Here is a 72089-nt window from a genome sequence, read left to right as displayed (position 1 = left end):
TCAGCAAGGGTGGAGGGTAAAATGTAACAAGGATATGAAAGTGAGATAGTAAGTGAGCGAATGGCAGGGTTCTCCCCAGAGAGCGTAAGAGTGGTGCTGTGCCACCTCGTGGACTGGCTGTGCCACTATGTAAAACTTGATTTGTAATACTATTTGTGATCATTTAAAGACAGACATCACACCCATAGAGTATATTTGTGCTTGAGAATTCAGGAAATGGCAGTTTAAATGTCACAAACGTCTCTGAGTCCAAAAGGCACTGCCCCCTGTGTACTCAGTAGCACCACCTTGTTAAAAAAATCCCAGGGTAAACTCTGAATGAGTTAGAGATTGAGGGAGGGAGTGAGTGTAAGAGGTAGACACAGAGACTGGAGAAAGTGCGTGTATGTGTGTGTGCGTGCGTGAGTGTATGCACCAGCAGCCTGGAGGGCCAGACTAAGCTCAAATGGGGCACATGGTCCCTGAAGAGTCCTGATCATACTTGAAGAAGATGGACTGAAAGCGAGATCAATGACAGATGGTTGAGTAGCTGTAGCTAAGTAATATTCTTAGTTATAAACGGGCTATTTTGGGTCCTGGATGCTGATTGGCTGAAACAGCATTTCAGCTGTGTGTATAAGTGATGCGCAGGTCAGCTGTTTGTTCACCCATCCCGCATCCACCCATAATTGCTAATAACCCATCCGTAACCGCCCGACTATATATGATTGTGGCCGACCTTAACTTGCTAATACAGAAAAAGCACTGTACAGTTCCCTTTTTTTCTGTTGAACAATTATTGAACAATGACGGTTTTCTTTAACATTTATTCATGTATTTATTTAATATTTAGACCTTTTGAACAGTGGCCTAATGTTTTTGTGAACTAGAACAATCATCACACTTGCTATCATCGTCGTAGCGCAGTGGTGTAGTGGCGCGATTGGGATTGATTGGGAGTCCGTGATTGGGAGTCCCAGAGGGTGGCGCACAACTGTCCCAGCGTTGTCCGGGTTTGGCAGGAGTAGGCTGTCATTGTAAATAAGAATTTGATCTTAACTGACTTGCCTAGTTAAATAAAGGTTATGTACATTTTTTAAATAAATACCACATCACCAAACCTTTCCCAAACATTACTTTTCTGCCCCTCCCTTCTCTTTATTTTCAGCTCTACATTTTGCAGATTTTCACTTATTGAATTAAACTGTGAAATTGTGGCCTTTTTGCCTCAGTGGATCGACGGTAACTTTTTCTGCCCAAGATCCCAAAAGCATTTGGCGTGAGTACAGTTAGGACCTAAAGCTAAAGCGTACGCACTAATTCCAAATAAAAAATAATGAAAGACAAACCTCAATGTGGCCTGTAGATATTAATTGCACAAGAATTATACATTTATCAATCTTTTTTCATACATTTATTTCTCTTTTTCAACCCGCCCGCCACCCACCTGCCTTTCATCCACACAATGTTTCATTTCTAAATCTGCCTGCGGGATATGAGTCAATCTGCGCTTCACTAGTGTGTATATCAGACAATAGTGTTTACAACAGAAACAAAAATACTTGTTTCCTGTTCTATTTATGTTGGTAAACAGCTAATAATAAGGCACCTCAGGGCTTTGTGGTATATGGCCAATATACCACAGCTAAGGGCTGTATCCAGGCACTCTGCTTTACGTTGTGCCTAAGAACACCCCTTAGCTGTGATATATTGGCCAGTGCATTCAGAAAGTATTCAGACCCCTTGACTTTTTCCACATTTTGTTACATTACAGTCTTATTCTAAAATGGGTTCAATTGTATTTTTTCCCTCATCAATCTACACACAATACCCCATAATGACAAAACAAAAACAGGTTTAGATATTTTGCAAATGTATTAAACATTTTAAACAGAAATATCACATTTACATACGTATTCAGACCCTTTACTCAGTACTTTGTTGAAACACCCTTGGCAGTGATTACAGCCTTGAGTCTTCTTGGGTATGATGCTACAAGCTTGGCACACCTGTATTTGGGTAGTTTCTCTTATTCTTCTCTGCAGATCCTCTCAAGCTCTGTCAGGCTGAATTCCCCATTGCTGAGCATTGCTGCACAGCTATTTTCAGGTCTCTCCAGAGATGTTCAAGTGGACTCTGGCTGGGCCACTCAAGGACATACCGAGACTTGCCCCAAAGCCACTCCTGCATTGTCTTGGCTGTGTGCTTAGGGTTGTTGTCCTGTTGGAAGGTGAACCTTCTCCCCAGTCTGAGGTCCTGAGTGCTCTGGAGCAGGTTTTCATCAAGGATCTCTCTGTACTTTGCTCCGTTTATCTTTCCCTCGATCCTGACTAGTCTTACAGTCCCTGCTGCTGGAAAAACATCCCCACAGCATGATGCTGCCACCACCATGCTTCACCGTAGAGATGGTGCCAGGTTTCCTCCAGACGTGAAGCTTGGCATTCAGGCTGAAGAGTTCAATCTTGGTTTCATCAGACCATAGAATCTTGTTTCTCATGGTCACAGTCCTTTAGGTGCCTTTTGGTAAACTCCAAGCGGGCTGTCATGTACCTTTTACTGAGGAGTGACATCTGTCTGGCCACTGCAGAGATGGCTGTCCGTCTGTAAGATTCTCCCATCTCCACAGAGGAACTCTGGAGTTCTGTCAGAGTGACCATCAGGTTCTTGGTCACCTTCCTGACCAAGGCCCTTCTCCCCCAATTGCTCAGTTTGGCTGGGCGGCGGAGTCTTGGTAGTTCTAAACTTCTTCCATTTAAGAAATATGGAGGCCACTGTTCTAGGGGACCTTCAATGATGCAGAAATGTTTTGGTACCCTTCCCCAGATCTGTGCCTCGACACAATCCTGTCTCGTAGCTCCTTCGACATCATGGCTTAGTTTTTGCTCTAACATGCACTGTCAACTGTGGGACCTTATATAGACAGGAGAGTCTATAAACATCTCAAGGATGATCAATGGAAAAAGGATGCACCTGATCTCAATTCCGAGTCACATAGCAAAGTGTCTGAACACTTATGTAAATAAGGTATTTCAATTTTTTACTTTTTGTTTAAAAAAAACATGTGTAAAAACTTGTTTTCGCTTTGTCATTATGGGGTATTGTGTGTAGATGGATTAAATAAACTAAAAACTCATACATTTTAGAACAAGGCTGTAACGTAACTGTCACGACTTCCACCAAAGTCGTTTCCTCTCCTTGTTCGGGCGGTGTTCGGCAGTCGGTGTCACCGGTCTTCTAGCCATCTTCGATCCACTTTTCATTTTCCATTTGTTTTGTCTTGTTTTCTTACACACCTGGTTTCCATTTCCATCATTAATTGTTGTGTATTTAACCCTCTGTTCCCCCCATGTCCTTGTGTGGAATTGTTTGTTTGTAAGTGCTTGTACGCTATGTTACTGGTGTGCATCAGGTTTTGTACCCATGTAGGTTATTTTTGTATTGCAGTTGGTTTTGTAATGAACTGCTCCGGCTATTACTTATCTCTGCTCTCCTGGGTCTGACTTCACTGCCACCAGTTCCGCAACCCTTACAGTAACAAAATGTGGGAAAAGTCAAGAGGTCTGAATACTTTCAGAATGCGCTGTACCACACCCCCTCTGGCCTTATAGGGCTCTGAGGGGCCACACCCCCATTCCTGCGGTTATAGTTCTGGAACTGACACACCCATACATTTTTTTTGCATAAAAATGCGTGGTTCCAAACCGTAATTAGGTACAACAACAATCTCTGGGGAGAACCATTCTTTCAAAATAATAGAAATCACTTAAAACAAAATGATTTATGAGAAAAAAAAGTAAAGGGTACAAGACTATGTACATACCAGAGTCAGGGGGAAAACAAACTACTCATCCCATACAGCATTGCGGTCAGTTAACAACAAATTGTTATTTACAATGACTGCCTACACCGGCCAAACCCCAATCACGGCTGGTTGTGATACACCGGACTCCCAATCACGGCTGGTTGTGATACACCGGACTCCCAATCACGGCTGGTTGTGATACACCGGACTCCCAATCACGGCTGGTTGTGATACTGCCTGGATTCAAACCAGGGAGTGTGTAGTGACACCTCTAACTCTGCTCCCCTTGGGATCACAATACAAGCGGATACAAGCCACGTGACCACTGGACTCAACCTTGGACATTATTTGAAATACGGCTGTTGTTGGTTAGGCAAGGGCAAAGAGGAAGAGGCGAAGCAAGAGGTTTTACTCCACCCTAAATCAAAAATAACCCTACGAAGTGAGACATTGTTATACATTTTTTGCTCCTTTGCACCCCAGTATCTCTACTTGCACATTCATCTCCTATCTATCACTCCAGTGTTTAATTGCTAAATTGTAATTATTTCACCACTATGGCCTATTTATTGCCTTACCTACCTAATCTTCCTACATTTGCACACACTGTATATAGATTTTTCTATTGTGTTGTTGACTGTACGTTTGTTTATCCCATGTGTAACTCTGTTGTTTGTGTCACATTGATTTGCTTTATCTTGGCCAAGTTGCAGTTGTAAATGAGAACTTGTTCTCAACTGGCCTACCTGGTTAAATAAAGGTGAAATAAAAAATACAATTAAAATAAATAAATAAAAGATTTAAAAAAATAACTTTTAGCAAATAGGGAGAGCCAACTAAAGGTGTTAACCCTCCACATCTCTCCAGCCAACTGTACCAGCACAGATGAAACACCTTACTAACAAGATGACAAGCCAGCACAGGTGTAAAACATACTGACTAATGAGATGACATCTCAGCAAAAAGAGGGGAGCGGGAAACATCCTTACTCTGTTCAGCAATCAGCTACTTCCCAGACATCGAAGTGTCAACTGTAAGGGTCCCTCTCTTCCTTCAGTGGTCCGACAAACATGCTCATCTTTGGGGTTTTCAAAGGAGAGGTCAACTGAAATCAGAATCACCCATAAACGTCTCAGACAGATCGACCATGGTGGGATCGCTGACGTCCTCCTCAACACTAGAATTGCTCCCGGCAACTTTCTTAGACATAGCACGTGTAACGGCACACGCTGGGAACACTCTAAATCACAGTGCATTCGTGAACTATTCAGGTTCCCCTACTCTGTGTTCCTTAAAAATGACAGGATTTAGCACAACCTTCCCTCCAACTAAATCATTTCCCAAAATGAATGAGACCCCTTCACCAGTAGCCTAGGCCTCACTCCAAATGACAACGGAACCAGAAATAAGATCAGATTTGAGTTCCACATTTTACAAAACAACTTCCATGCAACCCTTCTCCACCCCTTGTATTAACGCACTGTAACAAGTTGCTGAAATGTCAGACAAGGGCAAAATGCCCTCCGAAATGAAGGTTTGGGCTGCCACAGTGTCTTGCAGTATCTTCACCGGCTGCTTAACAGATTTGCCACTCGGCAGAGACATGAACGCATCTGAAACAAAGTTCATACACATCTGATCCAAAATCTTGTTTAGGAAATGCATACCAGTCCAAACCAGAGACTTAATGGGCTGGAGTGCTCCCACAAAAAGAAACTGCTTTTTCCTCTCTCTAATTTTCCTGTTTCAACTTAGGACACAGAGACAATATGTTATTTCTCACTGGCAGTAACAACAAAAAGGTGGATACGAAAAACCAGTTCTGCTGATCATTGTCTTTGGGCACTGTAGAAAAAGACATACCTCGCCGTAGGAGATGGCTTCCCTTGCGTAGGGATAACTACTAGGTGCTTTGTTTGTGAAGGTAGTTTTATGTGTTAACAAACTCATCTGCAAGGACTGCAGCTTTCTCAAGAGTGAGATCCTTGTCCTCAAATGTAGGTAGCAACCCTTAAATGACGGCAATTCTTGAAATGATCAAGAGGTACGAACGTCTTTAAATCCTCAAGGTCCTTGACCTCTTGAGAACCACACCACCGATCAAAAATACATGTTATTTCCTTTGCGAACTCAACATGGCTTTTGTGATTCTGTTTTTCGTAATTTATGGAACTGTTACCTGTATGCCTTTGGGACCAACGTGTAAAATAGAAGCTTTAACAGTGTCAAAATCTAAGTTCTGGCCAAGAGAAAGCAGCGTATACTTTCTGGGCATTTCCCACAAGAACATTTTGGAGGAACAGTGTCCTGACTGCCATTTTAGGAATGAGGCAATCCGATCAAACCGAGTAAAATTCACATCGACCTCCTTTTTTTTTTGAACGGCATTACAAGCCGGCTGTTCCGACCAAGATCAAACTCTGTTGAGGGTGCAGGATGGCCTTGATTCGGAGTACTTACAGATCTGTCTCCCTTTGTTGCGCTTCCAGCTCAATCTGTTTTATTCACTCTTCCTGTTCTTGTTCTAGTCTGGCTGCACAGTCTCTTATCCTTTTCTTGTGCTCGAGCTCTAATTTCTGTCGTTCCCATTTTGCCTTTAGTTCTACCTCTCGCAGTTCTATGTCTATGGGGTGTACTCTACCACCCGAAGGACCCTTTCATCATCCTCCCTCTCTGTGAGGATTTCCTCCTCCACCAAAGCAGTATAGACTAACTCTTTGAGGATTTGTCGGATTTTCCACAAATGCTTCCAACTTTTATGAAACTTTCAATGATTTCACCAATCTTATAGCCACTCAGGGTGGATGTCAGTGACATAAATCCTACCCCAAACGGTTCTTTTGAACACTCAAATATCTGGACACACCCGAGCTTCAGAGTAGGTGATTAGAGCAACTACCATACCCATGGTAAACAAGATCCCGGACGAGCCCCCATTTTGTTACTTTCCCCAGCAATAAAACAACAAAAAAAGTAACTCAAACAGAAAGGGAACTAAACAAAGAGTCACGGACTATGACCAGAACGACAGGTGGGATTCTAGTTGACGAGCCATAACAACCTAAAAGACCTAAAAGACACCCACACATTAGTGCCCAATACATCTGCCTAAGAAGAGGCAAACAAAATAAAACCCCACACCAAACTTAGACCGAAAACAACAACAAAAAAAGTGGATTAAAACGAAAACGGGGAAGATCAGACAAAGGATAGTTAAAAAACAAAAACAAATAGGGAGAGCCAACTAAAGGTGTGAAACGTCATCACCATCTCTCAAACCAACTGGAGCACTGGGTCAGCCCCTCTTAAATATCACCTGTGGGTAGGAGTGAACGAGGCAGAGGATTGTAATGGTATATTAGCTATGAGGTTTTGCCTAAAACCTTGCTACTCTGCTCCCACCTACTGGCTTTTACTGGTACTGTAGTGTAATAATATTCCCCACAATAGGACTAACATACAATACCGGTACCCTTCATTACAACAGATTTGACTAAATTAACATAACAATTAATAATGATGTCCGCGGAAAATCGATTTAGCATTAAAAAAAAATCCCTATAAAAATCTGTAGTTTAAGTTAGAGATACGTTTTGCTGCATTGGATGTGTCTCAATCCACCATATTAGCCTATGTCGCACCTTCGCTTCTGTGGTGAAAGGTGACAGAGCTAGAGCGGTGTTTGTCAGACCTTCTCACAAAATCGGCCATAGCGTCCGAACGGTTTGCTCTACGACTCCCACAAGCGTCTTGGCACTCGTCTGAATTTGGTACAGCCAATCTGCCAACTTCTGTCTATGACCCCACTGTGGAAAGGTGAGACTCTCACGAACACATACATGGCTTTTGTGCCCGAGGACGCCCACGAGCAACAGAAGACTCGTCTGAAGATCCTCCAGTACCAGTTGAAAACATTTATGGAAGTATATACGGAGACTGTTTAGTGCCAAAATAAGGGGTTAAATAACAAATGTTTCCTGATCTTTCTTATGTCACTCAGCTGGGGTGGCATGTAGCCTAGTGGTTAGAGCATTGGGCCAGTAATCTAAAGGTTGCTGGATCAAATCCCAGAGCTGACAAGGTAAAAATATGCCCCTGCACCGCTCTGATTCAGAGGGGTTGTGTTAAATGTGGAAGAGACATTTCAGTTGAAGGCATAAAACAGAACAAACTTTGATTAATTGTTTTGTGTGTTGTTCCATGTAGTGAATCTGTTATTCAATGCATTTGTATGGGCTAATAGCAGTGAGGCCAAATAGTTTTTTAAATCAAATACTTGTTTATATAATTCTTAAAACAATTCCATATATCTGATCAGAACCCCCTCCCCCGGCTTAGACTCTTATGGATTAATTAATGATCTAACCTGAGTTAATGAGCTTCATGAACTCCTTTGCATTCAGCTTGTCGTCCTGCCAGGGAGAGAGAACAGGAGGTTAATTCTCTTCTACGGTTGAGTTATATTTTGAGACGAGAGAATTCCCACAGGCCCCGCCATCTCATCAAGAGGTCTTCTGTACTCTCTTACGATCCTCTGGCAAGACTGGTGGCATTGACGTTACATGTGAAGCACACACACACACACACACACACACACACACACACACACACACACACACACACACACACACACACACACACACACACACACACTTCTTGACCTGAACCACACACACACAAACAATGGTAACACTTAATTTTAAGGGGTCCTTATTACAGTGTAATTACACTACAACAAGTATTGTAATAATTTATAGTTACCCTGTATTAACATGTAACTGATTGGTGTTGATTGCAGTCTGTAATCACAAAGGTGTAACAACAAATGCTTGTTAACATGCTTGTTACAAATGTTCAAGTTTCTGATGGCACCCGAATGCTACATTTCTCAGCCTGCACAAATCACATTATAAAGTGTTAGTCAATTGAAAACCAACCATGTAATTTACACAACTCTGCTATAAAGGGCCCTGGAGTCTGATGCACAGGCCCAGCTCCAGCTTTCGTTTGAAATGCATGGAAGCTTATCAATGCTATGGCATGAGGGGTTTACATCCATTATTATTTTTTATTGTTAAATAATTGAACGGTGCATTTGACCTGGAAAGCAACAGTAGCTAAGGAGGACGGGGCTTGACAATGAGGGGGGGGTTCTACTAAGCTATATGGAATTGTTTTAAGAACGTCAATTTAGCTATTTAATTTAGAATTTTAAGACCCTGTGAAGTATCAAAATAAATATATATAAACAAAAATGTATGCATTTAAATATTTTTTTACTGCTATTAGCCCATACAAACGCATTGAATAACAGATTCACTACATGGAACAACAGAAAAAATCCAAAATAAGTTTGTTCTGAAATGTATGTCCGAAAGTATTCAGAACCCTTGACTTTTTCCACATTTTGCTACGTTACAGCCTTATCCTAAAATTGATTACCACACTAACTACCAAGAGAGTTCTCATCTATATTATTTGCAGCCGTCAATTTACCACCACAAACCGATGCTGGCTCGAAGACCGCACTCAACCAACTGTATAAGGCCATAAGCAAACAAGAAAATGCTCATCCAGAAGCGGCGCACTTTGTGGCCGAGGACTTTAATGCAGGCAAACAAATCCCTTTCACATCATTTCTACCAGCATGTGACATGTGCAACCAGAGGAAAATAAACTTTAGACCACCTTTACTCCACACACAGAGATGCATACAAAGCTCTTCCCCGCCCTCCATTTGGCAAATCTGACCATAATTTTATCCTCCTGATTCTTGCTTACTAGCAAAAACTATAACAGGAAGTACCAGTGACTCACTCAATACGGAAGTGGTCAGATGATGCGGATGCTACGCTACGCTACAGGAATGTTTTGCTCGCACAGACTGGAATATGTTCCGTGATTCATCCAACGGCATTGAGGAGTATACCACCTCAGTCATCAGCTTCATCAATAAGTGGATCGACGATGTCGTCTCCACAGTGACCGTACGTACATATCCCAACCAGAAGCCATGGATTACAGGCAACATCCGCATTGAGCTAAAGGCTAGAGCTGCTGTTTTTAAGGAGCCGGACACTAACCCGGACACCTATAAGAAATCCCGCTATGCCCTCAGATGAACCACAAAACAAGCAAAGCGTCAATACAGGATTAAGATTGAATTCTACTCCTACTCCTCTGACGCTCGTCGGATGTGGCAGGGCTTGAAAACTATTACGGACTACAAAGGAAAACCCAGTCGCGAGCTGCACAGTGACACAAGCCTACCAGACAAGATACATGCCTTTTCATGCTGGCTTTGAGGCAAGCAACACTTTATCATAGGTACACTTCAACTGTGAGAGACGGAATCTAAAACAAAAATCCAGAAAATCACATTGTATGATTTTTAAGTAATTCATTTGCATTTTATTGCATGACATAAGTATTTGATCACCTACCAACCAGTAAGAATTCCGGCTCTCACAGACCTGTTAGTTTTTCTTTAAGAAGCCCTCCTGTTCTCCACTCATTACCTGTATTAACTGCACCTGTTTGAACTCGTTACCTGTATAAAAGACCTGTCCACACACTCAATCAAACAGACTCCAACCTCTCCACAATGGCCAAGACCAGAGAGCCTTGTAAGGACATCAGGGATACAATTGTAGACCTGCACAAGGCTGGGATGGGCTACAGGACAATAGGCAAGCAGCTTGGTGAGAAGGCAACAACTGTTGGCGCAATTATTAGAAAATGGAAGAAGTTCAAGATGACGGTCAATCACCCTCGGTCTGGGGCTCCATGCAAGATCTCACCTCGTGGGGCATCAATGATCATGAGGAAGGTGAGGGATCAGCCCAGAACTACACGGCAGGACCGGGAAAATGACCTGAAGAGAGCTGGGACCACAGTCTCAAAGAAAACCATTAGTAACACACTACGCCGTCATGGATTAAAATCCTGCAGCGCACGCAAGGTCCTCCTGCTCAAGCCAGCGCATGTCCAGGCCCGTCTGACGTTTGCCAGTGACCATCTGGATGATCCAGAGGAGGAATGGGAGAAGGTCATGTGGTCTGATGAGACAAAAATAGAGCCTTTTGGTCTAAACTCCACTCGCCGTGTTTGGAGGAAGAAGAAGGACGAGTACAACCCCAAGAACACCATCCCAACCGTCAAGCATGGAGGTGGAAACATCATTCTTTGGGGATGATTTTCTGCAAAGGGGACAACTGCACCGTATTGAGGGAAGGATGGATGGGGCCATGTATCCCGAGATCTTGGCCAACAACCTCCTTCCCTCAGTAAGAGCATTGAAGATGGGTCGTGGCTGGGTCTTCCAGCATGACAACGACCCGAAACACACGGCCATGGCAACTAAGGAGTGGCTCTGTAAGAAGCATCTCAAGGTCCTGGAGTGGCCTAGCCAGTCTCCAGACCTGAACCCAATAGAAAAACTTTGGAGGGAGCTGAAAGTCCGTATTGCACAGAAACAGCCCCGAAACCTGAAGGATCGGGCGAGTGTCTGTATGGATGAGTGGGCCAAAATCCCTGCTGCAGTGTGTGCAAACATGGTCAAGAACTACAGGAAATGTATGATCTCTGTAATTGCAAACAAAGGTTTCTGTACCAAATATTAAGTTCTGTTTTTCTGATGTATCAAATACTTATGTCATGCAATAAAATGCAAATGAATTACTTAAAAATCATACAATGTGATTTTCTGGATTTTTGTTTTAGATTCTGTCTCTCTCACAGTTGAAGTGTACCTATGATAAAAATTACAGACCTCTACATGCTTTGTAAGTAGAAAAACCTGCAAAATTGGCAGTGTATCAAATACTTGTTCTCCCCACTGTATGTGACAATGCTGTTCATTGACTACAGCTCAGCTTTCAACACCATAGTGCCCATGAAGCTCATCACTAAGCTAAGAACCCTGGGTCTAAACACCCCCCACTGCAACTGGATGCTGGACTTCTGCCCCCAGGTGGTAAGGGTAGACAACAACACGTCTGCCACGCTGATCCTCAACACTGGGGCCCCTCAGGGGTGTGTACAGTACATCCAGTACTCCTTGTTCACCCACGACTGCGTGACTCCAACATGACTCCAACACCATCATTAAGTTTGCTGACGACACAAGTGATAGGCCTGATCACTGACAACGATGAAACAGTCTATAGGTAGAAGGTCAGAGACCTGGCAGTGTGGTGCCAGGACAAGAATCTCTCCCTCAATGTGAGCAAGACAAAAGAGCTGATCGTGGACTACAGGAAAAGGCAGGCCGAACATGCCCCCATTAACATCGACGGGCTGTAGTGGAGCGGGCCGAGAATTTCAAGTTCTTTTTTAAATGTTTTTAAATGTTTATTTATTTATTGAATATTTGAAACATAAAATATACTTGCAGTGAAGCTGAAGAAGCATCCAGGGTCAATGCCCTGATCTACCACCAGGCCAAAAATCATGAACCCGAACCCTCCAAGATCCCCCCACAGTTCCCCAATAGCTGTCCCTCAACCATTCAAGACCCCTCCCAAGGTCACCGCCCCAGGAAGAAAAAATAAATAAAAAATACTATTAATTCCATTCCCCACCCCCAAGAACCCCCTAATGCACCAACAACCAAGAGAATAAACTAAAGAGAAAAAAGGAAAGGTTGGATGAAAACAGAAAACAACAATGCAAAAAAATTTTTACAAAATAAACTAAAGGACATCAAGGACAACTAAAATCATAACAGCAATGCCAACTGTATATGTTTGTGTGCATGTCTGGCACTGTTCTTGTATGTGTTTATTTGAATGAGAGAATGTGTACAAACACCTGCACGGCATCAGCCTCAGGCAACCGGCATTAGTTGTAAACACACTGCCACTTAGTGTCATTCAAATGTATTTTTTATTATGTTTTATTTTGACTTTTTTTTCTTTTATCTTTGACCATCATTCTCTCTCTCACACAGCAACTCCAATCCCACTTGTCTCCAATTCCACATACCAACCCTCAGCACATCCCATCTATCTCTGTTGGCCACCCACTTCGGGTTTCTGCGCAACACATATCTTTCAACTATGCTGTGATGTTTAACATACAATTTCAATCTATCTAATCGAATCGAATCCACCGATTGCGAGTTGAAGATAAATACTTTTACTAAGAGTAAAGGATCTCCTTAACAGTACTATTTCTAGGGTCAATTTTAGATCAATGTTATTTATTTTCAGCCATTTCTGAACCTGAGACCAGAAACAAGCTACCTGAGGGCAATACCAAAATAAATGGTCTATTGATTCTGTATCCTCACAACAAAATCTGCAGAGCTTCAATGATTTTATGCCCCAAATATTCAACATTTTGTTGGTGGAAAGAATTCTACATAATAATTTTAGCTGAAAAGCACGAAGTCTTGAATCATGCATTGTTTTATATATCAACTCATATCAACCCATGGAATTGGTACATCAAAAATCTCTTCCCAACTATTTGCAATCTGTATGGCACAGATGTCAACATCCTGGTCCTCAAATGAAACTGGTATACTTTCCTATTTATGCTATTTTTATTCCTCCGCCAGTTTTGATCCTTTTTTTGGGGCAGACACACCAGTTCCCTACATCCTCCCGCTGCCACCTACCTCCTCCCGCTGCCACCTGCCTCCTCCATTTTTAGGGTAATGCTGTAATCAATTGGTTGTACTCTTGGATTGAGCAGACCTTCCCGTACAATTCTGATGACTCCATGAAGGACATAACTCTACCATTCCAATTTACAATATCATTTAAGAACAAAATACCCTTTTCAAACATCTTTCCCATAAATACAGGTATTTTATCAACCAGCACATTTGAGTTCAGCCAGAATATTTGTTCTATCTTTTCAGGGGGATGAAATTGAAATTGTAGCCAGCTCTGCAATGCTTGTTTGAAAAAGAGAGATACTGTACTTTAAAAATAGTATCATTTTCAATGAATCGAAGATGAGACATGGCAATCTGCATAAAGGCAAAAAGGCAATTTTTTTTAAATGGATGAGCTTTTCTTAGTAATCTACTTGAGAACCATTTAGGGCTCAAATAAAACTTTTGAATGAGTGAAGCTTTCAAAGAGAGGTTTAGTGCTTTTATATTTAATAATCTCAAATCACCCAATTCATATTCATTATTATTATTATTATTATTATTATTATCATATTCATTATTATTATTATGTACACATGCTCTCATTCAAATAAACACATACAAGAACAGTGCCAGACATGCACACAAACATATACAGTTGGCATTGCTGTTACGATTTTAGTTGTCCTTGATGTCCTTTATTATTATTAAAGCTAAATATTTTTTGCTCAGATTTGAAAAATGAATCATCAGGAGTAGGCAGCACCATAAGTAAGTGAGTAAACTGAGATATGACTAATGAGGGCAATTTTTCCATAAATAGACAGGTATTTACCTCCCCATGGTTGCATGATCTTGTCTATTATTATAAGTTTTCTACTGAATTTCATTGTGGAGAGCTTATTTATATGTTTTATGATATGAATACCGAGTATGTCTACTTCACCATCAGCCCATTTTATAGGAAAACTGCAGGGTAATGTAAAAGTTGTATTTTTTAAAGATCCAATACATTGTACATATTGTACACTTATCATAATTAGGATTTAGTCCAGAGACTACAGAAAAGTTATCTAGATCTTCAATGAGACATTGCAGGGATCTAGCTTGCGGACTTAATATAAAACTTGAGTCATCGGCATACAAGGACACCATTGTTTTTAAGCCTTGGATTTATAATCCTCTAATGTTGTTATTGGATTTGATTTTAATAGCTAGCATTTCAATGGCCGTAACGAATAGATATGGTGACAGCGGACACCCTTGTTTAACTCCTCTTGACAATTCAAAACTTTCTGAGAAGTAGCCGTTATTTACTATTTTACACCCGGGGTTGCTATACATTATTTTTACCCATTTTATAAGAGAATTACCGAAATTGAAAAAATCCAGGCATTTATAAATAAAATCCAGTCTTACTTTATCAAATGCATTTTCAAAATCCGCTATAAATACCATTCCTGGCTTCTTACATGTTTCATGGTGTTCTATTATTTCTAGCAGTTGTCGTATATTATCTCCAATGTATCGTCCACGTAAAAAACCTGTCTGATCAGGATGAACAATACCTGGTAAAACCCTTTTATTTCTGAGTGCTATGCATTTTGCTAGTATTTTTGCATCACAACATTGAAGTGTAAGGGGCCTCCAGTTTTTTTAGATAGACTGGGTCTTTATATTTGCCATCTGGGTCTTGTTTAAATAATAGAGAAATCAGACCTTCAGGGTACCTGAGAGACTACCATTTCTATAGGAAAATAATTGAGATTATTTTAGTATATAAAAAATAAATACTTGATATACCTCTACCGGTATGCCATCAAGCTCTGGGGTTTTTCCAGGCTGAAAGGATTTAATAGCCTCAAAAAGTTCTTCCTCTGTAATTTGGCCTTCGCACTGATCTTTCCGTACATTTGTTAATTTTCAATTTTTTATATTATTTGGAAAGAATTCCTTACCATAATCTTCATTCAGTGGGAAAGGATGAGACGGAAAAGAGAACATCTGCCTAAAATAATTAGCTTCCTCTTTTAAAATATAATTCGGAGAATGAGTAACAAGTTTCTGCTAATTATTTTTCTTAGCGTTCCTGTATTAGAGATTCAGGAAGAATTTTGTGCATTTTTCTCCATATTCCATCCAGTTTGCTTTATTTTTGGAATAGATTATATTAGATCGTTCTTGAATAAGTTCCTCAAGTTCTTTTTGTTTTTCCTCTAACTTATTTTGTATATCTGTAGTATCATTTTTATTGCTATCTACCTGTACTTTTAGTTCATGGATTTCCCTTCTTAGTCTTGTCTCTTTAGCCAGAAACGGCTTTTTTTTTAAATTATTGATGAATATTGAATTGAATGACCCCTGAAGGTACATTTAAAAGTATCCCAAACAATAAGGGGATTTGTTGAACCTATATTATACTGGAAAAATTCAGTTATGAATTATTTTGTCTTAGTTAAAAAAATAAGTTGTCGTCCAGTAAACTTTGATTACATTTCAAATATCCCCATCCATGTGGAAAATCTATGAGAGTTATGTGAATGCCAGTTAGATGTAAAGGTTTTCCTCCTCTTCGTCTGAAGAGGAGAGCCGAGAAGGATCGCAGGACCAATATGCAGCGTGGTAAGTGTCCATGGTTCTTTTAATAAGAAATACTCAACATGAACACAACTGATACAAAAACAATAAACGTGAAAAACACAGACACGGAAACAAACACCCCCCAACAAACAGTGAAACCCAGGCTACCTAAGTATGATTCTCAATCAGAGACAACTAATGACACCTGCCTCTGATTGAGAACCATACTAGGTCGAAACATAGAAATCCCAAAATCATAGAAAAACAAACATCATAGACTGCCCACCCCAACTCACGCCCTGACCATACTAAATCATGACAAAAAAAAGGAAATAAAGGTCAGAATGTGACAGTACCCCCAAAGGGCGGACTCCGGCCGCAAAACCTTAACCTATAGGGGAGGGTCTGGGTGGGCGTCTGTCCGCGGCCCTGGCGCGGGACATGGACCCCACTTCACCACAGTCTTTCTCCGCCTCCATGGCCTCCTAAACACGGTGACCCTTCTAAATGGCCCCACTGGACTGAGGGGCAGCTCGGGACTGAGGGGCAGCTCAGTACTGAGGGGTAGCTCTGGACTGAGGGGTAGCTCAGGACTGAGGGGCAGCTCCGGACTGGCTGACGACTCTGGCAGATCCTGGCTGACTGGCGGCTCTAGCAGATCCTGGCTGAATGACGGCTCTGGCAGAGCCTGGCTGACTGCCGGCTCTGGCTGCTCCATGCTGACTGGCAGCTCTGGCGGCTCCATACAGACTGGCGGCTCTGGCGGTTCATGATAGACTGGTGGCTCTGGCAGCTCCTGACAGACGGGAGACTCTAGCAGCTCTGGACAGACGGGAGACTCTAGCCGCTCTGGACAGACAGGAGACTCTAGCAGCTCTGGACAGACGGGAGACTATAGCCGCTCTGGACAGATGGGAACACCTGTAGGGAGGAGACAGAGAGACATCCTGGTGCGTGGGGCTGCCACAGGGCCCACCAGGCTGGGGAGACCTCCAGGAGGCTTGGTGTTAGGAGGAGGCACCTGAAGGACCGGGCTGTGGGTGAGCACTGGAGCTCTGGTGCGCAGCCTTGGCACCACTCCCCCAGGCTGGATAACTACTCTAGCCCGGACCCTCCAGAGTGCAGGCACAGGTTGAACCGGGCTGTGGGTAAGCACGGGAGATCTAGTGCCACTAGCGCACCTCTCCCTTAGGCTCCAGTCCCACATTTACCCAGCACGAGCGGAGCGCAGGCATAGGATGCACTTCACCCTCCCAGCGCCCCGGAGACACAGCACGCAGAGCTGGCGCAGGATACAGGATACCCTGGACCGAAACGGCGTACCGGCGACCGAAACGGCGTACCGGCGACCAGACACGCTGAGCAGGCACCATATGCCCTGGCTGGATGCCCACACTCGCATGACACTTTCGGGGGGCTGCCCTATAGCGCACCGGGCTATGGGTATGTACTGGCGACACCATGCGCATAACCGCATAACACATTGCCTGACCAGTAACGCGCTGCTTATAATAAGCACGAGGAGTGAGCTCAGGTCTGCTACCTGGTTTAGCCCCACACCTCGTTTCCCCCCAAAAAAATATTTGGGGGCTGCCTCTCGTACCTGTCGCGCTGCCGTGCTGCCTCCTCATATCACCGCCGCTCAGCTTTCGCTGCCTCCAGCTCTGCTTTGGGGCGGCGATATTCCCCAGCCTGTGCCCAGGGTCCTTCTCTGTTCAAAATCTCCTCTCATGTCCAGGAGTCCTGTGATGCTGGCCGCTGCTGCTGCTGCTGCTGCCGCTGTCTGTTACCACGCCGCTTGGTCCTTGGTTGGTGGGTGTTTCTGTAAAGGTTTTCCTCCTCTTCATCTGAAGAGGAGAGGCGAGAAGGATCGGAGGACCAATATACGGCGTGGTAAGTGTCCATGGTTCTTTTAATAAGAAATACTCAACATGAACACAACTGATACAAAAACAATAAATGTGAAACGATCGAAAACCTAAACAGTACCGTGTGGTGAAAAACACAGACACGGAAACAAACACCCCCCAACAAACAGTGAAACCCAGGCTACCTAAGTATGATTCTCAATCAGAGACAACTAATGACACCTGCCTCTGATTGAGAACCATACTAGGCCGAAACATAGAAATCCCAAAATCATAGAAAAACAAACATAGACTGCCCACCCCAACTCACGCCCTGACCATACTAAAGAATGACAAAACAAAGGAAATAAAGGTCAGAACGTGACATTAGATGATGATCCGATCGCATTCTGTCTCCTATCAAAACTTTTTTAATCTTTGATGCAAGAGAGAAAGAGACAAGAAAGTAGTCAAGACGACTAGCTTGATTAAGTCTCCTCCATGTATATCTCACTAGGTCAGGGTTTTTTAAGTCTCCAAATATCCACTATTTCTAAAGTGTCCATAATATTAGTGATTTCCTTAAGGGCACGGTGATGATAGTTTGTAGAGTGATTAGCTTTACGGTCCATTGAGGTATTTATCACTGTGTTATAGTCTCCTACCATAATGATTAGATCATTTGTTGCCTGTAAGTTAAATAAATTGTTATAAATGTTTTTGAAGAAGTCTGGATCATCCTGATTTGGACCATACAGATTATTGAGCCAGATCTCTTTTCCGTACACTTTCATATTCGAAAGGAGCCACCTTCCTTGCGAATCATTCCTGACTATTTGCACATTCAGATCGAAATGTATGTTAATTAATATCATCACACCTTTTGAGTTCCTTTGACCATGACAGAAAAAAAATTCACCATTCCTTTTTCCACGCAACTTCATCTAAGGATGTACAGTCAAAGGTTTTGGCCAAAAGTTTTGAGAATGACACAAATATTAATTTCCACAAAGTTTGCTGCTTCAGTGTCTTTAGATATTTTTGTCAGATGTTACTATGGAATAATTGGAAGTATAATTACAAGCATTTCAAATGTGTCAAAGGCTTTTATTGACAATTACATGAAGTTGATGCAAGAGTCATTATTTGCAGTGTTGACCCTTCTTTTTCAAGACCTCTGCAATCCACCCTGGCATGCTGTCAATTAACTTCTGGGCCACATCCTGACTGATGGCAGCCTATTCTTGCATAATCAATACTTGGAGTTTGTCAGAATTCATGGGTTTTTGTTTGTCCATCCGCCTCTTGAGGATTGACCACAAGTTCTCAATGGGACCTAGGGAGTTTTCTGGCCATGGACCCAAAAAATCTATGTTTTGTTCTCCGAGCCACTTAGTTATCACTTTTGCCTTATGGAAAGGTGCTCCTTCATGCTGGAAAAGGCATTGTTCATCACCAATCTGTTCCTGGATGGTTGGGAGAAGTTACTCTCAGAGGATGTGTTGGTACCATTCTTTATTCATGGCTGTGTTCTTAGGCAAAATTGTGAGTGAGCCCACTCCCTTGGCTGAGAAGCAACCCCACACATGAATGGTCTCAGGATGCTTTACTGTTGGCATGACACAGGACTGATGGTAGCGCTCACCTTGTCTTCTCCAGACAAGCTTTTTTCCGGATGCTCCAAACAATCGGAAAGAGGATTCATCAGAGAAAATGACTTTACCCCAGTCCTCAGCAGTCCAATCCCTGTACCTTTTGCAGAATATCAGTCTGTCCCTGATGTTTTTCCTGGAGAGAAGTGGCTTCTTTGCTACCCTTCTTGACACCAGGCCATCCAACCAAAAGTCTTCACCTCACTGTGCGTGCAGATGCACTCACACCTGCCGGCTGCCATTCCTGAGCAAGCTCTGTACTGGTGGTGCCCCGATCCCGCAGCTGAATCAACTTTAGGAGACGGTCCTGGCACTTGCTGGACTTTTTTGGGCGCCCTGAAGCTTTCTTCACAGCAATTGAACCGCTCTCCTTGAAGTTCTTGATGATCCGATAAATGTTTGATTTAGGTGCAATCTTACTGGCAGCAATATCCTTGCCTGTGAAGCCCTTTTTGTGCAAAGCAATGATGACGGCACATGTTTCCTTGCAGGTAACCATGGTTGACAGAGGCAGAACAATGATTCCAAGCACCACCCTCCTTTTGAAGCTTCCAGTCTGTTATTCGAACTCCATCAGCATGACAGAGTGATCTCAAGCCTTGTCCTCGTCAACACTCACACCTGTGTTAACGAGAGAATCACAGACATGATATCAGCTGGTCCTTTTGTGGCAGGGCTGAAATGCAGTGGAAATGTTTTTGGGGGTTTTAGTTCATTTGCATGGCAAAGAGGGACTTTACAATTAATTGCAATTTATCTGATCACTCTTCATAACATTCTGGAGCATATGCAAATTGCCATCATACAAACTGAGGCACCAGACTTTGTGAAAAAGAATATTTGTGTCATTCTCAAAACTTTTGGCCACGACTGTAGAGTGAGTTTCCTGTAAACAGTATATGTTATACTCCTTTTCTTTTAGCCATGTAACGACGGATCTTCTTTTTTTATAATCTGCTAAACCGTTACAATTATAACTGGCTATACTTATTTCACCCCTTACCATAACTAGATCCTATTCTCAGTCTAAATTTACCATAATTAGTGCTTGTAAAATGACTGCTATCAGAGGTATTATGACAGTCAAAACTAGAGCTTTCAAATATCTGATATTTAGAATTTAAGAAATAGGTTCTAGCAATATTAGTTTTATTCCCTTGCCTGTTTGCCTGTGAGTCAATGCCACAGATGTTAGAAAATTGAGACAAGATATTATGTGTGTAACACATCTGAGTAGGTTGATGTGTATGATATTGGATGTGTTATAGTGAGTGTGTACTATGTCTGTATAAGAGTATAATGTGTGATGTCCAAATAAATAATAACTCTGCCAATTTGCATGGTTGAGTGTCTTTGTGTAACATGTAGTGCGTATAGCCTTAATATTCACGATGATAATTGCAATCCATATCGTATCACCATCATAGTTGCATCATAATTACCTTTAACATAATTGTAAAACAAATCCCAACATTTCCATAGCAATTGACGTTTCACATGATCTTGAAAGAGACCTTGCATTACTCTAGAGACGGCTTCACTACAGTACGAGGTTTGATGTTGGTGTGCTGTGCCTTTTTTTCTCCACACATAGTGTTGTGTGTTCCTTCCAAACAACTCAGCTTTAGTTTCATCTGTCCACAGAATATTTTGCCAGTAGCTCTGTGGAACGTCCAGGTGATCTTTTGCAAACATCAGACATGCAGCAGTTGCTTCTTCCATGGTGTCCTCTCATGAACACCATTCTTGTTTAAAGTTCTACGTATCGTAGACTCGTCAACAGAGATAGCATGTTCCAGAGATTTCTGTAAGTCTTTAGCTGACACCCTAGGATTCTTCTTAACCTCATTGAGCATTTTTGCACTGTGCTCTTGCAGTCATCTTTGCAGGATGGCCATTCTTAGGGAGAGTAGCAACAGTGCTGATCTTTTTCCATTTATAGACAATTTGTCTTACTGTGGACTGATGAACATCAAGGCTTTTAGAGATACTTTTGTAATCCTTTCCAGCCTTATGCAAGTCAACAATTCTTAATCTTTGGTCTCCTGAGATCTCTTTTGTTTGAGGCATGGTTCACATCAGGCAATGATTCTTGTGAATAGCAAACTCAAATTTTGTCAGTGTTTTTTTATAGGGCAGGCCAGCTCTAACCAACATCTCCAATCTCGTCTCAAGGATTGTACTCCAGGTTAGCTGACTCCTGACTCCAATTAGCTTTTGGAGATGTCATTAGCCTAGGGGTTCACATACTTTTCCCAACCTACACTTCAAATGTTCAAATTATGTATTTAATATAGACAAGAAAAATACAACAATTTATGTGTTATTAGATTAAGCACACTGTGTTTGTCTGTTGTTGTGACTTAGATGAGGATCAAATCCAATTTTATGACCAATTTATGCAGAAATCCAGATAATTCCAAAGGGTCCACATACTTTTTCTTGCCACTGTAGACCTCAGAATAACTGGAGTGAGTATGATAAGCTCTTCAATCAGACGCCTAAGAAGATACTAGGCAATGTTTGACTTACTTGTCTCTCATTCTTCCTTTTCTTTGCCCAGAGGAAGAGGACCTATTCCCGGGTAGCACGCCACCAGGTGCAAGTTGAGAGCATGTCTTGAAACCCATCGCTCTCTCTGTTTTGTTCATTAACACAGGCAGTCAGAGGAGCCACCACGACGGACACAGTGACCCACTCGTTACTTGAGAGGCCTTTCAGTTGTATTTCTCCCCTCCCCCCCCAACGTTTATTAAACAACTTTATTTTGAGCATCGTAAAACGGTCTCCCGCTGTCTTATTTTACTGTGAGTTTCACTTTTGACTCCCCTGGCCTGCCACAGTACTTATGGAAATTGTAACGGAATTCCTTTCTACAGAGGAGGAGTAGCAAGGATCAGACCAATGTGCAGCGTGGTCTGCGTGGTATATTTAATAAATCAACAGAACACTGAGCAAAATAACAAAAGTACAAACAAACAACCGAAACAGTCCCGTATGGTGAAAACACTAACACAGGATACAACCACCCACAAAACACAATAGAAAACAGGCTACCTAAATATGGCTCCCAATCAGAGACAACGACTGACACCTGCCTCTGATTGAGAACCATACTAGGCCAAACACATAGAAATATAACAGAACAAAACATAGAAAAACAACATAGAATGCCCACCCCAACTCACGCCCTGACCAACTAAAATAAAAACATAAAAAAGGAACTAAGGTCAGAACGAGACAGAAATAAGCTAGTGCCCTCGCCTCGATTTGGAGAGGGCACTAGAACAATCTGCAATACCCAGCCTCACTCTACTAAAATCTGAAGTCCAATGTCTAAACTCATGATATGGTGCTTCTGTCCCCAGCCAAGGTGGGCCTACAGCAGCACTTAGATCTTCTACACAGATTGTGTCAGACCTGGGCCCCGACAGTAAATCTCAGTAAGACAAAAATAATGTTGTTTCAAAAAAGGTCTAGCTGCCAGGACGACACATTTCCATCTAGACACCGTTGCCCTAGAGCATTAAAAAAAAACTATTACATACCTCGGCCTAAACATCAGCGACACAGGTAACTTCCAGGAAAGCTGTGAACAATCTAAGACACAAGTCAAGAAGGGCCTTCTACGCCATTAAAAGGAACATAAAATTCAACATACCAATTAGGATCTGGCTAAAAATACCTGAGTCAGTTAAAGAACACATTGCCCTTCATATCTGTGAAGTCTGGGGTCCGCTCGCCAACCAAGAATTCACAAAATGGGACAAAGTCCAAATTGAGACTCGGCATGCAGACTTCTGGAAAAATATCCTCTGTGTATAATGTAAAACACCAAATAACGCAAGATGAGCAGAATTAGGCTGATCCCAATAAATATCAAAATCCATAAAAGAAATGTTAAATTTTACATTTTCAAAGGAAGCGATTCCCAAACCTTCCATAACAAAGCCATCACCTACAGAGAGGTGAACCTGGAGAAGATTTCCCTAAGCAAGCTGTTCCTGGGGCTCTGTTACCAAAACACAAACATACCCAACAAATCCCCAGCACAGAAACACAATTAGACCCAACCAAATCATGAGAAAACAAAAAGATAATTATTTCCAATGTGTTTTGTAATTAACAAAATAAACTGAGAACTAGAATGCTATTTGGCCCTAAACAGAGATTACACTGTGGCAGAATACCTGACCACTGTGACTGACCCAAAATTAAACGAAAGCTTTGACTATGTACAGACTCAGTGAGCATAGCCTTCCTACTGAGAGAGGCCATCGTAGGCAGACCTGGCTCTCAAGAGAAGACTGGCTATCCAGAGCAGAGTTAGAAAGGTACACAACGGCAGGCAGTCTCAGGGTCAGGGCAGGCAGAGGTCAGTAATCCAGGGTGGTGTGACAAGGTACAGAACGGCAGGCAGGCTCAGGGCAGGCAGAATCATCAAAACCGGGAAAGCTAGAAAACAGGAACTAGAGAACGAACGCCAGGCGCATGGGATAACCACTAGTAGGCTCGACGAAACAAAGCTAACTGGCAACAGACGAACAGAGAACAAAGGTATAAATACACTGGGTATGTGGCAGGGTGTACAGTCAATCACGGATTACAAAAAGAAAACCAGCCCCGTCACGGACCAGGATGTCTTGCTCCCAGGCAGACTAAATCACTTTTTTTGCCCGCTTTGAGGACAATACACTGCCACTGACACGGCCCGCAACCAAAACCTGCGGACGTGAGGAAAACATTTAAACATGTTAACCCTCGCAAGGCTGCAGGCCCAGACAGCATCCCCAGCCGCGTCCTCAGAGCATGCGCAGACCAGCTGGCTGGTGTGTTTATGGACATATTCAATCAATCCTTATCCTGTTCCCACATGCTTCAAGAGGGCCACCATTGTCCCTGTTCCCAAGAAAGCTAAATTAACTGAGCTAAACGACTACTGCCCCGTAGCACTCACTTCCGTCATCATGAAGTGCTTTGAGAGACTAGTCAAGGACCATATCACCTCCACCCTACCTGACACCCTAGACCCACTCCAATTTGCTTACCGCCCAAATAGGTCCACATGGCACCAACCCATCTGGACAAGAGGAATACCTATGTGAGAATGCTGTTCATCGACTACAGCTCAGCATTTAACACCATAGTACCCTCCAAACTCGTCATCAAGCTCGAGACCCTGGGTCTCGACCCCGCCCTGTGCAACTGGGTACTGGACTTCCTGACGGGCCGCCCCCAGGTGGTCCCCGCTGATCCTCAACACTGGGGCCCCACAAGGGTGCGTTCTGAGCCCTCTCCTGTACTCCCTGTTCACCCATGACTGCGTGGCCATGCACACCTCCAACTCAATCATCAAGTTTGCGGACGACACTACAGTGGTAGGCTTGATTACCAACAACGACGAGACGGCCTACAGGGAGGAGGTGAGGGCCCTCGGAGTGTGGTGTCAGGAAAATAACCTCACACTCAACGTCAACAAAACAAAGGAGTTGATTGTGGACTTCAGGAAACAGCAGAGGGAGCACCCCCTTATCCACATCGATGGGACAGTAGTGGAGAGGGTAGTAAGTTTTAAGTTCCTCGGCGTACACATCACGGACAAACTGAATTGGTCCACCCACACAGACAGCGTCGTGAAGAAGGCGTAGCAGCGCCTTTTCATCCTCAGGAGGATGAAGAAATTGGGCTTGTCACCAAAAGCACTCACAAACTTCTACAGATGCACAATCGAGAGCATCCTGTCGGGCTGTATCACCGCCTGGTACGGCAACTGCTCCGCCCACAACCGTAAGGCTCTCCAGAGGGTAGTGAGGTCTGCACAACGCATCACCGGGGGCAAACTACCTGCCCTCCAGGACACCTACACCACCCGATGTCACAGGAAGGCCATAAAGATCATCAAGGACAACAACCACTCGAGCCACTGCCTGTTCACCCCTCTATCATCCAGAAGGCAAGGTCAGTACAGGTGCATCAAAGCAGGGACCGAGAGACTGAAAAACAGCTTCTATCTCAAGGCCATCAGACTGTTAAACAGCCACCACTAACATTGAGTGGCTGCTGCCAACACACTGACTCAACTCCAGCCACTTTAATCATGGGAATTGATGGAAATTGATGTAAAATATATCACTAGCCACTTTAAACAATGCCACTTTATTTACATACCCTACATTACTCATCTCATATGTATATACTGTACTCGATTCCATCGACTGCATCCTTATGTAATACATGTATCACTAGCCACTTTAACTATGCCACTTTGTTTACATACTCATCTCATATGTATATACTGTACTCGATACCATCTACTGCATCTTGCCTATGCCGTTCTGTACCACCACTCATTCATATATCTTTATGTACATATTCTTTATCCCTTTACACTTGTGTGTATAAGGTAGTCATTTTGGAATTGTTAGGTTAGATTACTCGTTGGTTATTACTGCATTGTCGGAACTAGAAGCACAAGCCTTTCGCTACACTCGCATTAACATCTGCTAACCATGTGTATGTGACAAATACATTTGATTTGATTTTGAAGATGGGCGACACCTAGAGGGGGGTGGAGACAAGCACAAAGACAGGTGAAACAGATCAGGGTGTGATACACAAAATTAGTTGGAAACTGAGCTGCACTTCCTAACCTCCTGCCAATATGACCATATTAGAGACACATATTTTGATAAACCATAACTCATGACCTCTATGATGTTTAAATGTCTTTTTAAAAATTAAACAAACCAAGTAACCAGTGACAGAAAAAGTAAGATAACTTAAAAGAAACAGTAAAACAGTCAAATAATATTTGAGTCAACGTCTAAAAGTATTTGGTTTAAATGTATTTAAGTATCAAATGTGAAAGTATAAATCATTTAAAATGTCTTATATTAAGCAAACCAGATGACATGATTTTCTTTTCTTTTTTTAAATTTACAGATAGCCAGGGGCACAGTTCAACACTCAGACATAATTTACAAACAAAGCACTTGTGTTTAGTGAGTCTGCCAGATCAGAGGAAGTAGGGATGACCAGGGATGTTGTCTTAATAAGTGCGTGAATTAGACCAATTTCCTGTCCTGCTAAGCATTCAAATTGTAACGAGTACTTTTGGGTGTCAGGGAAAATGTAAGGAGTAAAAAGTACATTATTTTCTTTAGGAATGTAGTGGAGTAAAAGTAAAAGTTGACAAAAATATAAATAGTAAAGTAAAGTAAAGATACCACAAAAAAGTACTTTACACCACTGCAAGTAACAGTCTGTTAAAACATACACTGAGTGTACAAAACATTAGGAAAACCTTCCTTATTGAGTTGCACCCCCCTTTGCCCTCAGAAGAGCCTTAATTCGTCGGGGCAAGGTGTCGAAAGCGTACCGCAGGGGTGATGGCCCATGTTGACTCCAATGCTTCCTGTAGTTGTGTCAAGTTGGCTGGATGTCCTTTGGGTGGTGGACCATTCTTGATTCACACTGGAAACTGTTGAGCATAGAAAAACCCAGCAGCAGCACTGCAGTTCTTGACACACTCATACCAGTGCGTCTGGCACCTACTACAATTCCCCATTCAAAGACACTTAAGTCTTTTGTCTTGCCTAATTGACCCTCCCAGTGGCACACATAGACAATCCATGTCTCAATTGTGTCAAGGCTTAAAAGTCCATCTTTATTAACCTGTCTCTGCCCCTTCATCCCTTCATCCTGTTCCCAAGAAAGCTAAGGTAACTGAGCTAAACGACTACCGCCCCGTAGCACTCACATCCGTCATCATGAAGTGCTTTGAGAGACTAGTCAAGGACCATATCACCTCCACCCTACCTGACACCCTTGACCCACTCCAATTTGCTTACCACCCAAATAGGTCCACAGACGATGCAATCTCAACCACGCTGCACACTGCCCTAACCCATCTGGACAAGAGGAATACCTATGTGAGAATGCTGTTCATCGACTACAGCTCGGCATTCAACACCATAGTACCCTCCAAGCTCGTCATCAAGCTCGAGACCCTGGGTCTCGACCCCGCCCTGTGCCACTGGGTACTGGACTTCCTGACGGGCCGCCCCCAGGTGGTGAGGGTAGGCAACAACATCTCCTCCCCGCTGATCCTCAACACTGGGGCCCCACAAGGGTGCGTTCTGAGCCCTCTCCTGTACTCCCTGTTCACCCACGACTGCGTGGCCATGCACGCCTCCAACTCAATCATCAAGTTTGCGGACGACACAACAGTGGTAGGCTTGATTACCAATAACGACGAGACGGCCTACAGGGAGGAGGTGAGGGCCCTCGGAGTGTGGTGTCAGGAAAATAACCTCACACTCAACGTCAACAAAACTAAGGAGATGATTGTGGACTTCAGGAAACAGCAGAGGGAACACCCCCATCCACATCGATGGAACAGTAGTGGAGAGGGTAGCAAGTTTTAAGTTCCTCGGCATACACATCACAGACAAACTGAATTGGTCCACTCACACAGACAGCATCGTGAGGAAGGCGCAGCAGCGCCTCTTCAACCTCAGGAGGCTGAAGAAATTCGGCTTGTCACCAAAAGCACTCACAAACTTCTACAGATGCACAATCGAGAGCATCCTGGCGGGCTGTATCACCGCCTGGTATGGCAACTGCACCGCCCTCAACCGTAAGGCTCTCCAGAGGGTAGTGAGGTCTGCACAACGCATCACCGGGGGCAAACTACCTGCCCTCCAGGACACCTACACCACCCGATGCTACAGGAAGGCCATAAAGATCATCAAGGACATCAACCACCCGAGCCACTGCCTGTTCACCCCGCTGTCATCCAGAAGGCGAGGTCAGTACAGGTGCATCAAAGCTGGGACCGAGAGACTGAAAAACAGCTTCTATCTCAAGGCCATCAGACTGTTAAACAGCCACCACTAACATTGAGTGGCTACTGCCAACACACTGTCAATGACACTGACTCTACTCCAGCCACTTTAATCATGGGAATTGATGGGAAATTATGTAAATATATCACTAGCCACTTTAAACAATGCTACCTTATATAATGTTACTTACCCTACATTATTCATCTCATATGCATACGTAGATACTGTACTCTATATAATCGACTGCATCCTTATGTAATACATGTATCACTAGCCACTTTAACTACGCCACTTGGTTTACATACTCATCTCATATGTATATACTGTACTCGATATCATCTACTGTATCTTGCCTATGCTGCTCTGTACCATCACTCATTCATATATCCTTATGTACATATTCTTTATCCCCTTACACTGTGTATAAGACAGTAGTTTTTTTTTTTGGTTTTTTTTTGGAATTGTTAGTTAGATTACTTGTTCGTTATTACTGCATTGTCGGAACTAGAAGCACAAGCATTTCGCTACACTCGCATTAACATCTGCTAACCATGTGTATGTGACAAATAAAATTTGATTTGATTTGATTTGATTTGATTTCATCTACACTGATTGGATTTAAGTGGATTTAACAAGTGACATCAATTAGGGATCATAGCATTTCCCATGGTCACCTGTTTTGTAGACTCAGTGTATATATTATCAGTATTTCTTCATCAATCATTCAATTCAAAAGTGCTCCTATGAAATAAAACACACATTGATATTTGTGGGAGCTGTGGGAGTCTCGTTGACACTGAAAACGTACCAACACACTGTGCATTTGCCTCACAAACACATCAGTCAGTTTTGGCCAGGGATCAATGTCATGGATTATCATACCCAATTGTTATTGCAAGCGATCATCAGTTACATTTTTTGACACACCATCTACTCCAGCACAAGGAAAGGCCCATAGGATTCAGGTTTGTGTACACAGTATCATATACTACTAGCATATAGTACTTAAAACTTCTTAGGGCTGCAATCCCGTTAACGGCCCAGGGCCCAGTGTACATGGGTGGCCAAGGTTGCAGGGCATTGCCAAAGTTAAACCCAACCCTCGTTACCCCCTTGACAGTGGAACACAGAGAGTAGAGCGCAGTTAATGACATTTCTCCAGAGAAGAAGCCTTTGGGGCGGTCTTGTTTGGAATGAGTCCCAGCTGTTTTAAGGGTTAAGGGTGGGGGGGTAATTAGAGATCTCCCTTGTGAGTGACAGAAGGGGGGGATGAAGAGGGGGGTCATAAATCTAGTGGGCTAATTATACAGCAGTACAAGCAAACTGTCTGTTAATCTTGGGCACGGATCATCAACTGGATTCAGCAGCGGGCTGTTTTTTTCTTGAGCGGATGGTCAGGGGACTGGAATATAATTATAAATCATTTATAGACTGCAAATTGACCACAGGAAGAACAAACAGATATAATATTTGACTAAAACATCATCCTTTCAATCCTTGCTTACATTTGTATATGATCACATACATATCTCTCTATTATGCGTGGGAATACTTTGGAACAGATTTCCAAAATTAAAATCACGTGCCGCTGATTTGCTGGTGTTTTTTACAGTCTTTTTAAAGAAGATAAAATCAAATCACACTTGGGCCATATTCGGCCCGTGGGCCGCCATTTGGAGAACCCTGATTTAGTTACACCACCTCCTCCCACAACCCATACTCTGTTATACACACACTAACACACTCCTCTATTCTCTCATTCCCTTTGTTCCTACCTTTGCTTCTCTCGCTCTTTTCCAAGACATGCTACTCAATAGAATTGTAAGGGACATCTTCATTGCAATAACACAAAGTGAGAATGCAGGACACATGCTCATGAACCCTCCCCACATTTTACCATGAAGTGGAAAATGCCAGCATAGGATTCTGTCAGGCACTGATTAGGTGGTACCACTTTGACAAAGAGATTGGGGTGCATGGTAAGGCAGGACAGGGCAGCCAGAAGTCAACAGTCACAGGTTAGAAAAATAAAGAGACAGCAATATGCACGTTAACAATTGTTATGATATGGGGTTTAGGTTAGTGTTAGCCCACAGTTAGGCTGCACACTACCAGGTTACACGTCCACACTCCATCCCCACGTGGCAGCACCAACCGGATCAAGGACATTGCTCTGCCAGGAAACCTTAATAAGCTTCAGTTGCAGGCAATTATGGTGATCATTAGTCAGGGTCCCAGCTGGCAGAGCCTGAGGTATTGATAAATCAGGAAATCAGATTTTGCATGTCCATTTAAATTATTTTTAAAGCAACTTCATAATGGTCTATCAACTAGAAACGTTTTAGTCATCCACAACAATAGCATGAAGAACCATGTTACGTTTGGCTTTGACATCTTGAAATACACTGAGTGTACAAAACATTAGGAACACCTCCCTAACACCTTCCCTGTTGCCCTCAGAACGGCCTCAATCAGTCAGGGCATGGATTCTACAAAGTGTCGAAAGTGTTCTACAGAGATGCTGGCCCATGTTGACTCCAACACTGGTCGAAAAGGGTCAATATCAGGGGATATCTTTATCTATATATTTCCGGATATCTGACATTTTATTAGATATACGGTGCATTCAGAAAGTATTCCAACCCTTTCCTTTTTCCACCTTTTGTTACATTACAACCTTATTCTAAAATTGATTAAATACCCCACAATGACAAACCGAAAAAAGTTTTTTCAAATATTTTGCACATTTATTAAAATAAAAAACATAAATAACTTATTTACATAAGTATTCAGACCCTTTGCTATGAGACTCGAAATTGGGCTCAGGTGCATCCCCTTTCCATTGATCATCCTTGAGATGTTTCTAAAACTCGATTGGAGTCACCCTGTCTTAAATTCAATTGATTGGACATGATTTGGAAAGGCACACACCTGTCTATATAAGGTTCCACAGTTAACAGTTGTCAGAGCAAAACACAAGCCATGAGGTTGAAGGAATTGTCTGTAGAGCTCCAACACAGGATTGTGTCGAGGCACAGATCTGGGGAAAGGTACCAAAAATGTCTGCAGCATTAAAGGTTCCCAAGAACACAGTGGCCTCCATAACTCTTAAATGGAAGAAGTTTGGAACCACCAAGACTCTTCCTAGAGCTGGCCGCCTGGCCAAACTGAGCAATCGGGGAGAAGGGCCTTGGTCAGGGAGGTGACCAAGAACCCGATGGTCACTCTGACAGAGCTCCAGAGTTCCTCTGTGAAGATGGGAGAACCTTCCAGAAGGACAACCATATCTGCAGCACTCCACCAATCAGGCCTTTATGGTAGAGTGGCCAGACGGAAGCCACTCCTCAGTAAAAGGCACATGACAGACTGCTTGGAGTTTACCAAAAGGCCCCTAAATGACTCTAAGACCGTGAGAAAGAACATTCTCTGGCCCTATGAAACCAAGATTGAACTATTTGGCCTGAATGGTCAAGCATGGTGGTGGCAACATCATGCTGTGGGATGTTTTTCAGCAGCAGGGATGGGGAGACTAGTCAAGAACGAGGGAAAGATAAACAGAGCAAAGGAAAGAGAGATCCTTGATGAAAACTTGCTCCAGAGTGCTCAGGACCTCAGACTGGGGCATAGGTTCACCTTCCAACAGAACAACGACCCTAAGCACACAGCCAAGACAATCCAGGAGTAGCTTCTCTGAATGTCCTTGAGTGGCGCAGCATGAGCTCGGACTTGAACCCGATCTATAACATCTCTGGAGAGACCTGAAAATAACTGTGCAGCAATGTTCCCCATCCAACCTGACAGAGCTTGAGAGGATCTGCAGAGAAGAATGGGAGAAACTCCACAGATACAGGTGTGCCAAGCTTGTAGAGTCATACCCAAGAAGACGCAAGGCTGTAATCGCTGTGAAATGTGCTTCAACAAAGTACTGAGTAAAGGCTCTGAATACTTATGTAAATGTGATATTTCATTTATTAATTCGTTTTTTATTTTGCAACAATTTCTAAAATAAATATTTTGCTTTGTCATTATGGGGTATTGTGTGTAGACTGATGAGGGGGGAAAAAAACAAGTCCATTTTGGAATAAGGCTGTAACTTAACAGAATGTGGAAAAAGTCAAGGGGTCTGAATACTTTCCGAATGCACTGTCAATCTGAATGGCACACATACACAATCCATGTCTCAATTGTCTCAAGACTTGAAAAGCCTTCATTAACCTGTCTCCCCCCCTTCATCTGCACTGATTGAAGTGGATGTAACAGGTGACATCAATAAGGATCATAGCTTTCAACTGGATTCACCTGGTCAGTCTATATCATGGAAAGAGCAGGGCTGTGTTTCAAACTCATAAAAGACACACCCTCTTCCACTTACCCTCGCCTTATGCCTTATCTTGGACGTCGGTCCAAACGATTAGCCAAACAAGGGAAGTTCGCAACGTAAGCCCCTCAGCCCTCGTTTTTGATTGAGTTTAAGAGTGTACAATTATGTTCACTTCGGGGCCTGAAATGCCCCATAATTCAATCCGTGATGATTGTACATCCGCTAAGAAAAGTCCGCCAAAACTTAAAACCTCAACGTCAATATAGATGAGTCAACATACAAGTGTAAGTAAAAACTAATGTAAAAAAGGTTGGAAATTCCATTTAGTCCATTTTTAAAAAATCATTCCTTCCTCCCTCGCCCCTTGCCCTGCAAGTGTATACCTGTCAGACGTCATGATACGTTATCAGAAGTGTCCACTTAATTTGAGGGGATAGGGTGTATTTTAAGTGCTGCCCAGGTGTTTAATGTTTTGTTCACACAGTGTATAAGGAAACTATTAACAATTCACTTTTTTTTACTATGTAACGCTAATGCTTAAAATAATCATAAAAAATCCTCTTCCATTCACTAAAGGCCGGATTTACTCCAAATGTGGTTTTTGGACTCCTCACCGTGGTCCCTAAAGAGCTTGAGAAAATAACGTGCATTTTAAGATGGCCTCAATATACCAGTAGACGCATATTAGCACATACAGTTGTTATGATATGGGGTTTAGGTTAGTGTTAACACACAGTTAGGCAACACACTACCAGGTTACACTTCCAAACTTCCATCCCCAAGGTGGCAGCACCAACCGGGTCAAGAGCATTGCTATTCCAGGTAGCCATGATAAGGACATCAAAGTGCAGGCAATTAAGGTGATCGTCAGTCAGAGTCCCAGCTGGCAGAGCCGTGAGGCTGCTGGTTTGTTTGGTGGCCATGAGACCTTTCGTTTGGTTTTGAGACTTTCGTTTGGCCATGCCTGTTTGTAGTTTTCCTTTTTGTATGTTTATTTTCATCACCCATCTGAACAAATTAAGAGTTTCAATCCAAAACACTATACTATATATCCATTTTCAGAAATGTTGGCCAATTAGCTTTTATTGTCTAAACAAATTATGAAGAGATGTGTTTTTTCACCATCTAATCATTGCATTGGGTTTTTCAATGACAGATTTTAAACAAATACATGTCTATCACTTGATGGTTTCATTTCAGTACTCCTGTAGTAAGTAGGAGACAGATAGACTCACGCACACATACTTCATACACATGCAGACTACGTACTCACATAGTGCCTTCGGAAAGTATTCAGAACCCCTTGACTTGTTTCCACAAAATGTATTAAATTGTTTTTCCCCCTCATCAATCTACACACAATACCCCATAAGTGTCGTTGCCCTGTTGGAAGGGGAACCTTCGCGCCCAGTCCTGAGCTCTCTGGAGCAGGTTTTTATCAAGGATCTCTCTGTACTTTCCTGACTAGTCTCCCAGTCCCTGCTGCTGAACAACATCCCCGCAGCATGATGCTGCCACCACCATGCTTCACCATAGGGATGGTGCCAGGTTTCCTCCAGACATGACACTTGGCATTCAGGCCAAAGAGTTCAATCTTGGTTTAGTCAGACCCGATAATCTTGTTTCTCATGGTCTGAGAGTCCTTTAGGTGTCTTTTGGCAAACTCCAAGTGGGCTGTCATGTACCTTTTACTGAGGAGTGGCTCCGTCTGGACACTCTACTATAAAGGCCTGATTGATGGAGTGCTGTAGAGATGGTTGTCCTTCTGGAAGGTTCTCCCATCTCCACAGAGGAACTCTAGAGCTCTGTTAAAGTGAGATTCACCATTGGGTTCTTGGTCACCTCCCTGACCAAGGCCCTTTCCCCCGATTGCTCAGTTTGGCCAGCTCTAGGAAGAGGCTTGGTGGTTCCAAACTTATTCCATTTAAGAATGATGGAGGCCACTGTTCTGGGAGAGCTTCAATACTGCAGAACTTTTTGGGTACCCTTCCCCAAATCTGTGCCTGGACACAATCCTTTGTCGGCGCTCTACGGGAAATTCCTTCGACCTCATGGCTTGGTTTTTGCTCTGACATGCACTGTCAACTGTGGGACCTTATATAGACAGGTGTGTGCCTTTCCAAATCATGTCCAATCAATAGAATTTACCACAGTTGGACTCCAATCAAGTTATAGAAACATCTCAAGGATGATCAATGGAAAGGGGATGCACCTGAGCTGGTATGTGTCCATATTTATTTAATGAACACAGAAATAACAACGAGAACAACCAAAACAGTTCTGGCTGGTGCAGACACACAACAGAAAACAACTACCCACAACTCAAGGGCGAAACCAGGCAGCCTAAGTATGGTTCTCAATCAGAGACAACGATTGACAGCTGCCTTTGATTGGGAACCATACCAGGCCAAACACATAGAAATACAAACATAGAACAAAACATAGAATACCCACCCACATCACTCTGACCAAACTAAAAATAGAAACATACAAAGCAATCTACGGTCAGGGCGTGACATTCATGAGGGAAAATGTTAATTAATATATTTAAGAATAAGGCTGTAACGTAACAAAAAGTGGAAAAAGTCAAGGGGTCTAAATACTTTCTGAATGCACTTCTACGGAGGGTTTTTCAATGCGACATCAAACACTGGACCATTTCTTTTATACTGTTTTTCACACTGTGTATTTATATACTGTATTTTCCACATAGCTCATTCTAAAATCTACTACTGTACATGGAATTTTTGCTACACTGTTTATACCGCCTGTATGTATATGCTGGCTTCTTGACAGTTTACATATTTTCACCTGTACATATCATTCTAAGTATATATTTTTTGTGTATATATGCATAGATTGCTTTTGGATTAAAGGGATTCGTCCGTACATTCGTGATTTCTTGTTTTGTCGTTTTTTATTATTATTTCATACTTGTTTGACATTTTTACAGCCATGCCTCGAGCTAGTAACACATTTCGTTGCACCCGCTATTACACCTGCAACTGTGTACGCGACCAACAGCATTTTATTTGATTTTATTAATTCAACTTTGATCTACCAGCACCATCACCCCCGTCACAGGACACCAACACCCACTTACCCCAAGGTGGCTCAACTTACCCCATACCCGGAATAAGTCATGTCAAGAGACCACTTTTTTGGACAAGCTATGTTTTTAAACAGTTAAATTTACATGAATATTGATTATTTCCAGGGATACACAACATCGTAAATCATATGTAGATATCTTTGTTACAAAGAATACTATATTTCCCTTGACATGGTGATGCTGAAAAAGGCTCAACTTACCCCACTCTCCCATACTTTTGATTTCAAATCATTTCCTGAGGCTTGGGGAACTTCTGCCACCGCAGATTTCCCACATGCACGCACGCAGGCACGCACGCACTCTCTCTCTAACAAACACACACACATGCACACGAAACATGCTTGTACACACAGGCACATTCCTCTCTAACAGTAAACAGCTGCTCTGTGTGTCCATGTAGAGGAACGAAAGAGGTTCCGATGTTTGACGCACATATGCACACACACACACACAGACACACAGGATGCCACATTGCCACCATATCCATCACACAAACCTCGAGGACAAATATTCAAGCAATAACAAAGAGAGCAACAATGCAACAATTCTCCCTATGTCACCTCAATAAAAAACAGACTGGACGTTGCACGAAAAGCGGTGACTAAAACAAGCAACATTGTTTTTCGTGGGAAAAAGAGGTGTGACCACAGGGTCCATTTTTAGACCCACTGATACACTGAGGAGGTTGGGACAGTAAAGAAGGCAGTAAAAGGACAGGCAGTCAGCCCGATCTCTTACACACATTTGATGAATATAAAACATCTTACATATGGTACCAACAAATTCTGAATCTTCCACGACAACCCCCATCCTACGATGTTTAAAACGCACGCACACACAAACACACCGTAGTGATGCGCGGGTTGACTTATAACATGCAGTCCCGGCGGTTATATCCGCGGGGCAGGCGGGTTTAGGGGCATGAAATATTGGGTAGATGTAGGGCGGGTAGGAGGCGGGTGGTTTGAATAAATGGAAAACGATGCATTAAAAATCCCTGTGATGTTTAATATGCCATTTGAATCTATCTAATCGTTTAGAATCCACAGATTGTCAACTGACGTGAATTCAACGTGAAATCAACCAAAAATGTTACCCTGGAGTTACCCAATGAGGTAAAATGTTACCTCATTGGGGTTAGGTTAAAACTTGAGTGGAAAAAATATAAATTCTCTTTTATTTATGACTTTTTGCAAATCCAACCAGTTTTTCACATTGATTCAATTTCAGCACATTGAATTTTTAGGTTTAAATGACATGGAATCAATACTGATTGATTAAACCAGTTTTTGCCCAGTGGGAAACTCTCACATAGCCTTTTATAATATTTACTCCTGCAGAATTAAGCATTTCTTGCAGTAAAAGGGTACACCAAATGTACATTTTCACTCAGGAACAGGGGTGGAGAAATATTATTTATTCCTTTCAGCATCTTGAGAGAATGGATGCGCGTTAGGGACCGTCTATAAAGGTGCTATCTTTATCAGCGTCATAAAAACTGATAGTACTGTACTTCAACCACATAAAATATGCATCCAAGCCAAACGGAAATCTTATCAGAAACATGTTGGGTCATTTTCAGAACTTTTCATTCCCTTAAAAACAGTTATACTGATGTAATTTGGAAATTTAGTTTAATTTAATTAATTTAATTTTTTTGTAATTGCATTTTCTTCCTGGTCCCTAAACATCTTCCCTGCACAAGAGAGACAGAAATTAAGAATATCACTAGATTGAAGCATTCATTCTATCAATGTATGACATATTTTCTGGTGAGCATGGGAGAGAATAGAAGAGAAGCTGCATATATCGAATTATAGACTAATTAAATTGACTAACAAATAGCCTACCAAAATGTCAGAAATTATAAGCAGAAACATTCCACTGGGCACAGGTGTCAGTTAAAAGTCTAGTTTTGATTTACATTTCATTGAAATGTCAACTAACGTGAATTCAAGGTGAAATGTAAAATAAATGCCAGCATGTCATTGGATTTAGGTTAAAAGCTAAAAGCTGGGAGGACAAAATACGAAATGTCCAACATCATCACATTATTTATTGTTTGCTTGAAATGACGTGGAAGCAATGTTGAATCAACCATATTTTTGACCAGTGGGATAGGCCTATATAAATTAGGCTTAAAAATAAATCCTGCACTCCCTGTTCAAAAATCGTTCGGGCATCTCTGACTGTATGTGCATTTTCTATATTTGCGGGTCAGGGTCGGGTGCAGGCCTCAGATTTTCACTTTATCACATAAAGTAGGGCGGAAGCCGATGGGTTATTAGCATTTGCGGGGGGGTGAATTTACAGCTGACCATGACAAGGGAATGTTAACGATTTAAACCGCATCACAAGTTTCATGGCTTCTTCGGTTGTTATTTCATAATTCCATCTCTGTTCTGCTTTTAGAGATATCCTGTCCAGCTGTTTGGCTCAGACTCAGAGTCTGGTCTGTAAGTTCTCTTTCTTTTCTCTGAACATGCTCCATTCTGTCCGTTCTCTCTCTTCTCGCTGAACATGCTCCAGCATATCAATCTATCTTCCTCAAAACTAGAGCACACCTGACAGAAAGCAGGGTTGCCATGTTCACGGTTTTCATGCTATTGGGCTACTTTGAAAATAACGTTGCGGGTGAAAGTGCATTGGTCGCAGGTTTTTTGGGCGTCTTCTAAATTGCACCGCGGCTGACATGGAATTTATATATTTTTTTAATGATCTATTCATTTCACTGTGACCTGCTGTTGCTGACTTTCAGGCAATGAGGCAGGCTGCTGTTGCTGAGTGAGTGGTGGCGGGGCGGGAGCTTCATATACAGTCATTGGAAGGGAGGAGCGGGCTTTGTTTGTGTTTGTGGAGTGTGTTTGTGTGCAGTACTGTTGAGACTGAGAGAGCACTTCTACTGCAGCTGGCAGCCGAGTCACATCAGCGAGAGGAGAGCAGTACGCGCACACAAGTGAGGTGTGGTTCAACGACAAAACAGCACTAGCTAGCTGCATACTTCTCCCTACCAAATTGTTCTTTGTATTCTGACCGCCCCCAGTCCTACCAATCATTACAGCCAACGCAGCAAGGGAGAGAAACTGAGAATGAATCATCCAACAGTTTCAGAGCGAGGAAGAGAGGATTGACCAATGTGCTTCTAATTTTTCAATTCAAATGGGTTTATTGGCATGGGAAACATGTTTACATCGCCGAAACAAATGAACTAGATGATAAACCAAAGCGAGGGAAAAATAAGACCAGTAACCATTAAACTCAGAAAAGTTCCAAAATACAGTGTTGTAAGGATGTGCAAATAGTTAAAGTACAAAGGGGAAAATAAATCAACATAAATATGGGTTGTATTTACAATGGTTTTTGTTCTTCACTGGTTGCCCTTGTGGCAACTGGTCACAAATCTTGCTGCTGTGATGGCACACTGTGGTATTTCACCCAGTAGATATGGGAGTTTATCAAAAATGGGATTTGTTTTCAAATTCTTTGTGGATCTGTATAATCTGAGGGAAACATGTGTCTCTAATATTGTCATACATTTGGCAGGAAGTGCAGCTCAGTTTTCCACCTCATTTTGTGGGCAGTGTGCACATAGCCGGTCTGCCTACGGCGGCCTCTCAATAGCAAGGCTATGCTCACTGGGTCTGTACATAGTCAAAGCTTTCTTTCATTTTGGGTTAGTCACAGTGGTCATGTATTCTTTCATTGTGTACTTTCTGTTTAGGGCCAACTAGCATTCTAGTTTGCTCAGTTGTTTTGTTAATTGTTTCCAATTTGTCAAGTAATTATGTTTTTGTTTTCTCATGATTTGGTTGGGTCTTATTGTGTTGCTGTCCTGGGGCTCTGTGGGGTCTGTTTGTGTTTGTGAACAGAGCCCCAGGACCAGCTTCCTTAGAGGACACTTCTCCAGGTTCATCTCTCTGTAGGTGATGGCTTTGTTAGGGAAGGTTTGGGAATCACTTATTTTTATGAGGTTGTAGAATTTAACTGCTCTTTTCTTGATTAGCGGGTATCAGCCTAATTTTGCTCTGCATGCATTATTTGGTGTTTTATGTTGTACTCTGAGGATATTTTTCAGAACTCTGCATGCAAAAAAAATTATAATTCTGCATGTCTCAATTTGGTGTTTGTCCCATGTCTTGGTTGGTGAGCAGACCCCAGACCTCACAACCATAAAGGGAAATGGATTCCAGAACTTTATTTGTAACTCCATTATTTTTGTCTTAATGACATTTAATGTTCAGGCCCTGGTCTGACAGAATCTGTGAAGAGTATCTAGGTGTTGCTGTAGGCCCTCCTTGGTTGGGGACAGAAGCACTAGATCATCAGCAAACAGTAGACATTTCATGTCAGATTCTAGTAGGGTCAAGCCACATATCCCATGGTAGATATTGGGGTCAAATTTGTCTCCACTTTTGTGGATTTGGGTGATCAGTCCTTGGTTCCAAATATTGGGAAAGATGTTGATGTTAATATTTAGACTTGATAGGGAAGCTGAGAGGTCTAATATATTGTTTAGGTTTTCTACTGCCAAGATTACACCTTCACTATTACAGTGAAACGTTCTGTCCAGGAAGTTGTCTAAAAGGGATTGCATTTTTTGTTGCCTAATTCTTTTTTGGTAGGTTTCTACACTCATTTCCTTCCATCTATAGCATTTAATATTATGTAGTTCCTTTGGCTTTGATGCCTCATGATTGAGTATTGCTCTGTTCAAGTAGACAGTGATTTTGCCGTCAGTGGGCTGATCACTCTGAGAGACTCTGGGTTGAGGTCAGTGATACACTACTACTGCCAAGGGATGAGCTGTAGGTGTACCTACTGTAAGAGTCCCCTCGAAGCCTACCATTGACTATGTACAGACCCAGCATGCGACAGAGCGGCAGGAGTTGTGACCTGTTTTTGTTGGTTGTTTTGTCATAGTTGTGTCTAGGGGGGCATATTTGGGAGGGAATGCTGTCAACTCCAGGTAGGTGTGTTGGTACCATACTTTATTCATGGCTGTGTTCTTAGGCAAAATTGTGAGTGAGCCCACTCCCTTGGCTGAGAAGCAACCCCACACATGAATGGTCTCAGGATGCTTTACTGTTGGCATGACACAGGACTGATGGTAGCGCTCACCTCGTCTTCTCCGGACAAGCTTTTTTCCGGATGCCCCAAACAATCGGAAAGAGGATTCATCAGAGAAAATGACTTTACCCCAGTCCTCAGCAGTCCAATCCCTGTACCTTTTGCAGAATATCAGTCTGTCCCTGATGTTTTTCCTGGAGAGAAGTGGCTTCTTTGCTACCCTTCTTGACACCAGGCCATCCAACCAAAAGTCTTTGCCTCACTGTACGTGCAGATGCACTCACACCTGCCTGCTGCCATTCCTGAGCAAGCTCTGTACTGGTGGTGCCCCGATCCCGCATCTGAATCAACTTCAGGAGACGGTCCTGGTGCTTGCTGGACTTTCTTGGGTGCCCTGGAGCCGCCTTCACAATAATTTAACCGCTCTCCTTGAAGTTCTTGATGATCCGATAAATGGTTGATTTAGGTGCAATCTTACTGGCAGCAATATCCTTGCCTGTGAAGCCCTTTTTGTGCGAAGCAATGATGACGGCACGTGTTTCCTTGCAGGTAACCATGGTGGACAGAGGAAGAACAATGATTCCAAGCACCACCCTCCTTTTGAAGCTTCCAGTCTGTTATTTGAACTCCATCAGCATGATAGAGTGATCTCCAACCTTGTCCTCGTCAACACTCCTTTTGTGGCAGGGCTGAAATGCAGTGGAAATGTTGTTTTGGGATTCAGTTCATTTGCATGGCAAAAATGTACTTTGTCATTAATTGCAATTCATCTGATCACTCTTCATAACATTCTGGACTATATGCAAATTGCCATCATTCAAACTGAGGCAGCAGACAAAAATTCATATTTGTGTCATTCTCAAAATTTTGGCCACGACTGTACATGTCCCTGAGCCTGGAAATGGTTGATCTCCCCATCTAGGATGGAGAAGCTGTCGTCGTTAAAGTATGTGGATTCTATTGGGAGGATATAGGTAGCACACATGAGGACATTTTTCACTGTTGAGATAATTTCCTTATAAATTTTTAGCCAGACATAAAATGTTCCTGTTTTGAATAATTTAATAGAGTGGGCTAGGTCTGTTTTTAGCATACCCAGAGTCTCTTCCCTGTTTCAAACCTGGTAGTTCGGTGGATGGGACTACCAGCTCTCTGTAACCTAGAGGGCAAACAGTGCAGCCGTCTCCTCTATACCATGTTTCTTGTAGGATGACAATGTCTGTATTTCCAATTTCTTTGATGAAGTCTGGGTTCCTGCTCTTTAGGCCAAAGGCAGATGACCTCAGACCTTGTATATTCCAGGATGAGAGAGTAAAAGCTTTGTGTTCCATAGTGTCTAGTTTTTTTAGTGTGGTTTTAGGCCTGGACCATCACAGTAAGTGTGATCAGAGCATGTTGAGCATCTGATACATACCTGTAAGGTCGCAGGATGGGGCTTGGGCAGATATAATAGTGGGGGTTGGGCCTGCTGCTCTGCTCACGGCCTGGACATATGTCCTGCGTATGTCCTGCTGTCATGTTGAGGTCCTTTCTGAAGAGGTAGGAGGCATGGGGGGTCTGATCTGGGGGGCCTATATAAGGTGTGGCCAGGGTTTGTTTGGGGGGGTGGGGGGGGTCTCAGCTGGTTGGGATGGGGATGTGGCTGGTGATGCTGTGGTCTGGGTGTAGGTCCTCTTGGCGTGGGTTTTCACAGTGCAGGTCCTTCGGGAGGGGGCTGGTGTCCATTGCTCTGTTGTTCCTGTGTGAGGTGCTGGGGCTGCGTTTGAGGGTGACATCCTTCAGAGTCCAGGCAAAAGTTGGGATTGCTGCCTTGTAGAGGTGGACCTGGTCGTAAAGGCTGTTCAAGTCCAGGGTGGAGTGGTGGGCTAGGTAGACATTAGGTTTTGAGGCACAGTCCTGGGAAATGCTTGCATTCCCCTGATGTATGGTGGAAGGGTAAAAGACTTTTAAAGGTAGCAGGGTGGAGATGACCACTTGTGCGTTGGGGAAAGTGGAAGAAGCTTTTTCAATCGCTCCATTGAGTGCTATGGCCACACTTTCCTGCTGGGCCCTCAGGTCGTTTGTGCCGGGGGAATTAGGATGTGGCTGGGGGACCCTAGTCTGTCTTTTGACAACAGCTCGAGGGCATACCTAGTGTTTGTGCACCAGTTTAGCCACTTTGTGTTTGGGTTAAAGTGTATTCTCTTGAATGTATTTCTCATTTCTCATCATTTCTCTGGCTTTTGTGTGTCCTCGGTGGATGTGTGGGAGTTGTCAGGAGGGCTATCGGGGAAGCTGACAGGAGGGCTGTTAGGAGGGGTTGGGGTCTGTTGGGTTGGTGGGTCCTGTGTTGTCTGTCCCCTTTTGGTATTGAGGTTGTGGTCCGGATCTGAGGTTGGCTGTTCTGCTGGCTTCTCTGAGGTAGTGTCCTGCTCTCTGTCACACCTCAGCTTTCTCACCTCCATCAGTGAATTTAGCTGGGTTGTGTGTTCCACTCCTCCTTCAGTGCAGTTAGCTGGGGTGTGTTCCTCTCCTCCTTCAGTGCAGTTAGCTAGGGGTGTTCCTCTCCTCCTTCAGTGCAGTTAGCTAGGGGTGTTCCCTCCTCCTTCAGTGCAGTTAGCTGGGGGTGTCCTCTCCTCCTTCAGTGCAGTTAGCTGGGGGTGTTCTGTGCAGTTCTGGGGGTGTTCTCTCTCCCTCCTCCTTGAGTGCTGTTAGCTGGGCTGTGTGTTCCTCTCCTCCTCCTTCAGTGCTGTTAGCTGGGCTGTGTGTTCCTCTCTCTCCTCCTTCAGTGCTGCTAGGTGGGCTGTGTGTTCCTCTCCCCTCCTTCAGTGCTGCTAGCTGGGCTGTGTGTGTTCCTCTCTCTCCTCCTTCAGTGCTGCTAGCTGGGCTGTGTATGGTCCTCTCCCCCTTCAGTGCAGTTAGCTGGGCTGTGTTCCCCTCCCCCTTCAGTGCAGTTAGCTGAGCTGTGTTCCCCTCCTCCTTCAGTGCAGTTAGCTTGGGGGTGTGTTCCTCTCCTCCTTCAGTGCAGTTAGCTTGGGTGTGTTCCTCTCCTCCTTCAGTGCAGCTAGCTGGGGTGTGTGTTCCTCTCCTCCTTCAGTGCAGCTAGCTGGGCTGTGTTCCTCTCCTCCTTCATTGCAGTTAGCTGGGCTGTGTTCCTCTCCTCCTTCAGTGCAGTTAGCTGGGCTGTGTGCCTCTCCTCCTTCAGTGCAGTTAGCTGGGCTGTGTGTTCCTCTCTCTCCTCCTTGAGTGCTATTAGCTGGGTTGTGTGTTCCTCTCCCAACTCCTTGAGTGCTGTTAGCTGGGCTGTGTGTTCCTCTCCCTCCTCCTTTAGTGCTGTTAGCTGGGCTGTGTGTTCCTCTCTCTCCTCCTTCAGTGCTGTTAGCTGGGCTGTGTGTTCCTCTCTCTCCTCCTTCAGTGCTGTTAGCTGGGCTGTGTGTTCCTCTCCCCCTTCAGTGCAGTTAGCTGGGCTGTGTTCCCCTCCTCCTTCAGTGCAGTTAGCTGGGGGGTGTTCCTCTCCTCCTTCAGTGCAGCTAGCTGGGCTGTGTTCCTCTCCTCCTTCAGTGCAGCTAGCTGGGCTGTGTTCCTCTCCTCCTTCAGTGCAGCTAGCTGGGGTGTGTGTTCCTCTCCTCCTTCATTGCAGTTAGCTGGGCTGTGTTCCTCTCCTCCTTCAGTGCAGTTAGCTGGGCTGTGTTCCTCTCCTCCTTCAGTGCAGTTAGCTGGGCTGTGTTCCTCTCCTCCTTCAGTGCAGTTAGCTGGGCTGTGTTCCTCTCTCCTCCTTCAGTGCAGTTAGCTGGGCTGTGTGTTCCTCTCTCTCCTCCTTGAGTGCTGTTAGCTGGGCTGTGTGTTCCTCTCTCTCCTCCTTCAGTGCTGTTAGCTGGGCTGTGTGGTCCTCTCTCTCCTCCTTCAGTGCTGTTAGCTGGGCTGTGTGTTCCTCTCCCTCCTCCTTCAGTGCTGTTAGCTGGGCTGTGTGTTCCTCTCCCTCCTCCTTCAGTGCTGTTAGCTGGGCTGTGTGTTCCTCTCTCTCCTCCTTCAGTGCTGTTAGCTGGGCTGTGTTCCTCTCTCCTCCTTCAGTGCTGTTAGCTGGACTCTCCTCTTGGGACTCCTCGTTTGAGGATGAGGTGTGATCAGACTCACTTAGTATGGGTGAGTCATCACCAAGAGAGAGCTTTTCCTGCTGTGCTCTCTAATTAATTCTGTAAAAGTCCTGCTGAAACTGCATAAGGATGGCCTGCACCATTACCGTCCCAGATTTGTACATGTTGACAGAGGTTGTTTCAATTTCCTCAATGTCTATAACCTCTTTCTTGACATAGGGGTAGCGTGCTCTCATAGCACTGTGCCATGTCAGGGGATGATCTGTGTGGGAAATTAAGTTGCGTACATTTCCCTCTTCGTAGCAGTCAGTAAATAGTGTCTCTGAATTGTCCTTAAAAACCTCTACATGATCGGTGTCCCGTCCTCGGGACGGTTAAGCTAACGTAGACTGTGATTAGCATGAGGTTGCAAGAAGAAGAAAAAATCCCAGGACATAGACATGTCTGTTATGAGCAGAAAGCATAAATTCTTGTTAATCTAACTGCACTGTCCAATTTCCAGTAGCTATTACAGTGAAAGAATCCCATGATATTGTTTGAGGAGAGTGCAGAATTATGAACTTAAAAATGTATGAATAGATCAATTAGGCACATTTGGGCAGTCTTGATACAACATTTTGAATAGATATGCAATAGTTCACTGGATCACTCTAAAACTTTGCACACACAGTGCTGCCATCTATTGGCCAAAGTCTAAATTGCGTCTCGTCTAGAATGATTCATTATGGCCTTTCTCTTGCATTTCAAAGATGATGGTACAAAAAAAGACTAATGTGTTATATTCTCCTACATTAATTTCACATTTTAACAAACTTCAAAGTGTTTATTTTCAAACAGGTTCCAAGAATATGCATATCCTTGCTTCAGAGCCTGAGCTACAGGCAGTTAGATTTGGGTATGTCATTTGAGGTGAAAATTGAAAAACAAATGGTCAGATCCAGATTTATTAAGGGGCTTCTTTTTGTACTTATTGTGTGCAGTGTTATTTTTTTATATTCAAGGTGACCTCTGCACAGGGGGAAGCCATGGAGCAGGGAGCTTCAAAGGCCTCTGCATTTGGGTGGGGGAGGCTATGAAACGCTGCTGCCATTGTGGGCTCAAGAGTTCACACATCTCACTTCACACTTCAGTGCTAATTGAAGTTGCAGCCGGGTCTCTTCTGTCCTAGCAGCTTGGTAGTTTAGTAGACTTTTTTTTTAAACGTAGCTTTACATAACAAAATGACTTAGTTATTGTAACTTTTGGGCTTCAGAAGTAGCTTTAGACTGAACATTACTCACTCAGTTTGGGGTTGGATGGTATTTTGGTTTGCTATACGTTTCTTCTTGATAGTCCTTATAGTAAGAATCCTACAGGGTAATTTTGTCCAAAATCAAGGTTGTAGTTTTGGAATTTGGATTTAGAGGGTAGTATCCTCTGTAAGTCCTTGCTCCAAAAAAAAAACACCCCATGTTTATCTACGTTTATCCAACTTGAATTCCATTTTTTGGGCAGAAGAACTCAGGCTACCATTGCCAGAAAGTTTAAGTCATAGGGGATTCAGAAGAACTCAGGCTACCATTGCCAGAAAGTTGAAGTCAGAGGGGAGTCAGAAGAACTCAGGCTACCACTGCCAGAAAGTTGAAGTCAGAGGGGAGTCAGAAGCGACGTGCAGTGGCACAGAGGTGAGGACATAGGAACCGATTTTGACACGCTAGTTTATTGGCAAGACACGGTTCTACTGCCAGAATGTCAGCGAAATGGGAAAAATATGGGCGAAAATATTGCTAAGACTGGGAAAGAGAACGGGGTGTAATGGAATGGCTTAAGAGTATCTCAGAAAAGCTTACCATAGGTATTGCAAATCAGAAATGTGATCCCACCACGCCGATCTTATTTCTCATGAACAAATGGAGAAACACAAGAGAAATGCTGCTCTATTTTCTAATGTAAGGACATCGTTTGACACAGGAACTACATTTGTACGAGAGAATAACACAGTTGAACAATCGGAGTTACAGACGGCTGCACATATTGCGTGCCACTCCAGCATAGCAACTGTAGATCACCTGCGTGCGATGTGTGGTTGAAGACATTGCAAAGATTGGAATCAATGTCCACAGAACAATATGCACAGTGCTCATAAACGCAGTTACAGGGCCCGCAGTGCATGAGGAACTAATAAAGGACCTTGGGAATGAGGCTTACTCGTTGATTATTGATGCAAGTACTGATGTCGCAACCCGAGAAGCAACTGTGTGTGGGGGGATAAGATGACACAGCATGAAACTTTCTCAAATCACGAGCAACATTCCAGCTGGTGATTCACTGACTATTGACAATGCCTTGTTCAAGTTTCTTAATGACAAATGAATGATACATTGCCCATTGACAACTGCATCGGTCGAGCCACAGGTGGCTGCAACACAGTGTGTGGCAAAAACTATTTCGTCCTGACAAAACGTCAAGCACGTAATCCGAATATCGTCTACATAAAATGTGTCCTTCCCTGCAACTCTGTGCCTCCAAAGCAGTGAATGCTCTTCCATAAATATTTTGATTATATGGCGTAACAGACACATACATGGTTCTCCAATGATATGGCATAAGGGGGCGACGAGCGGATAAGAGGCGATCCGTAAATTCGATTAAGACATTAATGAGCGAGCTAGGACGGACATAGTTATATTGACTATTTGTTCAGTACTTTTGAAATGTACAGCAACAGAATTCAGAACATGGGCCGTTCTTACAGTATTCTCCTTGTACACCAAGTCAGAACTGTAGGATAAATAATGGGGGCCTATAAGCAGACAATATTCGATGATAACAGTTCTCTAAAACAGATTACATCTGCACCACCAAGTCAGAACAGTAGATGAAATTAAGAGGGGAAAAGGGGCCAAATTATTAGGGTGAGGTACTTGGGCTACTAATAGCTAACTACACAACATACACTTAGTATTACTTTCTTAGCTAGAGTATACATATCTCCCTGGAATATTATATTTATGCAGCAGCATAGAAGACATTTTTGGACTCACCTTGTTGTGCTGTGCTCACTTGAACAGGAAGGTGGCGTGGCAGTCCTTCGTAGGAATATTTGTCATCAAACTTTGTCATCAAAGTCTGTCATTCTCTGGATTTATGGTGCTTCCAAGACAACTGGGAACTCAAGGTCGAATCATGATGACGTCAGTGATCTTCAGGTGGTCGGCGCTCTAGAAAGAGGCCAGCGTTACAATTCTGAGTTGGATGACTGTTCAAAACATATTTTCCCAGTCTGAGCTTGTTTTTTTCCTGAGTTCCCAGTTGTCTTAAACTCACTGAAGTCCGAGTTTCCAGTTGTTTTGAGAGCGGCAGAAGTAATGCTGGAATGACAGCATGGCCAATGTTGAATGTTTATCCTTTTACGCTTGGAAAAGAGACCCTTAAACCCAGACTTGGGACCACACACCCACTCCACTGAATAGCAGGCTCGTGATTGCTTTGCAATGCTTGCAGTTAGCCACTGATTCCTTCCAAAGCACTCATTGTTGAATTTGCGATTTCCAACTTGTTGTGTAATGTGTATGTCCAATGGCCGATGAGCACCGATACGTTTTATCTATAATTGATCTTCATATGACAAGGATTGAAAAGGATTTGCCAGTAGATTGTCGACTTGATTAATGATGATGTACTATAGATATAATGTGATTTGCCTTCTTGAATGGGCACCTCTAATGTAACTCTATGGAAGCACCCGAGGAGCTTGAATTTTCGAGCTCTACCCTTAGATATGGAGGTGACGTAGTGTCCCCATGAGTGACAGAACAGTGAGCCAATCACGGCGCAACTAGAGAACATTACCAACCCCTACGCACCGTATTTTCCGCTAGTTGCCCCACCACCACAGAAAGCGCTGAGCTAGGCTGAAACACCTGCAATTTGGAGCTGCCTTACTCAAGAAAGCAAGAAAGAGACCAAGTTTGCATACGGCTTTATTAATAAGTCAATTATATTTTTGCATAATATTTTTTTTACATAGTTTGCAATCTGCGATGTGGTACATATTAATGTCAAAATAACATGCAGAACTGGCAACCCCCACCCCCAAAAAAACTTTTCTGGCTAGACTCCAGGAAAACTATTATCTGATCAAATGACCTTCTACTGCTCTCTTGTGGAGCAAGTCATGGTGCCTCCACGATTCCACACCAGGAGCGAAGTCATGGAATTCGAATTGACAGATGAGCATCGCCTGCCGCTCGAGGCTGTGGACTTCGGGGTTCAGTTCCCGCCTTGCTCTCTCTGAAGGCAGAGGAATAGACCCACAAATAGTACAGGACATGAGAACCCGGTGCAGAGACTACATGGTAGTCCAGACAAGGGAGATCAAGAAGAGACTTCTGGAAAACATCCAACAACTGGAGGCACTCAAGTCTCTCGCTCTGAGTATTCTGCTCAGTAGCGTCAAGCCACATCTAGATGCTCCCATCCCCCCCAAAAAAAAAAAAATCTAAAGCAAATGTTATTGGTCACATACATGTGTTTAGCAGATGTTATTGCGGGTGTAGCGAAATGCTTGTGTTTCTAGCTCCGACAGTGCAGTAATATCTAACAACTAATATCTAACAATTTCACAACATATACCCAATACACACAAATCTAGGTAAAGGAATGGAATTAAGAATATATAGATAAACGGACGAGCAATGTCAGAGCGACATAGACTAAGATACAGTAGAATAGAATACAGTATATACATAAGAGATGAGTAGTACAAAATATGTAAACATTATTAAAGTGACTAGTGTTCCATTATTGAAGTGGCCAGTTATTACAAGTCTATGTATATAGGCATCAGCCTCTAATATGCTAGTGATGGCTATTCAACAGTCCGATGGCCTTGAGATAGAAGCTGTTTTTCAGTCTCTCAGTCCCAGCTTTGATGCACCTGTACTGACCTCGCCTTCTGGATGATAGCGGGGTGATCAGGCAGTTCTTATCTGATAGAAAAGAGGCAACAGACTGTAAATAGTTTGGATCCCCGGAACAAAAAAAGGACAGAGTAGAGTGGCAGTTCACAGAAGGAGGAGAGTGCTCTGGATAAGGGCAGGGAGTTTGCTGAACACAAGAAAAAAAGCAAGGTGAGCAACTTTTTATCAGTGTTATTTTTGGGTCCGCACACACACACTTTCTTCGGCCATCTTTCCGTAAAGTCTCGTTTACCCCTGTTTCTCTAACTCATCCCTCATCTCTCTGTCCGTTGCTCTACTCTCTGTAGAGCAACATGGGGAATGGCAGCAGCAGCAATTTGTATGCGGATCACCTCATCCTCTAGGTGGAGGGCTACTACCAAACCAGCACTACTGTCTTGGTGAGTACTTATCTCTAACTCCATTACAGACCATCAAATTATAGTAGTGATTGACTGATTAATAGTAGAATACGCTATCTTGATGTACTGGACTCCTGATGGATCTCCTCTCTCTCTTTTCATGCTACAGAGGGAGGATGGATGACTTGAGTCCAGTATGTCAGAGGAAGGCCCAAAAAATTGCCTGAGACTCCAGCCACCCTAGTCATAGACTGTTCTCTCTGCTACCGCACGGCAAGCGGTACCGGGGAGCCTAGACTAGGTCCAAAAGGATTTGTAACAGCTTCATCCCCCCCAAGCCATAAGACTCCTGAACAGCTAATTAAATGGCTACCTGGCCTATTTGCACCCAGGAGCAACACCCAACTTTACAAACTCTGCCTTGAACTACCTAGACATACTCATATCCTCTTCAAACTCAATGCATAATGCCAATATCAAAATGATAACATAGTCATGCTTATTTTACTGATATCTGTAGCCTATCACGAGAAAAAGCTCACTATTGCAATATAGAAGTATGTTTTTGAGCGGAACCACATGGCTCGCTATCATGATAGGACGGTAGCCTACCTTGGGTCGCAGCCATTTGATCTCTTTACTGGGGTCCGGGTCGGTGGGCATACCGATGGAGGTCTGGTACCGAGGAGAAGGTTGGGTCAGAACAGCGAACCGGACTTAGCGTAGCCATCTAGGACAGCCACATAGTTCTGGTCCCGAAATGACACTGGGTTGGCAATGGACCCAGGTGCGACCTGCTGAGTCTCTGTTTTCAGTGGCAGTTGAGATGAATTTGGAAAAGCAGGCCTAGCAAATATAATCAGATTGAACCAACATTCCTATCTCGATTTGTTCGTCTAAACTCAGTTTTGGGGGAATTGTGCAACAAACAAACCCAGTTCATAACACATGCCCACCCACCATGGAGTCAGTCAGCTGAAGTAATGACATGGTGCCAGGAGTTTACTGTATTCTTTGTCGTCGATTTGCATAATTCTCCGAGGGTTAGTTAATCCCATATCGATGAAATGTGTGGTGGCCTATAAACTGCTGTTTTTTAAAACGTCCTGCTCTCTCTTTCAAACACACATACAAGTTCCTTTTCTACCTTTAAACACATTCTTTCACAATTCTTCTTCCACACATGGCCTATATTTAGCTCAAACTGTCCTCTCCATCAAACCAGTTCATGCGGGGTCTGATGTGAGCGCCTTTTCGCAGTGAGCGCCTTTTCGACCGCAATCGATAGTAGAATGCTATATTTAGTCACCAGATGGCGGTCTGTCTCTGCAAGATGGGCGACACGGAACTAGAGTACAATTTTGAAGCACTACAAACGCCAACGCAAATGTTACATGGAAAGGAGAGATACAGTATGCCTACGAATATGTCTAGGCCATTTTTTATTTCCTTCTATGACTATAGCCTGTTCGTCAATCTATAGGCAGTGGTGGAAAAAAAGTACTAAATGGTCATACATGAGTAGAAGTAAAGATACCTTAATAGAAAATACTCAAGTAGAAGTGAAAGTCACCCAGTAAAATACTAAAACGTTTCTGTGTTAAAATATACTTTAGTATCAAAAGTAAATGTAATTGCTAAAATATACTTAAGTATCAAGTACAAATCATTTCACATTCCTTATATTAAGCAAAACAGATGGCACGATTTTATTTTTTCATGTTTTATTTACGGATAGCCAGGGGCTCCAAGACACAAATACTTTACAAACGAAGCATTTGTGTTTAGTGAGTCTGACAGATAACAGGTAGTAGGGATGACCAGGGATGTTGTCTTGATGTGTGTGAATTAGACCGTTTCCCTGTCCTGCTAAGCATTCGAAATGTAACGAGTACTTTTGTGTGTCAGGGAAAATGTATGCACTAAAAAGTACAGTATATTCTTTAGGAATGTAGTGGAGAAAAAGTCAAAGTTGTCAAATATAAATAGTAAAGTACAGATACCCCCCAAAAAACGGCTTAAGCAGCACTTTCAAGTATTTTTACACCACTGTCTATAGGCCTACATGCAGGAACTACTAATCTAGCCTTTAGCATCACAGTCAGTACCTCACCAGTGGGTTGGAGGGTGGATACATAGAGCAGGTGACGGGGGGCTTAGTGGGCCATTTTAGGAATTGTAGAAAAATAGGGAAAGGAGGGTGGGGGGAGATGAAAGGAGAAGATGGATACATTTGGTAGGGGTAAAAGGCAGTTCAAATTTGGTTCAAATTCAGCTGTTGAATTTCAGATGACTCAATACAGGGCAATACATGTAATGATATCTTGCTGGGTTGAGCTGATACAGCCCCTAGGGTGTGTGTGATGTGTTTGTTTTTTAGCGGAAAGAGAGACACAGAGAGGAGGGTCCCATCCTGGTACATGTGTATTATGTCTCCTGGGCCCAGTGATGTCTATTTTTCCACCCTCGGCTAGACCACAGCTGTCGCACTAACTCACCTCATACAGAACTCAGTCAGCCGAACCAGAATCCAGAGAGACCGAGAGACAAAGGTGGAGAAATAGAGTCACGTTACACATCTGTCTACTACGCTCCCTTTCTGTCCCGAGGTGGATGGACTGTTGCCACGGGAAACCGGGAAACCTGTCTGTAGTCGCATAAAGATGAACAGGAAGAAGCTGTGTGTGAAGCAAAGCTTCCATTTATAGCTGCATCAGGAGAAATGACAAGAGCATACATGTTTGTGTGTGACAGAGCACGGAGGGTAACCAGAGGGAGAAGGAGGCAGAGTGTGAGACAGAGTTACTAGAGAGAGCGCGAGGGAGGGAGGAATGGAGCAAAGGAGGGAGGGAGCGAGGGAACGTGGTGGAGGAGGCGGCGAGTGCGTGTTGATGCTGTACGTGGCGTCAGTATGATAAGAATAGAGACGGTGAGTGCAGCGCAGCTGAGACCTCACCTTCAATCCCTCACCGGGGCAGGCCGTACTCACCGTGTGTGTGTGTGTGAGGCTGGGTTGTACTTATAAACACAGAAATACTTTTACATTATCAAAGCAGATTCATGTTTGCAAAGATTTATTTTCGGATGCATTTCATTATTGCGTTTTTCATTTTAATTTCCAGAGCTTCAAATACATTTTCACTATTTCAGCTGTTGGGCAATACCACCTCATTATTTGAGTTTTAAGACATACTTGGCTGTAAAACTGAAAATACTTGACTCAATTACTTTGCGGAAATAGCTGAAACAAATGAACATTTACAGATTCATATCTGTGTACACATCAAATACATTAGTAGTGACACTAACTCCAGAGGTACTATCCATGTAAATGAATGTAAAGCACTATAGGACAATATGGCAGTGGTGTATAGTATGGTGACAAAGTTCAGGGATTGTGTGTGTGTGTGTGTGTGTGTGTGTGTGTGTGTGTGGACGCCGACAGAAGCATGATGTTATCATATGGTCCTGGTCAGACAGAATGCCCACGCGGAGACCCCGTTTGCAGAGCACACTCACACGGTCAGGAGTTTGAGCAGCCACTGTAAAAAAAAAAAACAGCAAAGAGAGGAGCAACCAGGGTTAGAGGGCATTAGTAAAGGTATAGCATATATAAAGTTTAGGGTCAGGGATAAGGTATAAGTTAGGCTTGAGGATATGGTCTGGCACAGGATGGGGTAGGGTCAGGTTATGATTCATGTTTAGGGTCATGGTTACTGTCAAGATAGGGTTATGGCTAGGGTAAGAGTTGAACAGGAATGTGGACATTATGCTAGGGTTGTGGGTGAGGTTAGGGTTGAACCGGGATGTGGACATTATGCTAGGGTTGTGGGTGAGGTTAGGGTTGAACCGGGATGTGGACATTGAGTTAGGGTTGAGGGTAAGGATATGGTTGAACCCAGATGTGGACGTGAAGTTGGGGTTAGGGCCAGGGTTTTGGTTGATTTCATAGTCAAGGACGACTCACGGCATTGATTCCCACATCTTTGACCTCTGGGTTGCTCTCTGATTTATACAGGGCTGGGGAGAGGGGACACAAACACACACAATATTACGGCAGAACATCATAACCGGACAACAAAACATAACTCGCCTCGCTGTGTGCGTTGCGTGTGTGTTGACATACCGAATAGCTTGCGCAGCCTGGTGACACAGGCCACAAAGCCATGGAAAGGCAGATGCGGCTCCCCAGAGCCAAACCTCTCCCACAGCAGCTGTATGACCTGGCCATCACACTGCACCCCTAGCAGGAGCGAGAGGGGAGGAGAGAGAAATGGGTTATTATCCATTCAAGAGTGGAGTGGAGGGTAAAATGTAACACACCATATGGAAAGTGAGTGAGTGAGTGAGTGTGTACCTGCAGCCTGGAGGGCCAGACTAAGCTCAAAGGGGCTCATGGTCCCTGAAGAGTCCTGATCAAACTTGAAGAAGATGGACTGAAAGAGAGAGAGAGTGTGAGAGGTCAATGACAGATGGTTGAGTAACTGTAGCTAAGTAATATTACTAATTATAAACCAGGTAATTTTGTGTCCTGGATACTGATTGGCCGAAACAGCATTTCAGCTGTGTGTATATCAGACAATATACAATGGGTATGAAGCAAAAATACCATTTATGTTGGTAACCAGTTTATAAAAGCAATAAGGCACCTCTGGGGTTTGTGGTATAAGGCCAATATACCACGGCTAAGGGCTGTATCCAGGCACTCCGCTTCACAATGTGCATAAGAACAGCCCTTATAAACTGGTTGCCAATGTAATTAGAGCAGTAAAAATGAATGTTTTGTCATACCCATGGTATACGGTCTGATATACCAAAGAGTTCGGCCAATCAGCATTCAGGGTTGATTGGCAGTTTATAATGGCTAATATACCACAACCCCCTCTGGCTTTATTGCTTAACACCTTGGGGCTTGTCCCTCTAGCACAGTCGTACCTGCAGACTGCGAAGAGAGGCCAGCACAGGCTCTGTCTGCTCTCGGGTCAGACTGCTACGCCCCCCAGTCTGACAGGTGGGTTAGGGATAGCTCTCAGACACAGACAGAGGCGCTCAAAAGTACCAGGGCCCGTATCCACAAAGCATAACAGAGTATGAGTGCTGATCTAGGATCAGTTTAGCGTTTTAGATCACAATGAATAAGATTAAATGGACAAATCCTAGATCAGCACTCCTTCTCTTAGATGCTTTGTGGATACGGGCCCTAGCAAGAAGAACAAAGGCAGTGAGATGTATGGGGTAAGGTTGTGACAACTGGCCAAATGAAAGGATACATCCTCTCCAAAGATGAGCTGTCTGCATGTCTCCAGTGGCAGCTGGTAGTCTTTCTCCAAAACTGAGAGAGGGGGAGAGGGGAGGAGTGAAAGTGGCAGATAATTTTAATGCTATATTAGCTATGAGGTTATGCCTAGAGAAGTCATCTCTGTTTAGCCCAAAAAGTTTGTCTACCTGATAGAGGAAACCTTGCTACTCTGCTCCCACCTACTGGCGGTTACTGGTACTGCATTGTAAGAATATTCCCCACAATAGGACCAATGTACAAATGGTGGTACCCTTCATCACAGCAGTTTAAGGAGTTCAGCGACACGGTTTGACTAAATTAACCTTAGAAATGAAAACCTGAGCTCATGAAGGACCGAACCTGAGTTAACCAGCTTCATGAACTCCTTAGCATTCAGCTTGTCGTCCTGCCAAGGAGAGAGAGAACAGGAGGTTAAGACTGTCTAAGGGAGATAATTATCTTCTATGGTTGAGTTATATTTTGAGACGAGAGAATTCCTACAGGCCCCGCCATCTCATCAAAGGTCTTCTGTACTCTCTTGCGATCCTCTGGCAACACTGGTGGCATTGACATTACCTGTGAAGGACACGGACACACACACACACACACACACATACACACAGTGACAGTTGGCTTGCTGAACTGGAGAGCAGTAGTGCAGTAGAAGTATGCTTCAGTAAGGTCCAACGCACCATGATGAAGCCAGTGGAGCAGGTGAAATCTTTGGTCCTGGAATACAAGGATGAGCTCCATCAGTCTCAACGTAATATGAGATTGTCACTGAACTGTCATCATCGGCAGCATCATCATCACCCGCCCCCACCCATCCCCTTCTGTACCCCAGATTGTTGCCGGTCTTGGAATAGACGCGGAGGAAGAATTCCGCAGGCTGGTTGGGACTGTAGGTGGAAGCCAGAATCACATAGTTTCCCGGGTCCAGTCTCACCTCCCTCCACACAGCCCTACGGCGACAAATGACAAGAAGAAGAGATGAGATACAACTTTGTAGACTGTTTTCATGAAAATGTGACACAGTATTTGCAGGGAGGTACAATACCTCAGGGGCTGGTACTTCCCAGAACTCCCCACAGGCTGCTGGGAAGAGAAGAAGCTCTGGTCCAGACACAGGCCCTGGAGCTACAAGAGGGGGAGCGAGGAGGAGAGGAGAGGGGAAGATAGGAGAGGAAAGAGAGGAAGAAGGCAGATATAGAAAAGAGGGAGAGATGGAGGTAGTGGTTGGAGAGAGAGGGGGGCAGCAGACATGGTTGTTAAGATTAAAAGTGACATTATCTAACAAATGAAAATATGTAGTTTTTTTTCCCCAATTTCTTCCCAACATGATACTCACCTTTGGAGGAACCTGCGGAGACAGGATAAACGTCAGACTAACTGAACATGTAGAACATTCAGATTCACAGCACACATGGGGACAACGCATGTTCTATCTCTCGCTCTCCCTTCCTCTCTCACCTTGTAGATGTGGAAGGCGATGTGGAGGAAGTTGACTTTGTCCTTCTTTCTCCGGTTTTTCTGCAGTAGTTCCACCAACACGGTGCACTGCTTCGCTTTCTCCTTCTGATTCTCGGCCACCTTCTTCTCCTCCGGAGTCATCGCATGATCGTCATCATGCTCGGCAAGGACAAGCTGGAACTGGGGATTCTTCCAGAAGGATCCTACAATAGAGGAGGGATTGATGGTAGTAAATGACAAGCAAGGTAGTAAATGACAAGTAGATGAAATTACAAACGTTCTGCACACACACACACACACACACACTCACGAGGGTAAGTACAGCTTCCCCCTGCAGTGGAGCCCGAAACCCAGGAGCCTTTATGGGAGCTGAGGGACCAGGAAGAGATGGGGGCGGCAGGGGAGTCGGGGTCGGTGGGTGTGTCCTCATCCACTATGGGGTCAGGGTCCACACTGCACAGCTCCACTGTGCCAAACAGCTTGCTGAAGTCCTCCGCACTGATCCTGACACACAGAGAGGGACGCGCACTGTTGGAATGTGTTTGTGTGCTGTTGTTGTATTGTATGAAACAAGATTGCACTTTAGAGTTAGACATTTATTAAAGTGTCATTCCACAATGATACAATGCAAAATGCAGATTTTAAAAGACCACATTGTGGACCACTCAAACAGAGTTTTGAGACACGAAAAAGCAGTCATAGTCCAACATGGTACACAGTGTTTCATTTGGAGTCATCTATAATTCATTACATCATCTATGCATTTTTGGTGTCAGTTATTGTACATTACATTGTATTTACACGTGTGTGCATCAACAGAAACAAAGTACAGCAGACATAAGGTGAGACTGGTCGATATTTGCGTCTACGTGTGTCTGTGTCCATGTGGGTTTGTGTCTATGTGGGTTTGTGTCTACGTGTTTTTGTAATGCCAGAACCTACCAGAACTCTCCGTCCTCACTATTTTTCAGCTCAATCCTTTTCTTTTCAGCAGCATTCACATCATCCCAGTCTTTACTCCTGCAATTACACACACACAGGAAAATGAGCACGGGATCACTGTGTAGTGACAAAATGAAACACACACACACGCACACACACACACACACACACACTTCCTCACTTGTCACTCCAGGGTCCAGAGTACTCCACAAAGCCCCAGGGGTTCCTCAGCCTCAGCAACAAGGCCTCACCAGCTGACTTCTTCACCTGAACCACACACACACACGCACACAAACAATTATGTTAGCAAAATGGGAAAGTGGATTATTTTCTGATGACTTTAGTTCAGGGAAGCACAGTATGATACATACCGTGTCAGTGTCTGTGATGGCGTAGGCATGGCCCTTCACCAGTCCCTCTGCAGTTACTGTGCCTATCTCAAGATAGTTACTAGCCTGTGGAGATACACAGCACATAGAGAGCAACTTGCTTCTTACACAGTGAAAGTCACACTTGCAATCACAGTAGCTATTGACGAAGGAGCGGTGTGGGTGTCAGAAAGGTGTGTAGCTTTGTTGGTATAGCATTCTGTGTGTGTGTGTGTGTGTGCGTGCATTCTTGCTTGCATGCTTGTTTGTGTTTGTGCTGTACCTGTATGAAGCAGCTGAGCAGGCTGCCACGGGACAGGGCATCAGAGAGGGCTTTCCACATGATCCTGGGGGTGCGTGAGGATACAGGGAGGGAGTAGGCTATGCCCCCTGTGAAGTCCTCCATCGCCTCAGAGATATTACCCCCCTTCAGACTGCCATATGACCCGATCAGCCTGCTCCGAAATAGGGGTAGAGGGAGCAGGAGAAAGAGGTGTGTGGAGAGAAAGGGGGAGGGGATAGAGTGGTGGGGGAGAGGAATGAGGGAGATAAAGGAAGGGGACATTTTCTAGATTTACATTTTCTGCCATTTAGCAGGTGCTCTTATTCAAAGTGCCTTATGATAAACATATTCAAATGAGGAGGCTGAAACCTCATAAGAGCATTGTCAGGCACACAAACACTACAACCATATAGCATATTACACACGCGCACACACACACACACACACACACACCCCGGTTGACTCACTTGGCATAGGCTTTCTCCACCAGGGCGCTCCAGTACTCGTTGCGGGTACAGGAGTAGCTGAAGAGCAGGCGGCCTCCGCGTACAGGCAGCCTGTCATCCACTACCACCTCCACCCACTCACCATACTGCCAGAACTACACAGGGAGAGGGAGGTACAGAGGGGGAGGGAGGTAGCGAGGGAGAGGGAGGCATAAAGAGGGTGGACAGTAAGGGAGGGAGAAGGGATGAGGGGGATGTAGGGAGAGAGGGAGGGAGAAGGTGAGAGAGAAATCTACATTTAATGTGTTGCGTAACAGTGCGCAAGTACAGGCCTGCATTTAAACATCCTGGAGGTCATGAGTTATGACTTGGTGATGTTCTCTAATTGCTTGCCCATAAGTGTGTGTGTGTGTGTGTGTGTGTGTGTGTGTGTGTGTGTGTGTGTGTGTGTGTGTGTGTGTGTGTGTGTGTGTGTGTGTGTGTGTGTGTGTGTGGATGCGTGCGTGCGTGTATCCCAGGGTAGTAGCTACCTACAAGTCTGGACTACACTCCCAACATAACCCCTCCAGCTATCTAAGTCTACTCATATTATCCCCCTTCCTTCCGACAAACATGTTAAGTCATGCCACACATACTTCACTGAGAGGACATCAGAAAATAGTAAAGCAATTACAGAGTCATAACTCATGACCTCTATGTTTTAATGTTTCCATTGCATGTCTTTTCACAGATGTTATTTCATGAGACAATGTTTTAGTAATCAATCCCTTTAAATTGACACAATTGGTCCAGAGACCAATTAAATGATAATGACATCAGGGGCAAGTTTGCAGAGACGAGATAGAGAATGGGTTAGAGGTGTGTGTATGAAAATGTGTGTGTGTGGGGGGGGGTAATTAGAGATCTCCCTCTTTAGTGATGGGAAGGGGGGATGAAAGGTGTGCGTGTGTGGGGGGGTCATAAATCTAGTAGGGTAATTATACAGCAGTACAGCAGTACAAGCAGAGATCAAGCAGAAATCATCAACTAGATTTTGCCACAGGCCCATTTTTTCTTGAGTGGATGGTCAGGGTGCCGGAACATAATAACAAATTATTTGTAGACTGCAAAATGACCGCAAGTAGCCCAAACAGGTAAAATAGTTTACTAAAACAACCATTTCAAACTTTGCTTACATTTCTATACGATCACATATATCTCCATATCACAGGGGGTTCATGGCACCTTCATTGGGGAGGACGGGCACGTGGTAATGGCTGGAGAGGAATATTAGTTACACCACCCAACTTGGTCTCAAAGCATTTTGTATTATTCTGTACGTAAACCCGAACCACTCCATTTAGTATGATATGTCACGTTTCGTGTGGTTACATAAGACAGATGGTTACTAAAAGCAAAAACAAAAAGAGGGTGGCCAAAGGTTGCGAGTTCAAATCTCATCACGACCAACATTAGCATTTTAGCAACTTTTCAACTACTTACTACTTTTTTAGCTCCTTTGCATCAACTTAGCATGTTAGCTAACCCTTTCCCCTAACCTTAACCCTTTTAGCTAACCCTTCCCCGAGCCCTTAAAACTAACTCCTAAACTTAACCCTAACACCTAACACAAAACCTAGCTAATGTTAGCCAGATAGCTAACGCTAGGGCACCTAGCTAGAATCCTTAACATATCATAAATTTTTCAACTTCGTAACATGTTGAACGTTTTGCTTATTTGTAACATATAATACAAATTGTAATTCGTAACATATCATACAAAATGGGTGATGGACAACCACAAATTCATACATACCACATGAAACGTAACATATCATACTAAATGGAGTGGTTGCCCCACCTGGTCCCATAACACACACTAACACATGCCTATATTCTCTCATTTCCTTTGTTCCCTTAATAACTCTTTATTTCCACCTTACCACTGAGAAATAGCTAAAAACAAAAGCTACATGGACCGAGTTTACCTTGTATCTTTGTATATTTGCTATGTCTCTGTGCTCACTCACAGGGCTCCCTACGCACTCACACACACTGTCACTCCAACGCACACACAAATACTCACTCCATCATTTGCCCACTCACACATACATTTATACTGACTCCACTCACATACAAGCTGCTGCTACTCTGTTTATCTTATATCCTGTTGCCTAGTCCCCTTACCCCCTATACATATCTACCTCCATCACTCCAGTATCCCTGCACTAGAGGAGATATGCATGGAGGAATGGGCCAAAATACCAGCAACAGTGTGTGAAAAACTTGTGAAGACTTACAGAAAACGTTTGACCTCTGTCATTGCCAACAAAGGGTATATATAACAAAGTATTGAGATAAACTTTTGCTATTGACCAAATACTTATTTTCCACCATAATTTGCAAATAAATTCATTAAAAATCCAACAATGTGATTTTCTGGATTTTTTTTTTGAATTTTGTTGAATAGTTGTTGAATAGTTGAAGTGTACCTATGATGAAAATTACAGGCCTCTCTCATCTTTTTAAGTGGGAGAACTTGCACAATTGGTGGTTGACTAAATACTTTTTTGCCCCACTGTATAGCATGCTTACCTACTTACTTTATTGTGTTTTTCATATTATTGTGTATTTCATATTATTCTTATTTCTTGTGTGTGTGTTTTTTTCTATTAATACATTTTCTATTGATTACTGCATTGTTTTTTTGAATGTACCTTTTATTTAACTAGGCAAGTCAGTTAAGAACAAATTCTTATTTTCAATGATGGTGGGTTAACTGCCTTGTTCAGGGGCAGAACAACGGTTTTGTACCTTGTCAGCTCGGGGGTTTGAACTTGCAACCTTCCAGTTACTAGTCCAACACTCTAACCACTAGGCTACCTTGCCGCCCCATTGTTGGGTTTTGAGTTTGGAAGAAAGGCATTTCACTGTACTTGTGCATGTGACATTAAAACTTGACACTACTACTTTTCAGTCCTGCGTTTGCTACTCTCACTCTTTTACATGGCATGTTGCACTAATACGATTGTAATGAACATTCTCGTTGTAACGACAAAAAAGTGAGTATGCAGAACACATGTACACTGCAAGCTCATGAACCCTCCCCACGCATTACCGTGAAGTGGAAGATGCCAGCATAGGATTCTGTCAGGCTCTGATTAGGTGGTACCACTTTGACAAAGAGATTGGGGTGCATGGTAAGGCAGGACAGGGCAGCCAGAAGCCAACAGTCACCTATTAGAAAAACAAAGAGACAGGCCAAAGGCATGATAACTAGCCGTATGAATTAGATTTGATTTCAATTGATTCTACATGGGTTTTTTTTGTTGTTTGTTTTTCTCATTTCAAATCATTTCCTGACGCTTGAGGAAGTTCTAACACTGCAGAGTTCCCACACTCACACACTCTCTCCCTCACAAACACACACACATGCACAAGCGCACACAAACATGCCTGTACACACACACAGGCACATTCCTCTCTAACAGTCAACAGCTGCTCTTTGTGTCCGTGTAGAGGAAAGAAAGAGGTGTTGATGTTTGATGCACACACACACACACACACACACACACACACACACAAGGGATGCCACATTGCCACCAGATCCTTTACACAAACCCCGAGGACAAATAATGAAGCAATAACAAGAGAGCAACATGAGAATTCTCCCTATTTCACAACAATGAAAAACAGACTGGACATCGCATGAAAAGCGGTGATAAACAAGGCACATTGTTTTTCATGGGAGAAAGGGGTGTGACCACAGGATCCATTTTAGACCCACAGATTCCCCTAGGAGGTTGGGACTGGGAGGTGAGAGCACAGAATGTCTCCCCGATCCCCATGCTGTTGGGCCATGTGTTTGGAGCGGAGCCCCTGGGGTGGTGTGGAAGGGTGACCTATTCAATGTGATTAGAGGATATCTAATCAGAGTCTGAACCACACAGATAGTAGAACCAGGATATCATCTCGACCCCATTCCCAGGAGAATAGGTTTGGAGAGGTGAGGTCAATCTAGTTCTACATGAAAACTGTGAGTTGGAGTGAGCATAAGTGTCTACCTGTTACTGCAATAATATCCCATCCTACGATGCTTAAAACACACGCACGCACACACACACACTTACCCAGCTGGCCCTGGCAGATATCGGTGGTGCAGGTTGTGTCCTCCACAAACACAGCATTGGCACTGATCTCCTGCAGAGAGAGAGAGAGAGAGAGACACAGGGCAGAGTTCAAGACTACAGTTTACACTGTCTGAGGGAATGTGTAACTCTTTGTTTCATTCACATAACAGTTGACTGGATGATGACAAAGCAATGTTCCTGATTTCAACTGCATCACAGACGTTCCATGGCTTCTTCGGTTGTTCTCCTCTTTCCATGTCTTTTCTGCTTTTAGTGATTTCCTGTCCAGCTGTTTGGCACAAACTCTGTAAGTTCTCTTTCTTTTCTCTCAACATTCTCCGTTCTGTCAATTCGCTCTCTTCTCTCTCTCACACCTGACAGTGAGTCAGCTCTGGTGTAGCCTACATCTGTCCAGGAGCATCACCCAATTGTACACAACTAGAGCTACGCATATCCTCATCAACCTCAATTCATAATGTCAATGTAAAAATGATAACATAGGCTACAGATATCCATAAAATAAGCATGACTAAGAAATTTGACTATTGCAATTTAGAAGTATGTTTTTGAGAGTGACCACATGGCTGGCTATCATGTAGACCAGGGTTCCCCAAACTCTGTCCTGGGGCCCCCCCTGGGTGCACTTTTTTTTCTTCCCTAGCACTGCATAGCTGGGGGAACCCTGATGTAGCCCAGTTGTCACCAATCGGTCGATCACGATCGACTGGTCCATCTTCAAGGCATCCCTAGATGATCACCAAACATTCCTGTAGAAAAGCGATAAAGGATTGAGTTCCTTTGTGTGTGTGTTTGTGTTGCGCTGCCAACTCTGCCTACCTGGCAGACCGGGAGATCTGTGGCTAAATCGAGTGTGCCGGCACTGGCCAATCCGGTAGCTCAAATCACTGTGCCTACAGCTTCCGTAATCCTGGCCACAAAATTTGATACTAGCCTATGTGAGATTTCATAACTTTTAAAACCATGACCAGAGAGAGACTGTCAAAGAATAACCTAAAGCGACGAGCTGCTATTCTGAGTGAGTTCACATCTAAGTTTTTATTCAGTACTGTTTTATTTAACCAGGCAAGTCAGTGAAGAACAAATTCTTATTTACAATGACGACCTACCCCTTCCAAACCTGGACCAATTGTGCACCGCCCTATTGGACTCCCAGTCACAGCCATATGTGAACCAGGGACTGTAGTGACACCTCTTAGCACTGAGATGCTGTGCCTTAGACCACTGCGCCATTCAGGAGCCCTATTAAAGCACTATTACAAACAAAACGCTCTTCTTCCTACTTCCACTGGAGCTGCAATGAATGAGTATCCAAGTGTAGGCTACCAATAGCCCTGCGTTTTTATTATTATTAGCATTTTGTCCTGTCTATTGTAATATCAAGGAATTATGTAGCTTTCTCTGGTCATAGGGACAACATTAATTTGTGCATGAGGCAGACGCGGTTTGAAACATTCGAGTTTCGCCATCAGGTGGAAGTTTGTGTCCCTCTCTCTCTGGTCAGTCTCACCAGAGGAAAGGGAGGAGAGAGCAGGGACTCTGCTGCTCTCTCCCTCCCTCAGCTGAGACTAATCTCATACTTCAGTGTGTTCAAGACAACTGGGAACTCGGAATAAAACGAGATCCGACTTGGGGGGGAATCTTTAACGGTCATCCAACTCGGAATTCCAAGTCGGAAATATTTCTAGAGCTCTGACTTTCCGACCTGAAAATCACTAATATCATGATTTGACTTCGTTTTTTCCCCTTCTTGTTCCCAGTTGTCTTGAACGCACCATGACCATCAGAGGCAGTTAGCATCAGTCCAGTAAAATAAAAAAGCTCATTATTTCAAATTATACTGTGCCTCGCAAGTGCTACAACTGAAATATTTTGCTATCAAAGCTCGAGATTTGAAATATAATATGGCCTAAGAATAGCAATATTGGCCGGCCAGGCGTATAGCCAATATCCTGTGATAATGTATTTGGCGTACTGCACAAACCTCAATTCTACAGAACAGTTTTACTATTTTAATATTTCATTTTTTAAAGTCGAGTTTAAAAAAGAAATCACTGCGGTAGATCTCGACTTGCTTGTGTATACACTGATAGGACAGTAGCCTACCTTGGGTCGCAGCCACTTGATCTCCTTTTTGGGATCCGGGTCGGTAGGCATACCGATTGAGCTCTGGTCCGGGGCGAAGGTTGAGTCAGAGAACAGCGAACCGGATTTAATGCACGCATCTAGGAGGGCTACATAGTCCTGGCCCCGAAATTGAACAGGGTTGGCAATGGAACCGGTTGCGACCTGAGTCTCCATTTCCAATGTTCAAGTTGAGATCAATTTGGAAAAATAGTAAACGTAGCCTAATTAGAGTTAAACTATGCCAGCTTTCCTATTTTGACTCACTCCTGTATGCTTATTTTTTGGGACTTGTGCAACAACCCCTGTTCTTAAATACACACACACACTCATTCACCCGTATGGAGACATAAGGGCGCCTCCCTTACTCGAACCATCCCAGAAAGGTATGCAGAGCCCCCGGGAGGTTTGGAATTTTCTCCTTTTGTTAACACAATCAACATGTCCCTGTACTGTGGCCGGAATTGTGATCGAATCAAAGTAATGTTAGCCACTCTCAATGCAACAAATATGAAACAAAACGAACTTCGACTTAGTAGGAGAGTGTATGCAAGATATTTTGAAAAGAACTTCTGAGTAGAATTATATTGCAACGACTGGCACAAGCGACTTGATATATGTGCTTGTTTTGAGATCAAAGCGAGAGCCGTATGTACTGCCACGTGTGCACATTTGTTGATATTCTTTGTTAGTTAGTGAGTTATTAGCCCAGTTATAGCTCATTTCTGGTCAGCAATGATGGAGTGATTGCTTCATACAAAAGCAGAAACTGTGTACATTTCTAGCCATCTGAGTCAAGTAGATGTTTTTATGTCTTAAAAGGGCAGTGTTGTATTTTGAGACATGCTTGAATACGCTAAGTAGCCAATAGGCAGAGGGTAGCATAGATTTTTGTCTGATTCTCTGTAATAATACAAATTATATGGGAATAAGAATTATTCTTATTTTGTAAAGTGGTTTCTTGCATAAATCTATGGTGCTCCTGAGTGGTGCAGCGGTCTAAGCCACTGAATCTCAGCGCAAGAGGCGTCACTGCAGTATCTGGTTCGAATCCAGGCGGCATCACATTCGGCCGTGATTGGGAGTCCCATAGGGCAGTGCAGAATTGTCCCAGCCTCGTCCGGTTTTAGCCGGGGTAGGCCGTCATAGTAAATAAGAATTTGCTCTTAACTGACTTGCCTATACAACGGCATTTTCAGTGATGTCCTTGTCTGAAGAACAAGTTGATAAACAGGTTAATGACAAACCCTGCATGTTTTTTCAAAGGTGCCTTGGAATGTAGGCCTACATTGAACACCCCATGTTGTCTACTACTGTAGGCTGAATTATATAACTATGTCCTTGTTAAAATGTTATGGGATGCATTTTCTCTGTTGTTTTTGACATTATTATCAAAGAGCCACAGTAGCCTTCCTAGCCACTGTTAAAACAGTGACTTAAAGCAGGTGCAGCCTCAGTGTTGACAGTAAACGCCAGAAATTGCACAGCATTCTCACAATGTTCAGGTTTGCAGACCTGAAATTTCCTCAGTGCTGAAAAAAATGTAAGGGAACATTGTCTATGACACTTGCTTTGTCCACAGGAGGATTCGGACTCTCAAAGAGCCCTTCAGTCTGTCACTGGGCCGTTCTCCTTCACGCCTGATTAAATCGACAACGAGGACAAGAAAACAATGACCAGAGCAAACAAACACAAAGAATAACGATTCAAACCCATAGAATGGTGCCCATTTAACTCCATTATCCGCCTGCCCATTCTCCCCATATGGTCTTTGAGGTCGGGATTATACACAGCCCTAATAACATAGCTCGCCGACCTGCCCTAAACATCCACGTCTTCCGAGACCCTTTTGATCCCACGACTCGCGACGTTCTGATGAAAACTGTCACCGCCACTATTTAAAAATATATAATGTATAAATGTTTATATATATATATATATATAAAAATGTGTTACAAATTAATTTTAAAAAATAGGTCAGGGAAATAAACAATATGAACAACCACCTGAAATAAAATAAATAGAAGATGACAGATCACATTTCAACATACCGGTACATCAAATCCAATTATATAATGTTATGGTGCAAATACTATTTTGTTACTATGTAACTTGAGGGTATTTGGCATTTGATTAGGATCCCCATTAGCTGTTGCAAAAGCAGCAGCTACTCTTCCTGGGGTCCACACAAAACATAAAACATGACATAATACAGAACATTAATAAACAGAACTACATCAAAAACTAATTTAAAGGCTCACGTAGCCAACATATCAATACATACACACAAACTATCTAGGTCAAAAAGGGGAGAGGCGTGGTGCCGTGAGGTGTTGCTTTATCTGTTTTTTAAAAACAGGTTTCCTGTTCATTTGAGCAATATGAGATGGAAGGGAGTTTCATGCAATAACGGCCCTAGTAAGGCTACAAATTCACAAATTAAGGTTTGAAATCTGGGCGTCTTCTTTGAAAATATACATTTATGAATATAGATTTTAATCATAAGTCAATTCTGTTTTTTCAGAATGTCTTTTAGTAAGCAGGAGTCTGGGTAATGACATGGTGCCAGGAGCTGACTGAATGGTAGCCTATTATTTTTCGCCTATTTGCATCATTTTCTGTAGTCAGGCAATCCCATGTCGATTAAACGTGTAGGTCGATTAAAAATGTATGAAGAACAGGCTGTGTGTGTTCTCTCTCTCTAACTCACACATAAACACACTTTCCTCGTCCTACTTTAAGCACATTATTTCACACATTCTTCTTCCACACACAGCCTATATTTAGTTGAAATCAATTACATATACAGTGCATTCAGAAAGTATTCAGACCCCTGTAAGGAGTGCGTAACTGGTGGCAGGGAAATCAGACACAGGAGAGCAGAACTAGGTAATAGCTGGAGCAGTTTAATTCCAAAACCAACGGCATTAAGAAAATATCAACATGGGTACAAAACCCGATGCGCACCAGTCAACATGTGCACAAGCACTTACAATAAACAATACCACACAAAGACACAGGGGGAACAGAGGGTTAAATACACAACACGTAATGAGGGAATGAAAACCAGGTGTGTGGGAAAACAAGACAAAACAAATGGAAAATGAAAAATGGATCGGCGATGGCTAGAAGACCGGTGACATCGACTGCCGAACACCACCCGAACAAGGAGATGAACCGACTTCGGCAGAAGTCATGACAGTACCCCCCCACCCCCCCCCTTGACGTGCGCCGACACCGGCCTCGGGGACGACCCGGAGGGTGAGATGCAAGGCGATCCGGACGGAGACGGTGGATTGAAGGGTCCAACACGTCCTCCACCGGAATCCAGCATCTCTCCTCCGGACCATACCGCCTCGAATCCAGTATGGGACGAATGGAGTACGCTGGGGCCCCCTCGATGACCAGAGGGGGCGAAGGAACCTCCCGCACCTCAGACTCCTGGAGCGGGCCAGCCACCACCGGCCTGAGGAGAGACACATGGAACGAGGGGTTAATACGGTAATCGTGAAGCTGTAACCTGTAACTCACCTCGTTCAGTCTCATCAGGATTTTAAATGGTCCCACAAACCACGGACCCAGCTTCCGGGAGGGCAGGCGGAGGGGCAGGTTTTGGGTCAAGAGCCAGACCCGGTCCCCCGGTGCAAACACCGGGGCCTCACTTCGGTGACGGTCTGCGCCGGCTTTCAGGTAGCCGGGAGTATGGGGGTGGGATCCATGGGCCGCTCCTCTGTGTCATACAGCCGGGACGGTGCGTCTGCCTTCACGTTCTGGGAACCTGGTCTGTAAGAAAGGGTGAAAACAAAACGGGTGAAAAACATGGCCCACCTTGCCTGGCGAGGGTTCAGTCTCCTTGCCGCCCGGATGTACTCCAGATTGCGGTAGTCAGTCCAGATGAGAAAAGGGTGCTCAAGCCAATGTATCCATGCCTTCAAAGCCTTGAAGACAGCCAACAGCTCCCGGTCCCCCACGTCATAGTTTCGCTCTGCCGGGCTGAGCTTCCTCAAGAAGAAGGCACAGGGGCGGAGCTTCGGTGGCGTACCCGAGCACTGAGAGAGCACGGCTCCTATCCCAGCCTCGGACGCATCCACCTCCACTATTGACGCCAAAGAGGGATCCGGATGGGCCAGCACGGGAGCCGAGGTGAACAGAGCCCTCCGGTGACCAAAGGCCCTGGCCACCTCAGCCGACCACTAAAAACGTACCGGTCCCCCCTTCAGCAGTGAGGTAATGGGAGCCGCTACCTGACCAAAACCCCGGATAAACCTCCGGTAGTATTTGGCAAACCCTAGAAACCGCTGCACCTCCTTACCGTGGTGGGAGTCGGCCAATTACGCACAGCTAAGGTCACTCTCCATCTCCACCCCTGAGGTGGAAATACGGTACCCTAGGAAGGAGACGGACTGTTGGAAGAACAGGCATTTCTCAGTCTTGGCATGCAGGTCATGCTACAACAGTCGACCAAGCACCGTGCGCACCAGGGACACATGTTCGGCACGTGTAGAGGAGTATATCAGAATGTCATCCATATACACCACTACACCCTGCCAACGTAGGTCCCTGAAAATCTTGTCTACAAAGGCTTTGAAGACTGATGGAGCATTCATCAACCCGTACAGCATGACGAGGTACTCATAATGTCCTGAGGTCGTACTGAACGCCGTTTTCCACTCGTCTCCCTCCTGGACACGCACCAGGTTGTAAGCACTCCTGAGATCAAGTCTGGTGAAGAAGCGCGCCCCGTGCATTGACTCAATCGCCATGGCGATAAGCGGGTAACTGTACCTCACAGTTATCTGATTAAGGCCTCGATAGTCAATACACGGGTGCAGACCTCCCTCCTTCTTCTTCACAAAAAATAAACTTGAGGAGGCGGGGGAAGTGGAGGACCGAATGTACCCCTGACGCAGGGATTCGGAGACATATGTTTCCATAGCCACCGTCTCCGCCTGTGACAGAGGATACACGTGACTCCTGGGAAGTGCAGCGTGTACCAGGAGATTTATCACACAATCCCCCCGTCTGTGGGGTGGTAATTGAGACGCATTCTTTTTGGAGAAGGCGAGAGCCAAATCGGCATATTCGGGGGGAATGTGCACGGTGGAGACCTGGTCTGGACTTTCCACCATAGTAGCACCTATAGAAACTGCTAAACACCTCCCCAAGCACTCTCGCAACCACCCCGTGAGAGCCCTCCGTTGCCATGAAACAGTGGAGTCATGACAAGCTAACCAGGGTAGGCCTAGCACCATGGGAAACGCAGGAGAGTCAATGAGAAAGAGACTGATTCTCTCTGTGTGACCCCCCTGCGTCACCATGCTCAGAGGAGCGGTGGCCTCCCTAATCAACCCTGACCCTAATGGTCGACTCTCTAAGGCGTGAACTGTGAAGGGCATAGCCACAGGAATGATGGGGATCCCTAAACTATGGGCAAATGATCTGTCAATTAAATTCCCAGCCGCGCCTGAATCGACGAGCGCCTTATGCTGGGAAGGCGGGGAAAACTCAGGAAAAGTATTGAACAAAAACATGTGTGCAATAGAAGGCTCTGGGTGAGAATGGTGCCTTCTCACCTGGGGTGACGCCAGAGTGCCCTGCCTGCTGCCTCGACCCCCAGAGGAACCAACCCAGCACCGACCGGCAGTGTGACCTCTGCGGCCACAGATGGTGTACGAGACGGAACCTCCTACGGTCTCCCTGAGCACAGCACCTCTCAGCTCCATGGGCATCGGAGCGGTGGTGCTGAGGGATGGAACCAACAGACCCCGATCTGGACGTCCGCGGGTAGCCAGCGGGGAGGGCGAGACGAATCCCACTAGAACTGGGTGCAGGGGGAGTGAGTAGTGGAGGCCCCTGTTGTACTGGTGGAGGTGCTGGAGGAACTCTGCGTCTCTCCCAGAGGTCCATAGCTTGGACGACACGGTCCATGGTGGCGCCGAGATGGTGGCGCATCGCTGTGTGTTCCTGGACGCGCTCCTCGATCTCCATACCAGGGGCACCTGCTCCTGCTGACTTCATATTCCAGTGTGGTATTCTGTAAGGGGTGCGTAACTGGTGGCAGGGAAGTCAGACACAGGAGAGCAGAACTAGGTAATAGCTGGAGCAGTTTAATTCCAAAACCAACGGCATTAAGAAAATATCAACATGGGTACAAAACCCAATGCGCACCAGTCAACATGTGCACAAGCACTTACAACAAACAATACCACACAAAGACACGGGGGGAACAGAGGGTTAAAGGAACAGAGGGTTAAATACACAACACGTAATGAGGGAATGAAAACCAGGTGTGTGGGAAAACAAGACAAAACAAATGGAAAATGAATCGGCGATGGCTAGAAGACCGGTGACGTCAACCGCCGAACACCGCACGAACAAGGAGAGGAACCGACTTCGGCAGAAGTCGTGACAACCCCTTGACTTTTCCACATTTTGTTATGTTAGAGCCTTATTCTAAAACAGATTTTATAGTTTTTTCCTCATCGATCTACACACAATACCCCATAATGACAAAGCCAAAACAGTTTTTTCTGACTTTTTACAAATTTAGTTTAAAAATAAATCGAAAATCACATTTACATAAGACCCTTAACTCAGTACTTTGTTGAAACACCTTTGGCAGAAATTACAGCCTGGAGTCATCTTGGGTATGATGCTACAAGCTTGGCCCACCTGTATTTGATGAAGTTTCTCCCATTCTTCTCTGCAGATCCTCTCAAGCTCTGTTAGGTTGGATGGGGAACGTCGCTGCACAGATATTTTCAAGTCTCTCCAGAGATGTTTGATCTGGTTCGAGTCCGGGCTCTGGCTGGGCCACTCAAGGACATTCGGAGACTTGTCTCGAAGCCACTCCTGCATTGTCTTGG

At 43.9% G+C, this 72089-nt stretch overlaps 1 protein-coding gene across 2 annotated transcripts; it reads right to left on the bottom strand.

Moving 5' to 3' along the window:
* Positions 1 to 53242: 53242 nt before the first annotated feature.
* Positions 53243 to 65582, bottom strand: capn12 (calpain 12). Of its 2 annotated transcripts, none has more exons than XM_024444498.2 (22): positions 65206 to 65582; positions 63082 to 63151; positions 62070 to 62188; positions 58994 to 59127; positions 58527 to 58698; positions 58247 to 58330; positions 58057 to 58142; positions 57876 to 57953; positions 57244 to 57437; positions 56934 to 57136; positions 56812 to 56823; positions 56521 to 56600; positions 56303 to 56425; positions 56156 to 56192; positions 55965 to 56039; positions 55824 to 55869; positions 55456 to 55517; positions 55121 to 55189; positions 54543 to 54621; positions 54312 to 54428; positions 54153 to 54205; positions 53243 to 53727 (listed from the first exon to the last, which is right to left on the bottom strand). In XM_024444498.2, the coding sequence occupies exons 1-22, from the start codon at positions 65398 to 65400 to the stop codon at positions 53701 to 53703; spliced, it is 2115 nt and encodes a 704-aa protein (XP_024300266.1). In that variant the 5' UTR covers positions 65401 to 65582; the 3' UTR covers positions 53243 to 53700. The 2 variants fall into 2 exon arrangements, with proteins under 2 accessions (XP_024300266.1, XP_024300267.1); XM_024444499.2 differs by having other exon boundaries at positions 63082 to 63848; positions 65206 to 65343.
* Positions 65583 to 72089: the final 6507 nt, after the last annotated feature.

Source organism: Oncorhynchus tshawytscha, linkage group LG14, assembly GCF_018296145.1.
Source record: "Oncorhynchus tshawytscha isolate Ot180627B linkage group LG14, Otsh_v2.0, whole genome shotgun sequence".
In the NCBI taxonomy this organism is placed as follows: domain Eukaryota; kingdom Metazoa; phylum Chordata; class Actinopteri; order Salmoniformes; family Salmonidae; genus Oncorhynchus; species Oncorhynchus tshawytscha.
The sequence above is the reverse complement of the archived record's forward strand: the minus strand, read 5'-3'. Positions and strand labels throughout refer to the sequence as shown.

Excerpts from the sequence above, each read along its gene's own strand:
- capn12 (XM_024444498.2), bottom strand. The coding sequence starts at position 65,400 with ATGGAGACTCAGGTCGCAACCGGTTCCATTGCCAACCCTGTTCAATTT. Across the intron at positions 57,137-57,243 it reads GGGAAGCTGTACTTACCCTC|GATCCTTCTGGAAGAATCCC; the intron begins GTGAGTGTGTGT and ends CCTCTATTGTAG. Across the intron at positions 53,728-54,152 it reads AAGATGTGGGAATCAATGCC|TGGCTGCTCAAACTCCTGAC; the intron begins GTGAGTCGTCCT and ends TTTTTTTTACAG.